We start from the raw sequence: 68,837 nt of genomic DNA on the forward strand, positions 1-68,837 counted from the left end.
AACAGACAGTGAACTGTTTTAGTGAACAAAATTCACATTGTTTTAAAGCTCCAATGAATATAAACTTTGACTTTAAGTTTTATTAAAAGCACAAAAATGTTTAGAAAATAAGAGAGCAACACTCGCCTGTCCCCAAAAAATCTGCTACCTTGTGAACAATTCCACCAGCTCCTGAACAATTCTGTAGAACCCAGAACATTTCTGCTGGCTCACAGAGAGAATTTAAAAAAAAAAAGGGAATTCAGTCATTTGGAGTCACAGCTGTGACATGTGTAGACATCAGCCCCAGGTGTGCAATCTTTATGTGTCCAGGACTTGCACATCCAGCACTGCAGCCACACTTCCCTGGATTTGGAGAAACTTTCCAGGCAGACGATGCAGACATCTTCTTCCCCTTCAGAGTCTGATTCTTCTCTCTTCTTTTTCTTTGGTTTTCTTCACACTTTTCTTTGTGGTTTGCTTTTCTTCTATTCTTTTTTGCCTTCCTCTGTACAGATTATTATTTAATCACTATATGACAAGTTTATATGACACATACAACATACAACAATAACTAATTTCTCATGTTTGCTCCACAAGTTATTTGGGGAATTATTTTGTTTATCATTAGCATTAGTTTCTCATTATGGTTGCCTGTTCTGTTCATCATAAGCAATGAAATATATGAATTGTGCCTATTTTGAACTAAAAATCTTCCAAAATACGGTTGTGTGGTCTGTTTTGATATGACTAGCTTAATTAGCATGGGGACAGTTGCAGCCGTCCTCGTGGTATCAGTCATGACAAAACAGCATGTGCTAGCTAGCCACATTGACACTGACACATGTAAACCATGTCATTTGATAGTCAACAAAATAGTGATTCAAACTAGGTAGGTTTGGATTAATTCATACAAAAGATCAGGACAGTATGACAAAAACACAGCTCATAAAAAAAGCTACTTTCATACCTCCAAAACAACTTTGTCTTGATAACAGCAGGACCAGATGCTCAATATGGCCTCTCTCTTCTTGGTGGGCAGAGGGTCTAACTGAGCATGTGCAGTGAGTGTCATCACTCTAGCATGTTTCTGATTGGAGAAATAAGGCTTGTTGCAACCTTCCCTTGTTGCAACTGTCCCCAGTCTCCCCTACATTTTTCCTGACCTTCTATCTGTGTTTGTGTTTAAGGTTTTTCACCTGGTATTGGCCCTGGCAACTTCTAAATAAAAAGAAAGAAAAGAAAGAAAGCTGAATCTTGGTCATTGACAATGCTGTCTCCGTTATTGACTTAATTAATGATTATTTTGGTCTTCCGTTACTTCTCGCAGAGTCATATATTCCAAATACTTTTGAATTTGAATTTCCATCTGATTTTCGTGTTTCTGGAATATACAATTTTTTGTAATATTTAAGAAATTATTTTGCTCTTTCTGATCTTTTTCATTAACCTCTCCGCACCCATCCGCCCGCCGATGGGCGATTTCAGATAAATGACTGTATGTCTACACTGCGCAGTGACGTATCCCGCTTCAACTTTCATCAATATGGACATACTATACGTCGTTAGAAAGGGGAGAATCTCCGCAATTCATTCATCCAGTTGATTTTGCAGAAATCATGAGCACCAAACCATAAATCATTGATATTCACCAGCATGGTAAACGTGAGACACAAGAAACACACGGCGACTCCCTACCTTTGAAGCGGCCATAAAGCCGTAATATGTGTCCATTCCTCAATTATCTATATTCCAGTTGTCCGTAAGAATCCTCTGATCAAAAGCATCAAAATGGTTTTTCATAAAATTATTCCAGCTTGTCCATTTGTTTACCGTCTGCCAACTTTGTCCGGCAAATAAAGTCCATACTTTACCGGCCGCACCGAAATGTTTTCTAGTTCCTGTATGGTGATGTTGGGTATGCTTGTTTTCATCACTTTGCTGGCTACAAAATAAGTGTCCCCATCTTTTTCTGTTCAGTTTTCACCCCAGCAGAGCCCCTGAAGTAGATCGAGCGCTGCCTGTTTGAAGGACCAATAGACTTTGTTTACTGTTTTTCGCTGCCTTAGTATAGGAATAGCGTATTGGCTATCGACATGTCAATCACTCAGGCTTCTAGCCAATTATTTTACCTTTCTAATGAGGGCAGGCGTGCCCAGGTCAGGTATTTATGAGCCGAGGGGTTTCCGTGCGTCTGGCGACTTGTAGGCGGACTTTACGCAGCAGACGCATGGTGAAGAGACGCAGCAAACATTTACATTTCTTTGTAGGCATTTTCAGAGTTTACAATGGCGAAAGCCAGGAAGAAATCCAAATATATCCGAGAAGATGACCAGGAATGGACTATAGCATCATCTGATGAGAGTCAAGACAGTGAGTATGACTCTGAGAGAGAGAGGAGATGTTCGCTCAGGGACTTGACGACATCTTAGATCGGTGAGTAACGTTATCTTTGATCATGTTTTATTTATTTATTTAGCCATGAGTGAAATCTGAATGAAAGTTAGCGGGTGGGGTTTTTTTTATGATTACAGTGAACAGTACAGTATACATTAGCATGTCATAAATGATGCTAAATGGTTAGCGCCCCAGGGCCTAATTAGCCTTGCTAAGCCTAGGTAGCTAGCTAGCTACTCAACTACTCAACTAAAGTTATGTAATCCTTGTAATCCTATTCTATAATGTCAGGGTTTTCCCTGCCATTATACGGCTTAGGCGCGGCGCCCAAGCGTTTTTGCCTCCCGCCTAAGCAGGGTTCTCCCCAGACGGTGGAACAGCGGCGCTATGCCGCTATACCGCTAGGTCAGCGGCGCTGTACTCCGCGCGTGACGGCGATGAGCGTCCGTCCGTCCGTCCGTCCGTCCGTCCCCCGGCTGACAGAGTTGGTGACCGTCTGTCCGTGTCTCCCCCCCCCCGGACAGATGGTGCGACGAGGCTCAAAATGAATGTAATTCATTTTCAGCCTCTAATTCCCTTTTATTTAGATTTTTTTTTTATCAAGCTTGTAAACAAATTGAACTAGATCTTTTTCACTGACCAGACACTGGGAATATTCCCCCAATTCAATTATTCTGTTTATGTACAGTTATTTCCCTGATGTTTTTGTGTAATATATAATATCATATCCGTGTTTATTTGTTTCCCATGTAAATAACACCCCATTGAAATGCATTTATATATGTTTTCATTATATTTGGTAACATGTGTGCATTGCATTGTGTTTTGTAGGTCACAGTCTGACAGTGACGTGGATTGGGAGCCTCAAAGTAGGACACTCAGACGCCAAACCCCATCTCCTGCTGAAGGTGGTCGGCAGATGCGGCAACGATCGTCTGCATCCACCAGTGCTACCTCCCCCGCTGCATCTTTCACTGTCCCCTCTGGCTCAGGGGACGCTGCAGCTTCTACACCAACTGCTGGACGTTCCCGTGCTGCCAGACGTGCCCGGGGGAGGGGCAGAAGAGGAGGATCCTCCAGAGCACCTAGCTCCCACACGGAGGAACAACAGTGGCATGATGTGGGGGATGACGACGTTGAGCCTGCTCAAGTTGCCTTCATGCCGGTGAGACAGCCCGGACCACAGCAGGAGACCAGAGTGGCAACCAGTCCACTGCAGTTTTTCAGACTGTTTTTCACCAACGCAGTGCTTTGGACTTTGATGGCAAACACTAATGCCTATGGAGCAAAGAGGTCTGGCATAACATTGGCGTAGATGACATTTTTTCTTACCTTGCCATGGTAATATACATGGGGATGGTCAAGTGCTCTGCGCTGGTGGATTACTGGAAAGGGTCCCGCCTCTATAGCCTTCCATTCCCCCCCTCTGTGATGTCCCGAAATAAATTCCTCAGGATTTCTCGTGCTCTCCACATGAGTGACATCACAGCAGATGAGGAGAATGCAGCTAAGAGGGGGACACCAGCTTATGACCGCCTGGGCAAGATCAAGCCCCTTTACAGCTAGATTGTCAAAGCCTGCAAAGCCCACTTCCAGCCAGAGCAACACATCGCAATTGATGAAAGGATGGTTACATCAAAGGCCAGAATCTCCATAAAGCAGTACATCAGGAACAAGCCCACTAAGTGTGGAAACAAACTGTTTGTTTTGGCAGATTCTGGCACTGGCTACACGTGGAATTTTTTTGTTTATGAGGGGAAGTCACCTAGCGCTGGAAAGGGACTGAGCTATGACTCTGTCATGTACCTCATGGACTTCGATTCCCTTGGTACAGGTTATCAGCTTTATGTTAACTTTTACACAAGCTCCCAACTTTTTCTGGACCTGCTAAAGAAGACGACAGGGGCTTGTGGTACCATCCGCACAAACCGGGTTGGTTTCCCCAAGACCACCATCAATGACTTCACCAGGGGCACTCCTCGGGGGACAATCAAGTGGATCAGGGACAGCGAACTCCTTTTTGTGAAATGGATGGACACTAGAGAGGTTGTCATGTGTTCCACCATTCACAAGGCATTCACTGGTGATACAACCCGAAGGAGAGTGAAGACAGCTGGACAGTGGGCGGCGATCGATGTCCCCATTCCAGCACCAGTCAAGGACTATCAAGGACTAAGACGGAGAACCCTATTTTGTGTATATAGATCCTTCATTGTTCATATTTTGTTGATATTGGCACAGTTATACATACAGTAATAGTGTATTGATGGATAATACAATCCTTGTTTGAAATTCAGTTCAGTATAGTCTGTCATTTTTGTATAATGGTAACTATTCTGTAGTGTCTTCTCACATGACAATATCTCAATATGGCCACCTAGAAGCGTGTGGAAACCCCTCCAACCACCCATCAAATGAATGTGTGAATAAATTATGTTTTGAATCATGGAGAAAGGTTTTATAGTCACCAAAATGCTTCAGTAATGTTTCCAGTGTCACAGAAGTGAGTAAAAGCATATGTCACAATTTGGCCATTTGGAGACGTTTTGGAGAGGTTCGTGGACGCCAGTGACACCACAAACTAAAACCTCCATAACTCCCATAAGGGTAGGCCTAGAAGTCTAAAATTTCACCCAGGTCTAGTTGACAAGATGAGAAAGGTATGTGCTATATTGCCATATGCCTTACATAAAGCACATCCTAGTTATTGTTATTCAAATATGACCTATTATTTTCGAAGACAAAAAAAATGTTTTAGAGCCATGTTTGAACTGATGTCATTTTGGTTGTGTGTATGGTACATGCTAAATAAACACATTCACAGAAACTAGAGGTTGTCAGCTTTCAAATGGAGTATCATACATCCATCTCGGACTTGTAGTTCTTGTGTTATCAGCTTTTCCATTTGGGTATGCTAAATAGGCGAAATGACCGAAAATGGGTGGGTGTGAACAGGTTAAAGCTTTAATAAGAGTAACAAAATATATAAATAAAGACAAAACATTTAGATATCAACCTCCAGCTCCACACTTGTCCATATATGTTCACTTCTGGTTCTAAAAATCAAGACGACAGCGACTGTGAGGCCAAAAGCCTTAAAAATGGTCGTTCCCAAACCAAGAGATGACATCACAGTTCAATTAAAACCGGTGTGGTGAGTTTTGTTTCGACACGTCTGAAGCTTGAAATGCTGCTTTGGCTCAGGATGAGATTCTGACACTCAACTGTTTTGTCACGAATGCTTCAAAGTAGATCATTAACTGTGTGAGACAACTATTATACAGCAGCTTGAATCTTTATGAGAGTTCAGTTTGATCACTCCCGACTGTCAGTCAGCTGTCTTTAACCAGGAGAAGAAAAGTGAACAGAATCAGAGAAATATCAGCAAAGCCTGAGGAGCCAAGAAACATTTTACAACTACAAACTTTGATGTTTTCAAGTGTGGAGCAGGTTTTAACTGAGGCTCTGTTGTAAAAGAGGGAACAAAGTTCAGATTGACAGAGCTGCTCCTCGTCCTGGAGTGACTCACAGCTCCATCAGCCCTCCCTCTTCTTCCTCCTCTCACACAGCAGCTCCACTCTGTCACTATATTTCCTTGTTCCCTCCCCTTCATATCTACAGTCTGTGGATGGGCGTAACTGAGCTGACAGACCTCATTCGCTGCACAAACACACGTGTTCAGATCAGAGCTCAGACTAGTTTCAGTTATCAGGAAGTGAAGCTCAGACGGTCGTTGACACTGAGAGGTGAAATGGAGCAGAAAGCAGTTCAGCTGGACCGAGAGACTTTCTCTTGTTCCATCTGTTTGGATCTACTGAAGGATCCGGTGACTATTCCCTGTGGACACAGCTACTGCAAGAACTGTATTAAAGACCACTGGGACACAGAGGATGAGAAGGGGATCCACAGCTGCCCTCAGTGCAGGAAGAGCTTCACACCGAGGCCTGAGCTGCTGAAAAAACACCATGTTAGCAGTTTTAGTGGAGGAGCTGAAGAAGACTGGACTCCAAGCTGCTCCTGCTGATCTCTGCTATGCTGGACCTGAAGATGTGGCCTGTGATGTCTGCACTGGGAGGAAACTGAGAGCTGTCAAGTCCTGTTTGTTCTGTATGGCCTCTTACTGTGAGAAACACCTCCAGCCTCACTTTAAGTCCTCTACATTCAAGAAACACAAGCTGGTGGAGCCGTCAGAGAAGCTCCAGGAGAACATCTGCTCTCGTCACGATGAGGTGATGAAGATGTTCTGTCGTACTGATCAGCAGTGTATCTGTTATCTCTGCTCTGTGGACGAACATAAAGGCCACGACACAGTGTCAGCTGCAGCAGAGAGGACTGAGAGGCAGAGAGAGCTGGAGGGGAGTCGACACAACATCCAGCAGAGAATCCAGGACAGAGAGGAAGATGTGAAGCTGCTTCAACAGGAGGTGGAGGCCATCAATGGCTCTGCTGATAAAGCAGTGGAGCACAGTGAGAAGATCTTCACCCAGCTGATCCGTCTCATGGAGGAAAGACGCTCTGATGTGAAGCAGCAGGTCAGATCCCAGCAGGAAACTGAAGTGAGTCGAGTCAAAGAGCTTCAGGAGAAGCTGGAGCAGGAGATCACTGAGCTGAAGAAGCTCTCACACACAGAGGATCACAACCAGTTTCTACACAACTACCCCTCACTGTCAGCACTCAGTGAGTCTACACACTCATCCAGCATCAAGATCCGTCCTCTCAAGTACTTTGAGGATGTGACAGCACCTGTGTCAGAGCTCAGAGACAAACTACAGGACGTCCTGAGAGAGACATGGACCAACATCTCACTGACAGTGACTCAAGTGGATGTTTTACTGTCAAACCCACAACCAGAGCCCGAGACCAGAGCTGACTTCTTAAGATATTCACGTGAAATCACACTGGATCCAAACACAGTACACAGAAAGCTGTTATTATCTGAGGGGAACAGAAAAGTAACATACACGAGTCAACAACAGTCTTATTCTAGTCACCCAGACAGATTCACTAACTGGTGGCAGGTCCTGAGTAGAGAGAGTCTGACTGGACGTTGTTTCTGGGAGGTGGAGAGGAGAGGAGAGGTTAGTGTAGCAGTCGCATACAAGAATATCAGCAGAGCAGGGGACTCATATGAATGTGTATTTGGATCCAGTGACAAATCTTGGAGGTTAGATTGTTCCACAAACAGTTATAACTTTTATCACAACAAAGTCCAACTCCCGTCTCAGGTCCTCGGTCCTCCAGAGTTGGAGTGTACCTGGATCACAGTGCAGGTATTCTGTCCTTCTACAGCGTCTCTGACACCATGACTCTCCTCCACAGAGTCCAGACCACATTCACTCAGCCTCTCTATGCTGGACTTAAGTTTGGCTGGCCTCCTGGAGACTCTTCTGAGTTTTGTGAACTCAAATAGACTGAAGTCATTTCAGGCTCAGTGGGTTAAATTGTGTGTTTCATTCCTTCAGACTTGTTGTGTTTCCATCATTGTTGCTGAGAGCTGATTGTTGTGGCATTTCTTCACTGCACACAGATCAACCTGTCAATCAAACATTGTGGGCGGTACTTTGCCGCCTTCTTGTTGTTGTGTAAATGTTGGACTTTCTTCAGGCGGCGCTCCTTCCTGTGTCTGTTCAGCCACGGAGGCTCTCGCTGCTCCTGATGACCACTTCACATGATCATAATCAATAAGGAGATGCTTCATTATTTGCTTGTACATAGCTGAGATTCTGCTCCAACACACTGATTGTGTGGATGAAGTGAATCTGATCATGAAATCACTGAACAAGAGTGCTTTAACAGACTTTACTGATATGTTTTATATACAAGTTATTAAAGGGTGTTTGTCCTTCACTGTTTTATGTCGTCATATTTCTTTAGCAAGGTAACTTCTCACTTGTAAATATTTATAAAAGTCTGATTTTGGTAGGTTATATAGTTTTGATAAGTTCTCAAAAGTCTCTATTCCTTTATCTGTAACTATCTGATTATATCAGTCAAGCCTTTACTTAAACAGTTTTTAAAAGTATTGTCACATCACAATCTGTCTCATGAATATCAGATACTTTTGAATATCCTTTGGTTTTGTAACTTTTCCACAGGCCATTATTGTGTTTCTTATACATGTGTTCTCAATTTTTCGGGTGTCATTGATAGTTATTTTAGCAGATATATACATATTCCATTATTTACCCATTTGTTGAATTTCAATTTCTTTCCACTTTGCTACTGAGGAGTTACATAACCAGACGGTGAGCGGTTTGACTAGAGCAGCGTAGTAATAATTCATTAAATTTGGGAGAGCGAGTCCTCCGTGTAGTTTGGCTGTTTTGAGCATCATGAGTTTTATACGAGGTTTTCTTTCTCCCCAAATAAGTGTATTAATCATTTTAACAGTTCTTTTTTGATATTTAAATTGGCAAATTTTGAAAGAGGAATAAAAAACTTGGTAAAATGTTTGTTTCCATGATCTCATTTCTCTCTGTTATTGTTGGTGGGATCAGTTTCCATTTTTGTAAGTCTTCTTTAATTTGACTCTCCAAAGACCCAAAATTATATTGATGAAGCTGATTAAAGTCAAATTGTCACCCCGCAGTATCTCCATTTATTGTGTTGCCATTTTAGGTTATATGTAGATCTGATAGTTTGTGATATTGACTACCCAACTATCATTGCTTCTGATTTACCCATATTTAGTTTATAGTCAGACGTTGCACTGTATTGTGTTATTTCCTCCATAACTACCTCCAGGGATTGTGATATATTAGTTAGGTAGAGGATCAAATTATCCACATATATATTGCTGATTTGTGCTCTTCTTGTCCCAATAACAGTCCTTGTATTTTACAGTTTAGTCTCATTCTCTCTGCAAATGGTTCCATGGCCGAAATAGAAATCAGTGGGGAGAGAGGGTCTCCCTGCCTTGTTCACTGAAAAAGACTGAAAGAATCTGATATTATACCATTTACTCGTATTCTTGTCTTAGGTGTATTAAATATCATTTCTAACCAGCTGATTAATGTATCATTGAATTTAAGTTTTTGACACACCTCAAATATAAAAGACCAAATGCTTTTTCTGCATCTAGCTTTAAGATAATCATTTGTTGTTTTGTCTTTAAAGACTTTTCTATTATATTCAAGGTTCTTCTGACGTTTATCCCCCAGAGTTCTATTGGGGACAAAACCTGACTGATCAGGATTTATCATGTGAGGAATAATGGATTTAAGTCTATTTGAAAGAACTGAAGTGAGTAATTTATGATCTACATTTAATAAAGATATTGGGCGATATGAGGCACAATCTGTTAGTTCTTTACCTTCTTTATGAATTAATGTGATAACAGCAGAATTCCAAGTATCTGCATATTGTCTGTTCTCCAGAGCCAGTTAAAGGTTTTACATAGCAGAGGTCCTAATAAAGCTTGAAATACTTTGTACAACTCATTTGTGAATCCATCACTTCCTGGACATTTCTCTTTTTTTATAATATCATACAATTCTGTCTCCGTTATTGACTTAATTAAATGTTAATTTTGATCTTCCGTTACTTCTGGCAGAGTCATAGGTGTAGAATTGTGTATGGACCGTATGAACGTGTCCACACCAATATTAAGGTTGAAGGGAAATAAATGTGCCTCATGCAGCACACAAAGGGTTAAATCCTTTCCCACTTCTGCACCGCCTCCCAAATACGTCTTTGAGACAGGTGTGTGTTCTGATTGGCTGAGCTCCCTGTAGGCTCCTCCTCCTCCTGTAGGCTGTTGAAGGTGTTTCACTTGCAGACTTTGCAGAGTTGATGAGAGGAGGTCGACACTGTTCTCATGCAACACATGTCTGAGGATGTCGGGCAAGAAAAGAAAGGTGGAAGACATTAGAAGCTATTTCACCAAACAAAGTGTAAGTCACCTGAGGAAAATAGTCCCTCCTCATAGGCTGCTGCTAATGAATGCAAAACATTGTTTCCAACTGTTTTCTCACTGTTAATGGTGATTGATTTGATTCATCAGACAGGGTGGAGTGGCAGGGTCACAGCAGCAGGTGGACTTCAATAAGGACATGATGGTTCATTTAATTTGAAGTGTGAGTTAGTTGTAATAATAAAAGTAGGCCTAATGAATACTACTGATCTCCTTGGAGGTTTGAGTCGTGCTGTGTCACTGCTCATAGCATCAATGTTTTATTGATCAGGTGACAGAGGAACCCCGGACAGGTTGTAGCTCATCTAGGGAAGATTCAGGGCTGCAGGTAAATTTGACATGGTGCTATACTAAATGTTTTACTGCATATGTTTGACTGCTTATGTACAGCAGGTAATGCATCGTACAAAGTTAATGTCAGGCTGACATCATGTGTTATTTCATTAGTGTGCTGCATCAGGGAGAGGCCAGGTGGAGTTACAGGTGAGACCTCAACATAGTAAAACCAGGGCCGTAGCCAGGATTTTTGAAATACCAAGGTCAACATTCAGCAGACCTCCCCCCCAGATCCCGCCCTGTGTGGGTCACTACACTGTCATTGGTCAGGCACGCACACGCTGTTAACGATACCATTGGCTGTAGAGTGTGACAATCTGTCAATAAAAATCAGCCACACGTTCTTCTCTGATCTACACCAATCTCATAAGTCGCCTCTGTGAAGCTTGAATGATGGAAATCTGTCATAGCAACGGAGAACTTTAATCCATGCAAATGATAACTTGGATTGATGCAGCCTCTTACCATTAAGTTGCATCTTTGCTCCGATTCATTCAATTACCGTTCTAAAAATAGACCTGCAGACCTCACCTGGCAGTATCGTTATCTTCCTCCTGTCATCTGAAAATGTCCCGCGATTTCCACCGGAACATCAGATAACTTCCTGTGTGTGGTTTCAAAATAAAAGCTGTCTGGTGTGTTAATATGTTTAACATGATGCTGTTCGGGGCTTCTTCTATTTTTTCCTCTCAGAAATTCTTACTGAGGTCCGGACCTCGGTGACCTCATAGCTGGCTACGGCCCTGGGTGCAGGGGCACTTTTACGTTAGCATTAAAATCTCCATTTTTAAAACAGTAAGAAGGCTCGACACAACGTGAACCTTTGCTCGTAGTATCACCAGGGTCTCTACACATGAACACGAGCATTGAGAACATTGTTTGTGTACACAGAGTTTACTAAAAAGAAGGTTTTTGGACAACTCACGTTAGCAGTAGCACCTCCGGCGCGCCGCCGTCCTGGCAGACAAAAAGTGTGTCTGCCAGGACGGGGATGGGGATCCCAGTGAGCAGGCACTAAACCAAAAGTTAGCTGGCTCAGTTGGTGGAAGTGTGCTTATTTTAGATGCAAATCCAGGCATGTCATACGTCTTCAGATAATAATCAGAGAGCTTATACATCAGCTGATTTGCAATGTTTTACCTCGTTTTACCAGTTCAAGGACCAAAGTGTCACAGAAAGGCTAAAATGAGAATCTAAATGACTAAGCAAATCAAATAGCTAATAGGAAAAGGAAAAGCAGCAGGTAAATGGAAATGCATCGTAAACAGTAAAATCTTAAAGAGAGAGTGCACAGAAAGAAAACTGTTATGCTGCAGGCTAACATTGCCAGGGTTAATGTCTTAGCTAACAGTAGTTTGTTGGCTTCAAAGCTTGTGAATAAACATGCAGGGCCTTTCAGTTATAACTTGTCATGAACAAGTAAACGTTTGGGTCGCACAAATAAATGTCTTTTTCATATAGTTACCTGTTGTTCAAGTAAAACATGAGAAATGTGTGTAAATCACGTATGATTTGTTGTTGACTAAAACTTGACTGAAATGTTAAATCTAGACTGAAACTATGAAGGACTAAGATCACTAAAATGTGACAGAACTAATGAAGCTTTTATGTCTACAGGTTAAGACTAAGACTAAAATAGCTGCCAAAATGAATAATGCAGTATATAAGCGCTGTTGTTACAGTCAAAATACTCTAAATAAAAAAGATTATTCAGTGTCCACCCTATTGTGACTATACATCTCTTCGCTTTATTTTAAGCACTTTGCTTAATTTTAGATCTTTAGTGAGGGTGGGTCATTTTTTAACCAGAGGACAACGGGCGTATACAGAATGTGGAGGATTAACCTGTCATACATGTTCTACCAGTAAAGTGACAGAGAGCCGACACCCAAAAACAATACAGTGAATAAAACTCCACTGCTGCCTGCACCGGTCTGATACTAACTACAGGGAATCTGCTAGATGTTCTCTCTGAACTATGACTGAAGCAGAGTTATACACTGTGTACAAGGGGATCTATCTCCTCAAAGGATTTCTACAGACTCTGAAATACTTTGAGGAGTTTTCTTTTCGGCCAGATGATATCATCATCTCAACATTTCCCAAGTCAGGTACGCATTTGAACTGTTTTCCAAATGTTTGTGTACTTCAGGATTCGGGAATACCGTTAAACATGAACTACAATGTGTGTTTGTTTTTTAAAATACATGTCTTAATGTAGTGTTATTTCACATTACCCTTCATGAGTATTTAACCAACACTCGTGCATTTCTAACTGAAGGTGTATTTAATGGGAGGAGTTAAAGGCAATATGAGCACTCCACTAAAAACCTGTGAATGAATGGAATACCATAAAACATGAACTAGTGTGTTTTTTTTTAAATACATGTGTCTTAATGCTGTCAAACAGACTCAAGACTCACTTGTTCAGACTTCACCTCGACCCCTCATAGCATGAAATGTGAATACAAGACAGAATACTTGAATCGAACAAAGGCGCACAACACCTAATTTGTTGTTTTGTTCTAATTTGATTTGGAATGATTTATTCACTGTTGGACTGTTGAAAGTCTGCAGGAGGCTGAAATGATGAACTAATAAGTCAAAGAAATTCTCCTGTCCTGCTCTCAGGTACCACTTGGTCACAAGAGATTGTCCCTCTGATAGTCAATGGAGGAGATCCCACCTGTCTCCAGTCTCCTAACTGGGATCGTGTTCCCTGGCTGGAGGATTACCCAAACTTTGAAGAGAGGCCATCTCCACGAATTATTGCTACACATATGCAGTACAACATGATGCCACCATCTTTCTTCAAAGTGAAGCCAAGGGTAAATCTGGCATAAAGTTTGTCACTGATTATCATCATCATCATTCTTTTCATTGATGCACATTCTACCTTTGGTGTCATACAAACAGCCATGTTAATGATGAATGTGACAACATCATTCCAGGTCATCAATGTCATGAGAAACCCCAAAGATGTGTTCACATCTACCATTCACTATCATGCGAAGGCCTCCTATCATGTCAGCCCAGGTCCACAGAACGAGTTTCTCCACAAGTTCCTCGATGGAAAAGGTTGTTCTCAAACTCATTCCAAGAAATTTGCTTTTTATCATAACACACAATAAAGTAAGTGACAGTAACCTGAACTGCATTTCACTGATAGATGGATTATTGGAGTGTTTGTGATTTTCTTTCTCTTCTAGTTGCCTATGGCTCATGGTTTGATCATGTGAAGAGCTGGCTGAATGCTGAGGATAAAGAGCACATGATGCACATCTCCTATGAAGAGATGATAATGGTGAGACATTTAACAGTGCCTTAAGTTTTGGGCAGTGTGCAGTAGCCTAGAGGTTAGAGACGCAACGTGTGGCTGGAGGGTTGGCGGTTCAAATCCCCAGACAGACAGGACTAATGTGGTTGGGGAAGGCACTGCTTGCCCCTCCCTCATTCCCACTGCTGAGGTGCCCTTGAGCAAAAAAGCCGTTAACCACAATTGATCCAGTGGAGCTGCTCAGCGGCCAGAAGATCAGACTGTGGTTGAGCTCTGATTCTCCACTTGTCCAACAGTTAAGTCCTTTTCCTTTGACTTGTTCTGCCTGAGTGTCTACATCTGGGTTTTCGGGTCCTACTGCAGAAATTTTGTCCTGCTGATGGTGCAAGACAAAAGGTCTCTGGGGTCAAGGAATTTACAAATTATCCTCTGAGGACAATAGCCGTGTTGCCATAAAACATTTGTAAGAATATCACATTAGACATTTTACGAAAACTGCAAAATCCCCATAAAGTTTGTTCGTTGGCTTGAAGTGAATTTGGTCTTTTGTGAATCAGAGTTAATGCACAAATTGTTTAATGGAAACAGATTCACTGAATAAACTGTGACGTAGCGAACATTCAGCTCCCATGACTGATCAGCTGTTCACATCCACGCACCACGTAGCCTACACCGTGTCATGCTCTGACAAAATGAAGCTTTATGAAGCTAGTTAATTCGCTTTCAAAAGTTTGCTTAAAATTTGCTTGGTATTTTATGGAAACATGGCTGTATATGTCTGTATATTTCAGTGCATTACTTGTTGAGATATATTTCCACCTGAACCAATGTACCAACATCCTGGGAACGGACATTGAGATGGTGATATCTTACAAGTACCTGGGAGTTCACCTGAACAATAAGCTGGACTGATCACACTGTAGCAACATATAAGAAAGGTCAGAGCAGACGCTCAGGTCCTTTGGAGTGCAGGGGGCACTCCTGACTACTTCCTCCAACTCTGTGGTGGCATCAGCCATTCTCTACAGAGTAGTCTGCTGGAGCAGCAGCATCTCAGAAGCAGGAAGGAAGAGAATGGATGGAATTATGAGGAAGGCCAGCTCCATCCTGGGATGCCCTCTTGACCCAGTGCAGGTGATGGGAGGTGGGATGATGGATAAGCTGTCATGGCTGCTGGTGAAGGAGTCTCCCCCCCTGCAGGTCACTATCACAGCACTGGGCAGCTCATTCACTGATAGGCTGATACACCGTGAGTGTGTGAAGGAGAGGTATCACAGGTCCTTCCTACCTGCTGCTGACAGACTGTACAACCAGCACTGCTCCCAACAGACATCACATGTGCACTATATCATAAAATAACTCATTTCTCCGTTTTTTTTTTGTACTAACTGGACAATTTTTCATACCCAGATTTATTATTTATTCAACAACACACTACCACACTGCTTATAAATACACAGTGTAAAACATTATTTATTTACAATATATATGAGTCTATTTATATTTCTTACTTTTTTTATTGTATTGTTTATTTTGTATTATTATCATTGTTTATTACGATACTACTGTCCTTTGAAGAAATGTCCCCATTTGTGGGACAAATAAAGGAAATTCTGATTCTGATTCTAAACATATTTAAACAATTCCAATATCACAAGAATACACACAAGGTGTGTGTGTGTCTGTTTATTGCAGGACCTGAAGGACTCTGTGTCCAGAATCGCTCAGTTCTTGGAGATACCTTTGGACGATGAGGTGATCGAGAAGATAGCAGACCGATGTCTTTTCAAGAACATGAAGACGAACAGCTCAAACTTCTCTTTGGTTCCTCTTGAAATTGATGACATGTCTAAGTCTGAATTTATGAGGAAAGGTGAGTTTCAACAGATGATTCATACAGTATACAGTCCCGTTTAATTTCCACTGTTATTGGGGGCAAAGTATAGAGCCAAACACACTATCTTTATCAAATTTCATATAAGCTGTTCCCTAAAATGGGGCCACAGGTCATTTCTTCAGTTGCACGATGATCATCCTGCATGTTGTGTTTCAGGAATTGCCGGAGATTGGAAAAACCAACTAACCGTGGCAGAAGCAGAGTACTTTGATGCAGTTTACAAAGACCAAATGAATGATGTCAAATACAAATTTGTATGGCATTAAGACACAACTCATGAATGTCATTCCACCATACAATGATGCACAGAAACCTGTAAAGATGATGCAGTTGGTTGTTGTTCACTGAGATGTTCTGTCTGCTTCTTGAGGTTTGTGGAAGCAGAAGATGATCTGAATACTAACAATGAAATTACATTAAAACCAACAATTTTCTGGTAAGTTCTCCTATTGTCCTTCAATGTTTTATCAATGTCTTGCTTTCGCTGAAGCAAGATGTTAAATATAAATTCATATGGGTTATATATTATATATATATATATATATATATATATATATATATATATATATATATGGGGGAACTGTATCACCTTTTCAGGTCATTAAATTGAAGTATAATTTTTAAACATATATTTTCATCAATTCCCATCACTTTGGCAAATCATTCCAACTTTGGAACAATGTTTGAGCAGAAACTAGTTAGGAATTAATACATAAAGAAGGGGTATGATCACTGGCAATTTGTAATTGCAACACTAATGTCAGCTGATGGTACATGATTGGCTGATGTTCCCAATGAACTATGGACAAAACACAAATATGATGCAGGATTGATGAAAACTTCAGCACCATTGGTTGTCACATCTTAGTCAGTCTTAGTGATTACAGACCTTGTAAAGCTCAATACCCACTGAATCCAGAACTTATTGAAGGGATAACTCCATTATTTGGTTATTCTGCCGTGTCCAGACTCACCATGTCGTACTCCTATCTTCCCAGTAAAATAGACTCCACAGGAAAATCTACCTCCAACTTGCTGATTTGTCCGAGATTTAAAAGCAGTGAATGACGCTGTACATGCCAGAGCACTGGTGGTTCTGTTTCCCCACCCAATTCTGTCACAGGTACCTCATGAAAGCAAGTACTTCTCAGTTGTAGATCTAGCAAATGCTTTTTTCAGTATACCCAGTCCCGCCCTGAGTAATTTGGTGCCCCAGGCAAAATCTTAGACGGCGCCCTCTTTGCATCGCAGTCAATTTCACAATCAATTTTCATACACTCACACAGAAACTGCATGTATATATTCAAGATTTTATTTGTTTTAAGTCACACCAAATAAAAACTGAGGAAAGAAACAAGTGATAAAAATACAACATAAATAAGACATTGTGCAAACATATTATCTCTCAGCCTCAGAGTGCCGTCTCTCTCTTATCTATCGTCAGCCGCTTTGCAAAACGACCTCCATCTCCTTCCATGTAGCCATGTGGGTATTGTGCTCCTGGCTATCCTCATGAACCTTCAGCAAGTGGCTTGCATTGTTCCAGTCCTTCAGTCCTTCTTTATTAAGTCTGTATTCTTTTGGAGAAAACATTTAGCAGCAGAAGCAGTGCAAGCTATCATTTCTGTTTGAGTACATCAGCCAGCTTCTTTTGATTTGTTCAGCATTGACTAAGACTCTGTTACAAAAGTCATGTTGACACTCTCCCATCTTTTTATTTGAACTGGTCCTCTGTGAACTAACTCTCATCTCACTTTGTCAGTTAGAAGAGATGTCCAGTCAGCTTTTAGTCCTGATGCTGTGTCACTCTGCTGTGCTGAGGTAGAGGACAGGAGCACCTGATGCTGTGTCACTCTGCTGTGCTGAGGTAGAGGACAGGAGCACCTGATGCTGTGTCTCTCTGCTGTGCTGAGGTAGAGGACAGGAGCACCTGATGCTGTGTCTCTCTGCTGTGCTGAGGTAGAGGACAGGAGCACCTGATGCTGTGTCACTCTGCTTGTGCTGAGGTAGAGGACAGGAGCACTTGATGCTGTGTCACTCTGCTGTGCTGAGGTAGAGGACAGGAGCACCTGATGCTGTGTCACTCTGCTGTGCTGAGGTAGAGGACAGGAGCACCTGATGCTGTGTCACTCTGCTGTGCTGAGGTAGAGGACAGGAGCACCTGATGCTGTGTCACTGGGCTGCTGGTGAAATATGTTAAATGCATCTGAAGAGAGAAGAGAGTATATGTGACCACTGCATGTTACATTTTAATCAAAAATAATAAAAAAAAAAACAGATTGGTGTGTGCCATACATAAGACTAATATGGACCAATAATGGAAATGTGATGAGATTCATTCAACTTTATTGTCATTGAAAAGCAATACAGTCTAACCAGAATACAAGTGCAGTGTTTATATTTCACCTGTGAATGATATGTGAAAGCTAAGGTGTGGAGTATTAACAGTAATACACTTTAACTGCACTTTAACACTGATGTATCTTTAACAAACATAAACTGTGACACAATAAACCAAAGGTTTACAACTACACTATTACAAAGGGGATGGAAAACTAACAGCATTTAACTGACATACAAGCAGGAAAGACACCTGTAATAACACCTGAACAGGTCTAACAATAACTTTCCAAACGTCCCTGATGAATTTAAGGTGGAGTAACATTAACACACGTCGACTCAGCTATTTATTGATTCTTAAATGATGCTGCTATCGTCCGAAGTAAGCTAGCAGGCTAACACTCTGCTCCAACAACGATCATTGAACTATTGTCATTCACTTCATCACATTGACGTTACTGTACCTGTATCTTCTTCACGTTTTCCTTCCTCTTTTTCCTTCTTTTCCTTCACTGGGTGCCTGATGGTTTCAGTCTTTTGGACCTTGTGGTTCTGCTACAGTATCAGTAAATCTCTCTCTTGGTCTTGGGGTCTCAGTCCGGTCAGATTCAGGCAGCTCGCCTCTCGACCCCCCTCACAGAGGACAGGTACAGTGCAGAGAACCGGGAACCAGAAAAAAGGCCTCTCCGTTAAATAATAGTCCTTGCCATGACGTTATATTGCTGTGGGCTCATATAACATTTCGAAATATTGGAAGCAATGGCACTGTTAATATATATGTATATATATATATATATATATATATATATATACTAGGGCTGTCAAACGATTAATTTTTTTAATCGCGATTAATCGCATTTTGTCTATAGTTAACTCGCGATTAATCGCAAGTTAATCGCAATTTTTTTGGCACATTTTTTTCTGTTCTAAATGTACCTTGATGTATTTTTTAATGTTCTTAATACTTTTAACAACATAAGAAAGGGCAAATATGCTTGCATTATGAACATTTTTGGCGGGGGGGCTCTCTGCATCTGCCCTGTGTTTGGCTTGCAAGTGATATTTGAGACTCAATGTACTTCGATGGTAAGTCATTTCATGTCGATAGTACATGCAGATAACTTTTGTCCTATAGACCGAACCATCTGGCTGTTTCGAAAGTAGTTTGCCGTTCATACCGTAAATGACCAAATAATATACGGGTTTCAATTAACCACAGGGTCCCTTTAAACGCCAGTGCAGATGTATATTTTGGTAAATAACCGCCGGTTCCAAATAAATGTAGGGTCTAATTTTTTATTTTTTAAAAAATTAAGGAAGAAGAGGTGTCCACTGACACTGCACGTTTTTCTTCTTCGCCAGTTTCACACTGCGGTGTGCTGCTTTCTGTCAGTCAGTATCACACTGATGATCGCCATGGCTCCGGTGCAGCAAAACAATAAAAAGTACCACTTGAAATTCAAACTTTCTGTTAAAATATGCAGAGGAAAACTCGGGAGAAGCAGCCGCTAGATGTTTCTCTGTCGACCAGAAGAGAGTGAGAGAAACGGAGCTTGAGCGTCTGTCCGAGGAGGACAGCAACAGGACCAGGCTGCCTGCTGGAGGGAGGAAGAAGGCTAGCGAGGAGCTTCAGATAAACATGCGGGGATGAGTTATCAGCAAAGGGGCACGCCACGAGAGAGTGTCCCGCAGAATGATCAGGACGATGGAGAAACAAATGTCCGCCACCGTAAGTGACAGCAGAGATGAGGAGTTTGCAGCGAGTGCTGGTTGGCTGAATCGTTTCCTCCGCCGCAACAACTTCACTTACTGGAGGATGCCAGAGAATTCACCGAGAAGCTGGAGAAGTTTGTAATGTTTTCATCCAGGATTATTGTGAGGAAGGAATTAAACGCCTGTCCCAAATTGCCTTTTGGTCTGTTAAGTGATTGAAACAACTAAACCCCCCGGCTATTATTTGGTATTTTACGGTAAGTCCTTTCTCCATTTCCTCACTTTTTAGTCCACCGTGTTTTTCCCGAACCGCCAACCCTGCTGCATCTTCTTCTGATTCCCTTTCTGCCACCCTCTGGATCAAGACTACAGGTGCCACTGACGGCCGTAAATCTTTCAATGCGCGTTTTGTTTTTTGTTTTTTTATACCGAGCGTTAATCGCGCGTTAAAAAAATTAACGGCGTTAAGAGGATGTTGCGTTAACGCGTTATTAACGTGTTAACTTTGACAGCCCTAATATATACATATATACTGTATATATACTCATATTTAACATTTTTATCATTATAAATTTTTGTCCCCCTGTTTTCGTTGCCCCCCGCCAGTGGCGTGCACAGACTTTTTGAAGGGCAGGGGCGGAAAGAAGGACACTTTAGCTGCGTTTTGGCTCCCACGAGGGCAGTTTATCATGTTTTAACCAGCCAAGGGGGCAGTTTAGTGTGTTTTGCCAACCAGGAGGGCACTTTAGCGCGCGTTTTTCAACAATTGGCCCCCTCCCGCACATCACTGCCCCCCGTGGATGACAGCGCCCATAGCATTTCACTATACTGCCTATGCCCAGGGCCGGCTCTGAGCACACGACTGGCTCTACCAATGAGACGGAATTATCTGGCACAGGAGTTGAGTCAGAGCCTTCTTTTATTGTGAGGTTGATTAGGTGGAGATAGAAACCAGGTGTGCCTCACCGCACTTGCGAAAGTAGGTCAACTCCGCCTCCGCCACCCTCCAGCACTGCAGGTAAAACAGTGGAGACAAGCAGAAAAAAACAAAGTGCACAACAAAACATAACCAAAGAATAAATCAAACACAACCCAGGCCATGACACAAAACATTGTTTCCAAACGTTTTCTCACTCTTAATGGTGATTGATTAGATTTATCAGACAGGGTGGAGTGACAGGGTCACAGCAGCAGGTGGACTTCAATAAGGACACGGTGGTTCATATAATTTAACGTGTGAGCTAGTTGTAATATTAAAAGTAGGCCTAGTGAATACTACTGATCTCCTTGGAGGTTTGAGTCGTGCTGTGTCACTGCTCATAGCATCACTATTTTATTGATCAGGTGACAGAGGAACCCCGGACAGGTTGTAGCTCATATAGGGAAGATTCAGGGCTGCAGGTAAATTTGACATGGTGCTATACTAAATGCTTTACTGCACATGTTTGACTGCTTATGTACAGCAGGTAATGCATCGTACAAAGTTAATGTCAGGCTGGCATCATGTGTTATTTCATTAGTGTGCTGCATCAGGGAGAGGCCAGGTGGAGTTACAGGTGAGACCTCAACATAGTAAAACAACAAAGTTCAGATTGACAGAGCTGCTCCTCGTCCTGGAGTGACTCACAGCTCCATCAGCCCTCCCTCTTCTTCCTCCTCTCACACAGCAGCTCCACTCTGTCACTATATTTCCTTGTTCCCTCCCCTTCATATCTACAGTCTGTGGATGGGCGTAACTGAGCTGACAGACCTCATTCGCTGCACAAACACACGTGTTCAGATCAGAGATCAGACTAGTTTCAGTTATCAGGAAGTGAAGCTCAGACGGTCGTTGACACTGAGAGGTGAAATGGAGCAGAAAGCAGTTCAGCTGGACCGAGAGACTTTCTCTTGTTCCATCTGTTTGGATCTACTGAAGGATCCGGTGGCTATTCCCTGTGGACACAGCTACTGCAAGAACTGTATTAAAGACCACTGGGACACAGAGGATGAGAAGGGGATCCACAGCTGCCCTCAGTGCAGGAAGAGCTTCACACCGAGGCCTGAGCTGCTGAAAAACACCATGTTAGCAGTTTTAGTGGAGGAGCTGAAGAAGACTGGACTCCAAGCTGCTCCTGCTGATCTCTGCTATGCTGGACCTGAAGATGTGGCCTGTGATGTCTGCACTGGGAGGAAACTGAGAGCTGTCAAGTCCTGTTTGGTCTGTATGGTTTCTTTCTGTGAGAAACACCTCCAGCCTCATTATGAATCTCCTGCCTATAGAAAACACAAGCTGGTGGAGCCGTCAGAGAAGCTCCAGGAGAACATCTGCTCTCGTCACGATGAGGTGATGAAGATGTTCTGTCGTACTGATCAGCAGTGTATCTGTTATCTCTGCTCTGTGGACGAACATAAAGGCCACGACACAGTGTCAGCTGCAGCAGAGAGGACTGAGAGGCAGAGAGAGCTGGAGGGGAGTCGACACAACATCCAGCAGAGAATCCAGGACAGAGAGGAAGATGTGAAGCTGCTTCAACAGGAGGTGGAGGCCATCAATGGCTCTGCCGATAAAGCAGTGGAGCACAGTGAGAAGATCTTCACCCAGCTGATCCGTCTCATGGAGGAAAGACGCTCTGATGTGAAGCAGCAGGTCAGATCCCAGCAGGAAACTGAAGTGAGTCGAGTCAAAGAGCTTCAGGAGAAGCTGGAGCAGGAGATCACTGAGCTGAAGAGGAAAGACGCTGAGCTGAAGAAGCTCTCACACACAGAGGATCACAACCAGTTTCTACACAACTACCCCTCACTGTCAGCACTCAGTGAGTCTACACACTCATCCAGCATCAAGATCCGTCCTCTCAAGTACTTTGAGGATGTGACAGCAGCTGTGTCAGAGCTCAGAGACAAACTACAGGACGTCCTGAGAGAGACATGGACCAACATCTCACTGACAGAGACTCAAGTGGATGTTTTACTGTCAAACCCACAACCAGAGCCCGAGACCAGAGCTGACTTCTTAAGATATTCATCTGAAATCACACTGGATCCAAACACAGCAAACACAGAGCTGTTATTATCTGAGGGGAACAGAAAAATAACAAGAGTGAGTCAACAACAGTCTTATTCTAGTCACCCAGACAGATTCACTGTGTTTTATCAGGTCCTGAGTAGAGAGAGTCTGACTGGACGTTGTTACTGGGAGGTGGAGTGGAGAGGAGAAACAGTTATTGTAGCAGTCGCATACAAGAATATCAGCAGAGCAGGGAGCTCACATGAATGTTTCTTCGGATTCAATGACAAATCTTGGATGTTAAATTGTTCCACAAACAGTTATAAATTTTATCACAACAGTGTTGAAACTCCCGTCTCAGGTCCTCAGTCCTCCAGAGTTGGAGTGTACCTGGATCACAGTGCAGGTATTCTGTCCTTCTACAGCGTCTCTGACACCATGACTCTCCTCCACAGAGTCCAGACCACATTCACTCAGCCTCTCTATGCTGGAGTTTGGCTTGATCCTGGATCCTCTGCTGAGTTCAGTAAACTCAAATAGACTGAAGTCATTTCAGGGTCAGTGGGTTAAATTGTATGTTTCATTCCTTCAGACTTGTTGTGTTTCCATCATTGTTGCTGAGAGCTGATTGTTGTGGCATTTCTTCACTGCACACAGATCAACCTGTCAATCAAACATTGTGGGCGGTACTTTGCCGCCTTCTTGTTGTTGTGTAAATGTTGGACTTTATTCAGGCGGCGCTCTTCTCTTCTCAGTGAAACTTCTTAAAGAAGTGTCTAACAGTGTTCCACACAGCTGCACAACAATGCAGAGCATTTCATTACTTTAGTCTTTCAGCAGTGTTTGTGTATGAGGACTTATCTGACCTTGATCACCTCACCAAATACCTTCTCAACTGATGCCCATCCATCCCGTGTGCCATAGTGCATGATGTACCTGCAAGAATGACAGAAAGCCCAGACTACAAATACATTCCCTGAACATACCATAATAGCAAACTATCAAATATAAACTCATTACTGAATTGTTATGGAGAGGACAGTCCATGTCCACTCTTTGCATTGCACTTATTTAACCTTCATGTGGTGTTTTATATAGAGATGCACCGATCAGGATTTTTGGGGCCGATCACTGAAAGCAGTATCTGCCGATCCCGATATTGCCGATCACCGATCACAGCGTCAAATCCATAAATTCTTCTATATTGTTGTCTTGTGTAACTTTCATATATTTAATTAATGATTCTTCTTACACAACATTGACATTGTATTATTAAGTATAAAAAATAGGAGATGAGAAAGTATCATGAATTGACCACCGTTTTATTGCAGGCTGAGGCAATGTGCAATATTTCACACTCTAGAGACTCTTAGAGACAACTTGGATTCAGCTTACATAGAGTAACTGTAGCTTACTAGTGGGAATGCAGTCAGGGTGGGAATTTCCTCATTTTAGGGGCAAGTCCATTTGGCCTTCACTTTTTTTTCCAGGGGCACCAAGACCACATGACAGGGCACAAAGGCCACTGAGTAAAATGTGTTGATTTACCTTTCAGACTGATACCATAACATCCTAATTTATAATAAGACATGGATTGTGTATTAAAACATTATTTAATACCAAAATCAAGTTAAAGTTACATTAGAAAGTAGTTTTTGTTAAGTAGGGTTAGGGTGAGGTGGGTTTTGTGACACCACACTGAATATTAGTGTTATTGAATATTTCTCCCAAATAGAAATTCCCCAAAATTATGGCAAAGCACATTTTTTCCAAACAAACAATTGTAGAATAACCAGCAGGAGACCACTGATGTGTGGAGTGATTTTGGTGACACTACACTCTGAATAATAGTGAAGTTATTGAATATTTTTTGTAGTTTCTCTTTTCAGTGTTGCACTTTGTAGACGGTCCCTGCGCCCTCGTCTCACAGCTGGCTGACCATACAGACCAGAGTTAATGTCCAGACGCTCGTTTTGATTAACATACGGTTGTAGCTCGTTGTCTTCCTCACTACGGTAGGAAAGAGCCGTCAGTTGTGTTTTACAAGGTTTCACTTATGAGTTATTGATCCGGGAAGTTCGAATCTGTGAATATATTTCCAACTTTACCGAATTAAATCCTACCACATAAGTCAGTTACGTATCATGTCAAAACCGGCTGCGCTCGCTCGCTGTGCTGTAAGTTTCGTTCTTCTGTTTTGAGACGCTGCTGCTGTTTGAGAGGCTTTCACGTGAGATCATCGTGATGATGAGACTCCACCTGCACGAACCGCGGACTCACTGAAGTTACTGTGAGTGACTACTGTGCACTCAGGTGGCTGTAATTAAAGGCAAGCTCGCTCCGCTGACCGGGCCAGGGGCACAGAGGCCACTGTGGCCGTACGGTGAGATTTTTTTTCACGGGGCATCAAGGCCAAAGTGCGGGGCAACGGCGGCCATGAAATTCCCTCCCTGCATGCAGTTAATGCAGCTGTCTTTATACTTAAACGTCATCTGATCGGCCTGATGTGATCTATTTTGAGAACTCCGATCAAAACCGATCGATCGGTGCATCTCTATTTTTATACGCTTTATATTCATACATTTTTCTAAGTCATTATTTGTTTTCTTTTTCGGTAAGTGCGTTGGATTCAGAACTGAAGAACGAAATAACATCATTTTTGTAATTTTCAAATGTTGGACTCACTATTGAATATGAAAAGAATGAATGAAACACAGACTGATATGAGCAGATCTGCCACCTGCTGACCAGATCTGAATATTTGTGTGTACGGGGTAAATAATTAATGATACAGCATTTTAAAACAAAACATGATAAAGTCCTGTGGTGTGAATACACACGTGAAAAATAAACATACAACAAAATAATCAATGTACTTACTTAGATCCAGATTAGACCCAGATATATTTGTTGGACCTGTAACAGCAGCCAAGTTGTAAAATAGCTTGGTTGCTGTCCACATTAGCTGCATCTGTGTTTGTATTGAGTAGAGGTGCATGTTGCTCAGGTGAATTATATGAGGAAAGAAGAATGTGGTGAAGGGATGATGAAATCCATGAAAGTTGGGCCTAAATATCTGTTTTTAAACCCACCCAACCTGAATCTCTCTCTACCCACCCACCACCACCCCAAAACAGTGAAGCGAGGGGAAACATTGTTCTAAACATTAAAAACTGTGCGTTACCATTTTGGTCATCCTCGGGTGAGCCAGGGTCTGGCTGATATCATCCTCAGTGGGCAGCGCAGTCTTTTGGCCATCTCTTTTTTAACTGTTCCTGCTGAACATTTCTTTCTGTGAAATACAATAAAGTACAAATCTTTTTTTTTTTTTTAAATGTGGCTCTGAGTAAACTTCAACTTTATATTTATCATGTTTCTGCTGCAAATCCTACATTAATATCATGTGGTGCACAGAAACCTTACTACTGAAACTACAGTCACCTCACCAAGAAACACATACACTCTCTAAATGCCCTACCTGGGTTTCTGTTATCTGGTAATTACCAGACTTTGACTGGTAAAATCTGCCGAAGTCCGGTATTTTTTAACCCCGCCGGTCAAAACGTCCGGTGAAAATATTCCCCCCAAGCACAATTTGAATTTTATTTATGAGTTAGGAGAGTCGGCGGCAGCTACAGCCCCGCTTATCGATGCCACTTGTGTGCAACGGGACGCCATCGCTGTAATGACAGTTATGGAGGCTTGAACTTCTCAACAGCCTGCGAAGTTCTCAAACAGGGATTTCAGCGAAATCTCTCTGAGTGGGCTAAACTGACCTGCGTGATCTCCGTCTCCAGTGTGCAGAACTGCATCAAAACAGCACAGCGAAGTCGCCTCGGGGAGAACAAGGTGACAAGAGTGATGCGCATTGCAAGTTGCAGAGAGACACTGCACACTTTCCATTTTAATTCAGCTGCTGCACACTTCGCTGCAGCAAAAATGCATAAAAAGTAAAAAATTAAAAAAGCCTGAAACATGTCAAGGGATTTTGTTTATATAGAGTTTTATTGCATATATATTTCAAAAGCATATAGAGAACAGACTTTCTTATTTTATATCAAGTTGGCAGCACACCGCGTTATTAAAATGGTATGAGCCAGTCCAGATGTGTTTTTTGTTTGCAAATTGTTTTATCTGAGAACAGGCCTTCAGTTTCTTTATGTTCACGTTAAAAGAGCACATTGTGCAATATTTATTTTAGAAGTTACGCACGGGAGTCTATTGACGGCACTCATTTTATTTGATACAGCATATACTTTTCAATAAAAAGGATTATAACTTGACATGCTTTGATATCATTCTTATATATCCTGCATATCATTTGTCATTTTAAGCTCAATAAATTCAGATAGGTATTTGACCGGAATTTCAAACATTTGTCCGGTAAATTGAAAACCTGCCGGTCACGTTGTCCGGTGCCAGTTTTTTCTCGCAGAAACCCTGTGCCCTACAGGTCTTTATTTCAGGGTTGTTAATGGGCTAACTGAAATGATTTCTTACTATAAATGACTACTACTGAGAGCTCAGATCACCACAGATCAATAATATGATGTTCTTTGGATCTACAATAGTCACAGCTTTCTCTTCATACCTATTTTTTGCAACACACAAACTGTTTAAGACACACAGTATGCAAAGATAATCAAATGTCTCATTTAAGGAACGGTGAAAATAACGATTGTACTGTGTTACCTCATCTATTCAGCTCAACCTCAGCAGACTGAAGAGACCACACAGCGACTTTTACTTGGGTTCACAGCACAGCAGATTATTTGCTCAAGGCTCAACTGTTAAAATTAAATAAATACTGAAGGAATATAAAAATACATTTTGACAAACTTGATTAATCTATAACAAACCTGTTACAACTGCATGCAAAATACATGTTTTCTACCCCAAATTGCATGAACATAAAATGGGCGTGTCTGCAAAGAGGAGACCTGCGGGTACCTGAAGCATCTATGTTCATACAGTTATACTGAGGGACTCCTTTGAAAATGACCATGTCAGTTTATCCCCACAGCAAAATGTAACCTAATTTTAGAGCATTATTTTACCCCCTTGCCCATATCGTAGGATGGCCTGCTTGGTACCAATGTTACCTTAGGTTGCGTAGTTTAAAATAAAACCAGAGTTTTAACTACAGCTTCAAACCGCGTTAGCTGTAGGCAGAGTTAGCTGGTGTCCTCTGCTCATTTCAAGAGGCTAATTTGTTGCTATAACATTAGCATGAACATTAACATTAACTGAGCCCTCTACACATCATCTCACATATTTTTTTATTCCCCCCTATAACCGGACTACTATAGCTAATGCTGCTAATGCTAATAAGTTCATAGCCATAAGGTGGTTTGATGCTAACGTTAGCTAACACGCTAACATTACGATATGCAGACACGTTTTTGCCGAGGGATCAGAACCAACATGAACACTTGCCCTCTAAATGTCCAATTCACTCAAATTACATTAAAGCCCCTGTACGGAGTTTTTAACTGGATATAGAAAAGTCTCTGGTTTCTGCTTATGTGTCTCTGTTACCTACAACAGCAAATGAGCCCATCAGCGTGAAGATACGCTTTTTCTAAGTAGTCTAATTCTATACCTCTGAAAGGCCTTGGTCGGGTCGGACCACTGACGAAACGATTTACGGCAGTCAGACCGGAACTGACGACATTCAGGATACGGCATAGCTGTTTTGTTGCTACGCTAGCCAGTGCTAACCGAGCTAAAACTTTTGTCATGGCTGATAATGAGACAAAGAAAAGAAAAATAATTCGAACCGAAGACCAACGAAAGGCCGAGAGGGAATCCGATCGAGCTAGGGCTAAAACACGGATAAACATTGGCGATTCCTTCCAGAGATGGAGAGAGTTGCGGGGCTTGAAGGGAGGGTCGGATGCAGAATTCGCCCGATTCCTCCTAGACAGGTTTGTAAAGTTTTTTTCATTTATGAAATGTAATGCGGGACGTAGTTTACAGCAATACATGAATTTATGTTGTTACAACAAAGCTGGCTAACGTTACCACTAGATTAGCTCTAGATACTACACTCGTGAAAACGACAACAAACGTCTTAGATCACGCATCCATTTCAGCTGTGTGTATCAGCCCAGCCGACCTGCAACGATGCATCGGTAATATCCTCTGTCATTATAAATGATTCAGTTTCTTACTTAGAACAAAACATCCATCACACTCACTGTGACTTTGCTGTAACGCTAGCTCTGTAGCACCGTGGGTAATATATATAGCTGGGAAATTGCAGTGCAACAGCAGCATTACACACAGTGACAATAGTGCAGTCTTTGCATGTTTAGCCTATGTCACAGACATCACGGTAATACAGTTAGCTTACAACGTAAGATATTATGTTGGCAATGCTACTGCAGTTTTTTCCAATTACTTTGTTTCACCGGCGGCATATTATATTAAGTAGAAATACAAATAGACACATTACCTCGTCCATATGCACGCTGCAGATAGCTGCTAAAATAAAACAAAAAAAGTTTTCAAAGCAAGTCCCGTCTTCTTTCCGACGTTTCCAAAACAAATCTACACGCGCCGGCCAGACAAACGTCTTCACGACAGTGGGCGCTAGAGCTCATGGGAAATGCAGTCTCCATTCCGGCAAAACACTACCGCTTTCGTCCAGCGGGGCCGCCAAAATCAACACTAAATGAAAAGTCTGTACAGGGGCTTTAACAATGTATCTTACCTTCTTTTTCCAGGTGAACATGTGTGTTTTGTTTTCACTCCCAGCTGTCTTTCCGTACAGTGGCGTTCACAGGTCACATCTTTTTGCGCCATGTTTGTTGTGATGAGTGTTTACAGCTGCCAATGTATGTGACGCTGTTACTGTGATGATACACGACAGTTAAATATTTAATCTGTGTCTATAATAACCAGATCCTGACATGTAAATGTGACATCTGTCTACCATACTGTCAACTTGGATAACTTTAAATATGGGCAACTGCCTGCTTAATATATGATTCAGAATCAGAAAAACTTTGTTAATCCCCAACAGGAAATTGCTTTGTGTTGTGTTACAGCTGCTACCATTCAAAGTCAAGAATATGCAGAAAATCAGTAAATCAATCAATAAATAAGTAATGATAATAATAATAACAATAATAATAACAATAACGATGATATAAACTATATATGTGGTGCATATTTATAAAAGTAGTCTGATGCAATTTAGCTTTGTTTTAGTTTTTTACAATGAAATGTCTAAAAAGTCTAAAAAATATGGACGGAGCTTCAGAGTCTGAAGAATGAAGCCAGTGTAGAAGTGTCTTAAATCTGCACTCTGTCCAACGACCAGCAGGGGGCGACTCCACTGGTTTCAAAGAGAAGTCTGATTGTATGTAAGCTTATGAGAAAATGACGCCACTTCTGTCTTAATTGATGAGCTCAGTAAACAGTTTCCTGATGTGTTTATGGTCTCAGTCGTTAGTTTCAAGTCTTCTTCATCACAGCATGATGTTCATTCAGTAGATTATGGTCCCATTTACAGTGAAAAAGACGATGAACAAAACAAACATGGCGACAGCCGTGATGCCAAAAGGCTTCAAAAAGTTCCTCAAACGAACAGATGATGTCACGGTTTGAAAAAACTAAAACTAATAATCAAATACAACAAACAAAAGTGTGTCAACTGTACAGATTCATATGGATCCACAGATGATCAGCAGAAGCAGCTGATCTGGTTCATTCTCGTCCTTCTGGATTCAAAGTTCACTAAAAACTGCTGTGACGATTTTTGTTTCGACACGTCTGAAGCTTGAAATGCTGCTTTGGCTCAGGATGAGATTCTGACACTCAACTGTTTTGTCACGAATGCTTCAAAGTAGATCATTAACTGTGTGAGACAACTATTATACAGCAGCTTGAATCTTTATGAGAGTTTAGTTTGATCACTCCCGACTGTCAGTCAGCTGTTTTTAACCAGGAGAAGAAAAGTGAACAGAATCAGAGAAATATCAGCAAAGCCTGAGGAGCCAAGAAACATTTTACAACTACAAACTTTGATGTTTTCAAGTGTGGAGCAGGTTTTAACTGAGGCTCTGTTGTAAAAGAGGGAACAAAGTTCAGATTGACAGAGCTGCTCCTCGTCCTGGAGTGACTCACAGCTCCATCAGCCCTCCCTCTTCTTCCTCCTCTCACACAGCAGCTCCACTCTGTCACTATATTTCCTTGTTCCCTCCCCTTCATATCTACAGTCTGTGGATGGGCGTAACTGAGCTGACAGACCTCATTCGCTGCACAAACACACGTGTTCAGATCAGAGCTTAGACTAGTTTCAGTTATCAGGAAGTGAAGCTCAGACGGTCGTTGACACTGAGAGGTGAAATGGAGCAGAAAGCAGTTCAGCTGGACCGAGAGACTTTCTCTTGTTCCATCTGTTTGGATCTACTGAAGGATCCGGTGGCTACTCCCTGTGGACACAGCTACTGCAAGAACTGTATTAAAGACCACTGGGACACAGAGGATGAGAAGGGGATCCACAGCTGCCCTCAGTGCAGGAAGAGCTTCACACCGAGGCCTGAGCTGCTGAAAAACACCATGTTAGCAGTTTTAGTGGAGGAGCTGAAGAAGACTGGACTCCAAGATGCTCCTGCTGATCTCTGCTATGCTGGACCTGAAGATGTGGCCTGTGATGTCTGCACTGGGAGGAAACTGAGAGCTGTCAAGTCCTGTTTGTTCTGTCTGGCTTCTTTCTGTGAGAAACACCTCCAGCCTCACTTGGAATCTCCTGCTTATGGAAAACACAAGCTGGTGGAGCCGTCAGAGAAGCTCCAGGAGAACATCTGCTCTCGTCACGATGAGGTGATGAAGATGTTCTGTCGTACTGATCAGCAGTGTATCTGTTATCTCTGCCCTGTGGACGAACATAAAGGCCACGACACAGTGTCAGCTGCAGCAGAGAGGACTGAGAGGCAGAGAGAGCTGGAGGGGAGTCGACACAACATCCAGCAGAGAATCCAGGACAGAGAGGAAGATGTGAAGCTGCTTCAACAGGAGGTGGAGGCCATCAATGGCTCTGCTGATAAAGCAGTGGAGCACAGTGAGAAGATCTTCACCCAGCTGATCCGTCTCATGGAGGAAAGACGCTCTGATGTGAAGCAGCAGGTCAGATCCCAGCAGGAAACTGAAGTGAGTCGAGTCAAAGAGCTTCAGGAGAAGCTGGAGCAGGAGATCACTGAGCTGAAGAGGAAAGACGCTGAGCTGAAGAAGCTCTCACACACAGAGGATCACAACCAGTTTCTACACAACTACCCCTCACTGTCAGCACTCAGTGAGTCTACACACTCATCCAGCATCAAGATCCGTCCTCTCAAGTACTTTGAGGATGTGACAGCAGCTGTGTCAGAGCTCAGAGACAAACTACAGGACGTCCTGAGAGAGACATGGACCAACATCTCACTGACAGAGACTCAAGTGGATGTTTTACTGTCAAACCCACAACCAGAGCCCGAGACCAGAGCTGACTTCTTAAGATATTCACGTGAAATCACACTGGATCCAAACACAGCAAACACATGGCTGTTATTATCTGAGGGGAACAGAAAAGCAACATTTACAGGTCAACAACAGTCTTATTCTAGTCACCCAGACAGATTCACTGACTGGTATTATCAGGTCCTGAGTAGAGAGAGTCTGACTGGACGTTGTTACTGGGAGGTGGACTGGAGAGGAGGAGTTAGTGTAGCAGTCGCATACAAGAATATCAGCAGAGCAGGGAACTCAGAGGAATGTTTATTTGGATTTAATGACAAATCTTGGATGTTATATTGGGACACAAACAGTTATAACTTTTATCACAACAGTGTTGAAACTCCCGTCTCAGGTCCTCAGTCCTCCAGAGTTGGAGTGTACCTGGATCACAGTTCAGGTATTCTGTCCTTCTACAGCGTCTCTGACACCATGACTCTCCTCCACAGAGTCCAGACCACATTCACTCAGCCTCTCTATGCTGGAGTTTGTGTTTATGGTTATGAATCCTCTGCTGAGTTCAGTAAACTCAAATAGACTGAAGTCATTTCAGGGTCAGTGGGTTAAATTGTGTGTTTCATTCCTTCAGACTTGTTGTGTTTCCATCATTGTTGCTGAGAGCTGATTGTTGTGGCATTTCTTCACTGCACACAGATCAACCTGTCAATCAAACATTGTGGGCGGTACTTTGCCGCCTTCTTGTTGTTGTGTAAATGTTGGACTTTCTTCAGGCGGCGCTCCTTCCTGTGTCTGTTCAGCCACGGAGGCTCTCGCTGCTCCTGATGACTTCACTTCACATGATCATAATCAATAAGGAGATGCTTCATTATTTGCTTGTACATAGCTGAGATTCTGCTCCAACACACTGATTGTGTGGATGAAGTCAATCTGATCATGAAATCACTGAACAAGAGTGGTTTAACAGACTTTACTGATATGTTTAATATACAAGTTATTAAAGGGTGTTTGTCCTTCACTGTTTCATGTAGTCATATTTCTTCCACAAGGAAACTTCTCACGTGTAAATATTTATAAACGTCTGATTTCAGTAGGTTATATACTTTTGATAAGTTCTCAAAAATCTCTATTCCTTCATCTGTAACTATCTGATCATATCAGTCAAGCCTTTACTTAAACAGTTTTTAAAAGTATTGTCACTCAAAGTTGGTTTAAATTCCCTGTCCATTTATAATGTTAGGAATAATGGATTTGAGTCATTTTGAAGAATTGATGTGAGTAATTTATGATCTACATTTAATAAAGATATTGGGCGATATGAGGCACAATCTGTTAGTTTTTTACCTTCTTTATGAATTAATGTGTGTTGAGTTGAGCTGCAGGCCGCGCCCATGTCTGTCTGAGTGCATCAGGTATGGGTACGTCTCCCAGCCTGCAGGCAGCTGATTGAAGGAACCAGGTGAAGGTGATCTGGTCATCAAGATGTTTGGAGGCACTCGCTCACAGGACAATGAGGAGTGAGCAGCGTGTGAGAGAAATGGTTGGAGAGTCTGGACTTGGGGAAAAGAGACTGCAGGACTAAAGCTCGGTTCAAAGAAGGAAGAAGGAGCCGGTGAGCTTTCAGTTATGTGTCTGTGCTGCCTGCACTGTGGGCTGTGGACTAATTATGTGATGAAATGCAGGTTAAAATGTAAAGTGTTGAATAAGTTATGTGATTAAAATGCAAGTTAAGATGTTCTATATTTAATAACAAGTGGGTTGAAAACACAGTTAATAACATGATGTATTCAAGCTAAAAGTAAGTTGATAAATAATGATGTGTGTATTTACGGAAGTTAAAAGCTGACAAAGTTTGTAAGGTTAAAATCATCATCAGATTCTGCTTTAAAATTTATTTAATTCATTTTGGGTGTTTAAGTATGAGTATTTTCCTCTTATTTTCAAGATTAATTTCTAGTACTTTAAAAAATTAAGTATTTGATTTTGGGTTATGTTGATTGATTATGGTTTCTTGGGTTAGGGGAGACTGGGGACAGTTGCAACACTTTTTACATTACTCAGTTACTCAGAGACTATTTGGACTAGGCTCACCAAATCTTTGCATATTAAACCTACATCTGTCTGCTAAAGGCCCATACCATTTAAAGATGGCTACACATAACATATCAATCACAATATTTATTTGAATAGAGGAATTCAGACGTTGCAACTGACCCCAAACCTGGGGACAGTTGCAACACAGATCAGGGACGGTTGCAACATACCAAAAAAACATAAAATTTCACTAATTATCTTCTGCTTTTTGTCTAAATAAGCACAGTATACAATATTAAGGTATTTAATAAGTTTTGTTTTGTGTAAAACATAGGCCTACCTCGAGTCAATGTGCAGATGTTACCGAAGCTATAAAAACTCAATATATCATTTGGGACAAAAAGAATGGAATAATTTGCAACACAAAAAACATTTATTAAACATGTGAACAGACAGTGAACTGTTTTAGTGAACAAAATTCACATTGTTTTAAAGTTCTAGTGAATATAAACTTTGACTTTAAGTTTTATTAAAGGCACAAAAATGTTTAGAAAATAAGAGCGCGACACTCGCCTGTCCCCAAAAAATCTGCTGCCTTGTGAACAATTCCACCAGCTCCTGAACAATTCTGTAGAACCCAGAACATTTCTGCTGGCTCACAGAGAGAATTAAAAACAAAAGGGAATTCAGTCATTTGGAGTCACAGCTGTGACATGTGTAGACATCAGCCCCAGGTGTGCAATCTTTATGTGTCCAGGACTTGCACATCCAGCACTGCAGCCACACTTGCCTGGATTTGGAGAAACTTTCCAGGCAGACGATGCAGACATCTTCTTCCCCTTCAGAGTCTGATTCTTCTCTCTTCTTTTTCTTTGGTTTTCTTCACACTTTTCTTTGTGGTTTGCTTTTCTTCTATTCTTTTTTGCCTTCCTCTGTACAGATTATTATTTAATCACTATATGACAAGTTTATATGACACATACAACATACAACAATAACTAATTTCTCATGTTTGCTCCACAAGTTATTTGTTTATCGTTAGCATAAGTTTCTCATTATGGTTGCCTGTTCTGTTCATCATAAGCAATGAAATATATTAATTGTGCCTATTTTGAACTAAAAATCTTCAAAAACACGGTTGTGTGGTCTGTTTTGATATGACTAGCTTAATTGGCATGGGGACAGTTGCAGCCGTCCTCATGGTATCAGTCATGACAAAACACCATGTGCTAGCTAGCCACACTGACACATGTAAACCATGTCATTTGATAGTCAACAAAATAGTGATTTAAACTAGGTAGGTTTGGATTAATTCATACAAAAGATCAGGACAGTATGACAAAAACACAGCTCATGAAAAAAGCTACTTTCATACCTCCAAAACAACTTTGTCTTGATAGAAGCAGGACCAGATGCTCAATATGGCCTCTCTCTTCTTGGTGGGCAGAGGGTCTAACTGAGCATGTGCAGTGAGTGTCATCACTCTAGCATGTTTCTGATTGGAGAAATAAGGCTTGTTGCAACCTTCCCTTGTTGCAACTGTCCCCAGTCTCCCCTACATTTTTCCTGACCTTCTATCTGTGTTTGTGTTTAAGGTTTTTCACCTGGTATTGGCCCTGGCAACTTCTAAATAAAAAGAAAGAAAAGAAAGAAAGCTGAATCTTGGTCATTGACAATTCTGTCTCCGTTATTGACTTAATTAATGATTATTTTGGTCTTCCGTTACTTCTCGCAGAGTCATATATTCCAAATACTTTTGAATTTGAATTTCCATCTGAGTTTCCTGTGTTTCGGGAGTATACAATTTTTGGTAATATTTAAGAAATTATTTTGCTATTTCTGATCTTTTTCTATTTTGGGTGGCTGTACCTCAGTAGGTAGAGCGGGTCGTCTAGTAATCGGAAGGTCACTGGTTCGAATCCCAGCTGCATGTTGAAGTGTCCTTGAGCAAGATACTGAACCCCAGATTGCTCCTGATGAACAGTTGGCACCTTGCATGGCAGTTTCCACCATCAGTGTATGAATGTGTGTGTGAATGTGGCAAGTATTGTAACTTTGTGCGGTCAGTAGACTGGAAAAGTGTTATAAAAATGCAAGACCATTTACCTTCAGCTAATATCCCATCCTTGTCTGCAATAATGTTTCCCGTCTGTCATCATTAAGGGGGCATAACTTTTTTATCGTCTAGTTTCGTCCCCCTGTACGGGGTCCCCACCCTTCCCTTCCAAACCAAACAACTTAGTACAACTAACTGCCTTAGATTTCCTTTCCTGCTGATCATCTGTTTGAGCCAAATCCAACAATTTCCTTGTGTACGAACCACCTGAACAGGCAAAAACAAAAAAATGAGTAAAGATAATTGTAAAAGAAAATAGACAAAATAAAGAAAAGTAACGTGACCTCCATTGATGCTACCACCTCCCATGGCTAGCTTTGTGTTTTCCATGTGTACCAGATCACATGGATACTGGGGTCCTTACTAAACTGGAACCCTTCCCTTACAAAAAAATTAAAATAAAAAATAAATAAATAAAAAAAACATTTGCAGCACACGGCTGATGAGCAAGTCAACTGAGCCTACTTTGGCCCTCCCTCTTGGTTAATTTATCTATTCCTTCTAACTTAAATTGTTGACTGGCTGAGGACGAACACACAGTTGTTATTTACACAAACTGTATCCTTACTTTTGTGTTCTTCCTTCCCTCTCTCCTATCTTTGAACATCTTCCACTGCCCCCCAAAAAATAAATGACAAAAAAAAAAATACATGTGTACATATACATATATATAATTAAAAAGAAAAGCAGCTTCAAAAAAATAAATATGAAAGTCTACGAAAAAATGAAAGAACATACCTCTTTTATATTTCCAATTAATATTCATTTACAGTGTCTTCAATGTTGTCACTAAAACAAGTCTGTTAAACTAGTCATTTAAACTAAACATAATATTTTCATCCCGTTTTGCTAAAACTACCTTTCTCTACAGCCCCATACCCTCCAGACATAAATCCCCTTCGACCCTGAACAGAGTTGACACAACTAAATGAATAAATAAATAAATAAATAAATAAATACCTCACAGGGGAAAGAGAGAGAAAGAAAAATAAATATAGATAATTATTATAACAATTTAATACTGATGATGATAAAATAAAATAACGTCATTTCATTACATTACATGCATGATGAAGAGTAGATGACATGGCTCCATACCTTTATCTTTTGCTCGTTTCTCCTTTTCTTCTTTTCTCTTTTTCCTGAACTGGGCACCGGATGACTTTGTCCTCTTCTTATCCGTTTGTTTATTTGACACACAGGAATCAACATATTGCGCATCCCCCAACACCGTTAACCAAGAGTTAAGACTAAACCAATTCACCTCGTATTGTGATATATTTCACTATTTGACCAAACCCCGAAAAATAACATGTGAAACTATGGGCTTTTATTCACAATATTGTTATGACTGAAATGTGCTTCATGTGAAAGGAATTTTTGATGTGATTGACTTTAAACTATTAATTAACATTACTGGTGCACTATTAAATGAATCCCCTGCTTCCACGCCCCAGTAGGTGAACCCGTCCCTCGAACCGCCCCCCTTCTTCCACAAACTCTGTGTGAGACTCTCAGCAGCAGACGCACCTTTATAAAACAGAGGGCGCCCACACGGCAACATGACATCATTCACTTGGCGTGTAAATGAGCAATACAAAAACCGGAGGAAATGAATGCAAACGAATAGAAAAATAATAATATAATGTGTATATATGTTTTTTTTTGCAGGTGCTCATGCTGCCCCTCCACAAATAACGCCCTGGGCAGCTGCCCATGTGAGAAACCACCCCTGGCTTCGTTGTAAAAGACGGAACAAAGTTGAGATTGACAGAGCTGCTCCTCGTCCTGGAGTGACTCACAGCTCCATCAGCCCTCCCTCTTCTTCCTCCTCTCACACAGCAGCTCCACTCTGTCACTATATTTCCTTGTTCCCTCCCCTTCATATCTACAGTCTGTGGATGGGCGTAACTGAGCTGACAGACCTCATTCGCTGCACAAACACACGTGTTCAGATCAGAGCTCAGACTAGTTTCAGTTATCAGGAAGTGAAGCTCAGACGGTCGTTGACACTGAGAGGTGAAATGGAGCAGAAAGCAGTTCAGCTGGACCGAGAGACTTTCTCTTGTTCCATCTGTTTGGATCTACTGAAGGATCCGGTGGCTACTCCCTGTGGACACAGCTACTGCAAGAACTGTATTAAAGACCACTGGGACACAGAGGATGAGAAGGGGATCCACAGCTGCCCTCAGTGCAGGAAGAGCTTCACACCGAGGCCTGAGCTGCTGAAAAACACCATGTTAGCAGTTTTAGTGGAGGAGCTGAAGAAGACTGAGGATGTGACAGCAGCTGTGTCAGAAGTCAGAGACAAACTACAGGACGTCCTAAGAGAGACATGGACCAACATCTCACTGACCAGAGCTGACTTCTTGAGACATTTACGTGAAATCACACTGGATCCAAACACAGCGTACACACATCTGTTATTATCTGAGGGGAACAGAAAAGCAACATACACGAGAAAAAAAAAGTCTTATCCTGATCACCCAGGCAGATTCACTGGGTTGCTTCAGGTCCTGAGTAGAGAGAGTCTGACTGGACGTTGTTACTGGGAGGTGGAGAGGAGAGAGAGAGGAGTTGGTGTCACAGTCGCATACAAGAATATCAGCAGAGCAGGGGACTCACTGGAATGTAGATTTGGACACAATGAAAAATCCTGGATGTTATTTTGTTTCACAGACAGTTATGACTTTTATTATAACAAAGTCAGAACTCCCGTCTCCGGTCCTCGGTCCTCCAGAGTTGGAGTGTACCTGGATCACAGTGCAGGTATTCTGTCCTTCTACAGCGTCTCTGACACCATGACTCTCCTCCACAGAGTCCAGACCACATTCACTCAGCCTCTCTATGCTGGACTTCAGTTTAATCGATTGTCTTTTGGAGGCTCGGCTGAGTTTTGTAAACTCAAATAGACTGAAGTCATTTCAGGGTCAGTGGGTTAAATTGTGTGTTTCATTTCTTCAGACTTGTTGTGTTTCCATCATTGCTGCTGAGAGCTGATTGTTGTGGCATTTCTTAATTTCCTGACTTCCAAATTCTTCCTCCACAATACGATAGATCCAACCTAATGTGTTTGTTTTCATAATCTCATTTCTCTCTGTTATTGTTGGTGGGATCAGTTTCCATTTTTGTAAGTCTTGTTTAATTTGACTCTCCAAAGCCCCAAAATTATATTGATGAAGCTGATTAAAGTCAAATTGTCACCCCGCAGTATCTCCATTTATTGTGTTGCCATTTTAGGTTATATGTAGATCTGATAGTTTGTGATATTGACTGCCCAACTATCATTGCTTCTGATTTACCCATATTTAGTTTATAGTCAGACGTTGCACTGTATTGTTTTATTTCCTCCATAACTACCTCCAGGGATTGTGATATATTAGTTAGGTAGACGATCAAATCATCCACATATATATTGCTAATTTGTGCTCTTCTTGTCCCAATAACAGTCCTTGTATTTTACAGTTTTGTCTCATTCTCTCTGCAAATGGTTCCATGGCCAAAATATAAATCAGGGGGAGAGAGGGTCTCCCTGCCTTGTTCCCTGAAAAAGACTGAAAGAATCTGATATTATACCATTTACTCGTATTCATGTCTTAGTTCTATTAAATATCATTTTTAACCAGCTGATTAATGTGTCATTGAATTTACATTTTTAACACACCTCAAATATAAAAGACCAAACGCTTTTTCTGCGTCTAGCGTTGAGATAATCATTTGTTGTTTTGTCTTTAAAGAGTTTTCTATTATATTCAAGGTTCTTCTGACGTTTATCCCCCAGAGTTCTATTGGGGACAAAACCTGACTGATCAGGATTTATAATGTTAGGAATAATGGATTTAAGTCGTGTTGCAAGAATTGAAGTGAGTAATTTATGATCTACATTTAATAAAGATATTGGGTGATATGAGGCACAATCTGTTAGTTCTTTACCTTCTTTATGAATTAATGTGATAACAGCTGAATTCCAAGTATCTGCATATTGTCTGTTCTCCAGAGCCAGTTAAAGGTTTTACATAGCAGAGGTCCTAATAAAGCTTGAAATACTTTGTACAACTCATTTGTGAATCCATCACTTCCTGGACATTTCTCTTTTTTTGTCTTTTTGTTATAATATCATACAATTCTGTCTCCGTTATTGACTTAATTAAATGTTTATTTTGATCTTCCGTTACTTCTGGCAGAGTCATAGGTGTAGAATTGTGTATGGACCGTATAAACGTGTCCACACCAATATTAAGGTTGAAGGGAAATAAATGTGCCTCATGCGGCACACAAAGGGCTAAATCCTTTCCCACTTCAGCACCGCCTCCCAAATGCGTCTTTGAGACAGGTCTGTGTTCTGATTGGCTGAGCTCCCTGTAGGCTCCTCCTCCTCCTGCAGGCTGTTGAAGCTGTTTCACTTGCAGGTTTTGCAGAGTTGATGAGAGGAGGTCGACACTGTTCTCATGCAACACATGTCTGAGGATGTTGGGCAAGAAAAGAAAGGTGGAAGACATTAGAAGCTATTTCACCAAACAAAGTGTAAGTCACCTGAGGAAAATAGTCCCCCCTCATAGGCTGCTGCTAATGAATGCAAAACATTGTTTCCAACTGTTTTCTCACTCTTAATGGTGATTGATTAGATGTATCAGACAGGGTGGAGTGGCAGGGTCACAGCAGCAGGTGGACTTCAATAAGGACACGGTGGTTCATTTAATTTGAAGTGTGAGCTAGTTGTGATATTAAAAATAGGCCTAGTGAATACTGCTGATCTCCTTGGAGGTTTGAGTCGTGCTGTATCACTGCTCATAGCATCAATATTTTATTGATCAGGTGACAGAGGAACCCCGGACAGGTTGTAGCTCATATAGGGAAGATTCAGGGCTACAGGTAAATTTGACATGGTGCTATACTAAATGTTTTACTGCATATGTTTGACTGCTTATGTACAGCAGGTAAGTACAAAGTCGTACAAAGTTAATGTCAGGCTGGCATCATGTGTTATTTCATTAGTGTGCTGCATCAGGGAGAGGCCAGGTGGAGTTACAGGTGAGACCTCAACATAGTAAAACCAGGGCCGTAGCCAGGATTTTTGAAATACCAAGGTCAACATTCAGCAGAAACCAAGGACCAAGGTGTCACAGAAACGCTAAAATGAGAATCGAAATGACTAAGCAAATCAAATAGCTGATAGGAAAAGGAAAAGCAGCAGGTAAATGGAAATGCATTGTAAACACTAAAATCTTAAAGAGAGAGTGCACAGAAAGAGAACTGTTATGCTGCAGGCTAACATTGCCAGGGTTAATGTCTTAGCTAACAGTAGTTTGTTGGCTTCAAAGCTTGTGAATAAACATGCAGGGCCTTTCAGTTATAACTTGTCATGAACAAGTAAACGTTTGGGTCGCACAAATACATTTCTTTTTCATATAGTTACCTGTTGTTCAAGTAAAACATGAGAAATGTGTGTAAATCACGTATGATTTGTTGTTGACTAAATCTTGACTGAAATGTTAAATCTAGACTGAAACTATGAAGGACTAAGATCACTAAAATCTGACAGAACTAATGAAGCTTTTATGTCTACAGGTTAAGACTAAAATAGCTGCTGAAATGAATAATGCAGTATACAAGCGCTGTTGTTACAGACAAAACACTCTAAATGAAAAAGATCATTTAGTGTCCAGGCTAATTGTGACTTTCTATCACTTCGCTTTATTTCTTTAGTGAGGGTGGGTCATTTTTTAACCAGAGGACAACGGGCGTATACAGAATGTGGAGGGTTAACCTGTCATACATGTTCTACCAGTAAAGTGACAGAGAGCCGACACCCAAAAACAATACAGTGAATAAAACTCCACTGCTGCCTGCGCCGGTCTGATACTAACTACAGGGAATCTGCTAGATGTTCTCTCTGAACTATGAGTGAAGCAGAGTTATACACTGTGTACAAGGGAATCTATCTCCTCAAAGGATTTCTACAGATTTCCAAATACTTTGAGGAGTTTTCTTTTCGGCCAGATGATATCATCATCTCAACATATCCCAAGTCAGGTACGTATTTGAACTGTTTTCCAAATGATTGTGTACTTCAGGATTCGGGAATACCGTTAAACATGAACTACAATATGTGTTTGTTTTTTAAAATACATGTCTTAATGTAGTGTTATTTCACATTACCCTTCATGAGTATTTAACCAACACTCGTGCATTTCTAACTGAAGGTGTATTTAATGGGAGGAGTTAAAGGCAATATGAGCACTCCACTAAAAACCTGTGAATGAATGGAATACCATTAAACATGAACTAGTGTGTTTTTAAAAAAAATACATGTGTCTTAATGCTGTCAAACAGACTCAAGACTCACTTGTTCAGACTTCACCTCGACCCCTCATAGCATGAAATGTGAATACAAGACAGAATACTTGAATCGAACAAAGGCGCACAACACCTAATTTGTTGTTTTGTTCTAATTTGATTTGGAATGATTTATTCACTGTTGGACTGTTGAAAGTCTGCAGGAGGCTGAAATGATGAACTAATAAGTCAAAGAAATTCTCCTGTCCTGCTCTCAGGTACCACATGGTCACAAGAGATTGTCCCTCTGATAGTCAATGGAGGAGATCCCACCTGTCTCCAGTCTCCTAACTGGGATCGTGTTCCCTGGCTGGAGGATTACCCAAACTTTGAAGAGAGGCCATCTCCACGAATAATTGCTACACATATACAGTACAACATGATGCCACCATCTTTCTTCAAAGTGAAGCCAAGGGTAAATCTGGCATAAAGCTTGTCACTGATTACTATCATCATCATTCTTTTCATTGATGCAGATTCTACCTTTGGTGTCATACAAACAGCCATGTTAATGATGAATGTGACAACATCATTCCAGGTCATCAATGTCATGAGAAACCCCAAAGATGTGTTCACATCTACCATTCACTATCATGCGAAGGCCTCCTATCATGTCAGCCCAGGTCCACAGAACGAGTTTCTCCACAAGTTCCTCGATGGAAAAGGTTGTTCTCAAACTCATTCCAAGAAATTTGCTTTTTATCATAACACACAGTAAAGTAAGTGACAGTAACCTGAACTGCATTTCACTGATAGATGGATTATTGGAGTGTTTGTGATTTTCTTTCTCTTCTAGTTGCCTATGGCTCATGGTTTGATCATGTGAAGAGCTGGCTGAATGCTGAGGATAAAGAGCACATGATGCACATCTCCTATGAAGAGATGATAATGGTGAGACATTTAACAGTGTGCAGTAGCCTAGAGGTTAGAGACGCAACGTGTGGCTGGAGGGTTGGCGGTTCAAATCCCCAGACAGACAGGACTAATGTGGTTGTGGAAGGCAGTGCTTGCCCCTCCCTCATTACCACTGCTTAGGTGCCCTTGAGCAAAAAAGCTGTTGACCACAATTGATCCAGTGGAGCTGCTCAGCGGCCAGAAGATCAGACTGTGGTTGAGCTCTGATTCTCCACTTGTCCAACAGTTAAGTCCTTTTCCTTTGACTTGTTCTGCCTGAGTGTCTGCATCTGGGTTTTCGGGTCCTACTGCAGAAATTTTGTCCTGCTGATGGTGCTAGACAAAAGGTCTCTGGGGTCAAGGAATTTACAAATTATCCTCTGAGGACAATAGCCGTGTTGCCATAAAACATTTGTAAGAATATCACATGAGACATTTTACGAAAACTGCAAAATCCCCATAAAGTTTGTTCGTTGGCTTGAAGTGGATTTGGTCTTTTGTGAATCAGAGTTAATGCACAAATTGTTTAATGGAAACAGATTCACTGAATAAACTGTGACGTAGCGAACATTCAGCTCCCATGACTGATCAGCTGTTCACATCCACGCACCACGTAGCCTACACCGTGTCATGCTCTGACAAAATGAAGCTTTATGAAGCTAGTTAATTCGCTTTCAAAAGTTTGCTTAAAATTTGCTTGGTATTTTATGGAAACATGGCTGTATATGTCTGTATATTTCAGTGCATTACTTGTTGAGATATATTTCCACCTGAACCAATGTACCAACATCCTGGGAACGGACATTGAGATGGTGATATCTTACAAGTACCTGGGAGTTCACCTGAACAATAAGCTGGACTGATCACACTGTAGCAACATATAAGAAAGGTCAGAGCAGACGCTCAGGTCCTTTGGAGTGCAGGGGGCACTCCTGACTACTTCCTCCAACTCTGTGGTGGCATCAGCCATTCTCTACAGAGTAGTCTGCTGGAGCAGCAGCATCTCAGAAGCAGGAAGGAGGAGAATGGATGGAATTATGAGGAAGGCCAGCTCCATCCTGGGATGCCCTCTTGACCCAGTGCAGGTGATGGGAGGTGGGATGATGGATAAGCTGTCATGGCTGCTGGTGAAGGAGTCTCCCCCCCTGCAGGTCACTATCACAGCACTGGGCAGCTCATTCACTGATAGGCTGATACACCGTGAGTGTGTGAAGGAGAGGTATCACAGGTCCTTCCTACCTGCTGCTGACAGACTGTACAACCAGCACTGCTCCCAACAGACATCACATGTGCACTATATCATAAAATAACTCATTTCTCCGGTTTTTTTTTTTGTACTAACTGGACAATTTTTCATACCCAGATTTATTATTTATTCAACAACACACTGCCACACTGCTTATAAATACACAGTGTAAAACATTATTTATTTACAATATATATGAGTCTATTTATATTTCTTACTTTTTTTATTGTGTTGTTTATTTTGTATTATTATCATTGTTTATTACAATACTACTGTCCTTTGAAGAAATGTCCCCATTTGTGGGACAAATAAAGGAAATTCTGATTCTGATTCTAAACATATTTAAACAATTCCAATATCACAAGAATACACACATGGTGTGTGTGTGTCTGTTTATTGCAGGACCTGAAGGACTCTGTGTCCAGAATCGCTCAGTTCTTGGAGATACCTTTGGACGATGAGGTGATCGAGAAGATAGCAGACCGATGTCTTTTCAAGAACATGAAGACGAACAGCTCAAACTTCTCTTTGGTTCCTCTTGAAATTGATGACATGTCTAAGTCTGAATTCATGAGGAAAGGTGAGTTTCAACAGATGATTCATACAGTATACAGTCCCGTTTAATTTCCACTGTTATTGGGGGCAAAGTATAGAGCCAAACACACTATCTTTATCAAATTTCATATAAGCTGTTCCCTAAAATGGGGCCACAGGTCATTTCTTCAGTTGCACGATGATCAACCTGCATGTTGTGTTTCAGGAATTGCCGGAGATTGGAAAAACCAACTAACCGTGGCAGAAGCAGAGTACTTTGATGCAGTTTACAAAGACCAAATGAATGATGTCAAATACAAATTTGTATGGCATTAAGACACAACTCATGAATGTCATTCCACCATACAATGATGCACAGAAACCTGTAAAGATGATGCAGTTGGTTGTTGTTCACTGAGATGTTCTGACTGATTCTTGAGGTTTGTGGAAGCAGAAGATGATCTGAATACTGATAATGAAATTACATTAAAACCAACAATTTTCTGGTAAGTTCTCCTATTGTCCTTCAATGTTTTATCAATGTCTTGCTTTCGCTGAAGCAAGATGTTAAATATAAATTCATATGGGTTATATTATATATATATATTTATAAATATATATATATATATATATATATATATATATATATATATATATATATATATATATATATATATATATATATATATATGGGGGAACTGTATCACCTTTTCAGGTCATTAAATTGAAGTATAATTTTTAAACATATATTTTCATCAATTCCCATCACTTTGGCAAATCATTCCAACTTTGGAACAATGTTTGAGCAGAAACTAGTTAGGAATTAATACATAAAGAAGGGGTATGATCACTGGCAATTTGTAATTGCAACACTAATGTCAGCTGATGGTACATGATTGGCTGATGTTCCCAATGAACTATGGACAAAACACAAATATGATGCAGGATTGATGAAAACTTCAGCACCATTGGTTGTCACATCTTAGTCAGTCTTAGTGATTACAGACCTTGTAAAGCTCAATACCCACTGAATCCAGAACTTATTGAAGGGATAACTCCATTATTTGGTTATTCTGCCGTGTCCAGACTCACCATGTCGTACTCCTATCTTCCCAGTAAAATACACTCAACAGGAAAATCTACCTCCAACTTGCTGATTTGTCTGAGATTTAAAAGCAGTGAATGACGCTGTTCATGCCAGAGCACTGGTGGTTCTGTTTCCCCACACAATTCTGTCACAGGTACCTCATGAAAGCAAGTACTTCTCAGTTGTAGATGTAGCAAATGCTTTTTTCAGTATACCCAGTCCCGCCCTGAGTAATTTGGTGCCCCAGGCAAAATCTTAGACGGCGCCCTCTTTGCATCGCAGTCAATTTCACAATCAATTTTCATATACTTACACAGAAACTGCATGTATATATTCAAGATTTTATTTCTTTTAAGTCAGAAATATCAAAACTGAGGAAAGAAACAAGTGATAAAAATACAACATAAATAAGACATTGTGCAAACATATTATCTCTCAGCCTCAGAGTGCCGTCTCTCACTTATCTATTGTCAGCCGCTTTGCAAAACGACCTCCATCTCCTTCCATGTAGCCATGTGGGTATTGTGCTCCTGGCTATCCTCATGAACCTTCAGCAAGTGGCTTGCATTGTTCCAGTCTTTTAGTCCTTCTTTATTAAGTCTGTATTCTTTTGGAGAAAACATTTAGCAGCAGAAGCAGTGCAAGCTATCATTTCTGTTTGAGTACATCAGCCAGCTTCTTTTGATTTGTTCAGAATTGACTAAGACTCTGTTACAAAAGTCATGCTGACACTCTCCCATCTTTGTTTTTGGGAAATGTGTAACTGCTTTTTTTTTTTTTTTTGAACTGGCCCTCTGTGAACTAACTCTCATCTCACTTTGTCAGTTAGAAGAGATGTCCAGTCAGCTTTTAGTCCTGATGCTGTGTCTCTCTGCTGTGCTGAGGTAGAGGACAAGAGCACCTGATGCTGTGTCACTCTGCTGTGCTGAGGTAGAGGACAGGAGCACCTGATGCTGTGTCACTCTGCTGTGCTGAGGTAGAGGACAGGAACACCTGATGCTGTGTCTCTCTGCTGTGCTGAGGTAGAGGACAGGAGCACCTGATGCTGTGTCACTCTGCTGTGCTGAGGTAGAGGACAGGAGCACCTGATGCTGTGTCACTCTGCTGTGCTGAGGTAGAGGACAGGAGCACCTGATGCTGTGTCACTCTGCTGTGCTGAGGTAGAGGACAGGAGCACCTGATGCTGTGTCTCTCTGCTGTGCTGAGGTAGAGGACAGGAGCACCTGATGCTGTGTCACTGGGCTGCTGGTGCTGAAATATGTTAAATGCATCTGAAGAGAGAAGAGAAGTATATGTGACCACTGCATGTTTCATTTTAATAAAAAAAAAAAAAAACAGATTGGTGTGTGCCATACATAAGACTAATATAGACCAATAATGGAAACGTGATGAGATTCATTCAACTTTATTGTCGCTAAAAAGCAATACAGTCTAACCAGAATACAAGTGCAGTGTTTATATTTCACCTGTGAATGATATGTGAAAGCTAAGGTGTGGAGTATTAACAGTCATACACTCTAACTGCACTTTAACACTGATGTAACTTTAACAAACATAAACTGTGACACAATAAACCAAAGGTTTACAACTACACTATTACAAAGGGGATGGAAAACTAACAGCATTTAACTGACATACAAGCAGGAAAGACACCTGTAATAACACCTGAACAGGTCTAACGTTAACTTTCCAAACGTCCCTGATGAATTCAAGGTGGAGTAACATTAACACACGTCGACTCAGCTAATTATTGATTCTTAAATGATGCTGCTATCGTCCGAAGTAAGCTAGCAGGCTAACACTCTGCTCCAACAACGATCATTAAACTATTGTCATTCACTTCATCACATTGATGTTACTGTACCTGTATCTTCTTCACGTTTTCCTTCCTCTTCTTTCCTTCTTTTCCTTCACTGGGTGCCGGATGGTTTCAGTCTTTTGGACCTTGTGGTTCTGCTACAGTATCAGTAAATCTCTCTCTTGGTCTTGGGGTCTCAGTCCGGTCAGATTCAGGCAGCTCGCCTCTCGACCCCCCTCACAGAGGACAGGTACAGTGCAGAGAACCGGGAACCAGAAAAAAGGCCTCTCCGTTAAATAATAGTCCTTGCCATGACGTTATATTGCTGTGGGCTTATATAACATTTCGAAATATTGGAAGCAATGGCACTGTTAATATATATATATACATATATACTGTATATATACTCATATTTAAATTTTTTATCATCATTTCTCCCCCTGTTTTCGGTGCCCCCCGCCAGTGGCGTGCACAGACTTTTTGAAGGGCAGGGGCAGAAAGAAGGGCACTTTAGCTGCGTTTTGGCTCCCACGAGGGCAGTTTATCAGGTTTTAACCAGCCAAGGGGGCAGTTTAGTGTGTTTTGCCAACCAGGAGGGCACTTTAGCGCGCGTTTTTCAACAATTGGCCCCCTCCCGCACATCACTGCCCCCCGTGGATGACAGCGCCCATAGCATTTCACTATACTGCCTATGCCCAGGGCCGGCTCTGAGCACACGACTGGCTCTACCAACGAGACGGAATTATCTGGCACAGGAGTTGAGTCAGAGCCTTCTTTTATTGTGAGGTTGATTAGGTGGAGATAGAAACCAGGTGTGCCTCGCTGCACTTGCGAAAGTAGGTCAACTCCGCCTCCGCCACCCTCCAGCACTGCAGGTGAAACAGTGGAGACAAGCAGAAAAAAACAGAGTGCACAACAAAACATAACCAAAGAATAAATCAAACACAACCCAGGCCATGACACAAAACATTGTTTCCAACCGTTTTCTCACTCTTAATGGTGATTGATTAGATTTATCAGACAGGGTGGAGTGGCAGGGTCACAGCAGCAGGTGGACTTTAATAAGGACACGGTGGTTCATTTAATTTAACATGTGAGCTAGTTGTAATATTAAAAGTAGGCCTAGTGAATACTACTGATCTCCTTGGAGGTTTGAGTCGTGCTGTGTCACTGCTCATAGAATCACTATTTTATTGATCAGGTGACAGAGGAACCCCGGACAGGTTGTAGCTCATATAGGGAAGATTCAGGGCTACAGGTAAATTTGACACGGTGCTATACTAAATGTTTTACTGCATATGTTTGACTGCTTATGTACAGCAGGTAATGCATCGTACAAAGTTAATGTCAGGCTGGCATCATGTGTTATTTCATTAGTGTGCTGCATCAGGGAGAGGCCAGGTGGAGTTACAGGTGAGACCTCAACATAGTAAAACAACAAAGTTCAGATTGACAGAGCTGCTCCTCGTCCTGGAGTGACTCACAGCTCCATCAGCCCTCCCTCTTCTTCCTCCTCTCACACAGCAGCTCCACTCTGTCACTATATTTCCTTGTTCCCTCCCCTTCATATCTACAGTCAGTGGATGGGCGTAACTGAGCTGACAGACCTCATTCGCTGCACAAACACACGTGTTCAGATCAGAGCTCAGACTAGTTTCAGTTATCAGGAAGTGAAGCTCAGACGGTCGTTGACACTGAGAGGTTAAATGGAGCAGAAAGCAGTTCAGCTGGACTGAGAGACTTTCTCTTGTTCCATCTGTTTGGATCTACTGAAGGATCCGGTGGCTACTCCCTGTGGACACAGCTACTGCAAGAACTGTATTAAAGACCACTGGGACACAGAGGATGAGAAGGGGATCCACAGCTGCCCTCAGTGCAGGAAGAGCTTCACACCGAGGCCTGAGCTGCTGAAAAACACCATGTTAGCAGTTTTAGTGGAGGAGCTGAAGAAGACTGGACTCCAAGCTGCTCCTGCTGATCTCTGCTATGCTGGACCTGAAGATGTGGCCTGTGATGTCTGCACTGGGAGGAAACTGAGAGCTGTCAAGTCCTGTTTGGTCTGTATGGTTTCTTTCTGTGAGAAACACCTCCAGCCTCATTATGAATCACTTGCCTATGGAAAACACAAGCTGGTGGAGCCGTCAGAGAAGCTCCAGGAGAACATCTGCTCTCGTCACGATGAAGTGATGAAGATTTTCTGTCGTACTGATCAGCAGTGTATCTGTATTTTGTGCTCCATGGACGAACATAAAGGCCACGACACAGTGTCAGCTGCAGCAGAGAGGACTGAGAGGCAGAGAGAGCTGGAGGGGAGTCGACACAACATCCAGCAGAGAATCCAGGACAGAGAGGAAGATGTGAAGCTGCTTCAACAGGAGGTGGAGGCCATCAATGGCTCTGCTGATAAAGCAGTGGAGCACAGTGAGAAGATCTTCACCCAGCTGATCCGTCTCATGGAGGAAAGACGCTCTGATGTGAAGCAGCAGGTCAGATCCCAGCAGGAAACTGAAGTGAGTCGAGTCAAAGAGCTTCAGGAGAAGCTGGAGCAGGAGATCACTGAGCTGAAGAGGAAAGACGCTGAGCTGAAGAAGCTCTCACACACAGAGGATCACAACCAGTTTCTACACAACTACCCCTCACTGTCAGCACTCAGTGAGTCTACACACTCATCCAGCATCAAGATCCGTCCTCTCAAGTACTTTGAGGATGTGACAGCAGCTGTGTCAGAGCTCAGAGACAAACTACAGGACGTCCTGAGAGAGACATGGACCAACATCTCACTGACAGAGACTCAAGTGGATGTTTTACTGTCAAACCCACAACCAGAGCCCGAGACCAGAGCTGACTTCTTAAGATATTCACGTGAAATCACACTGGATCCAAACACAGCAAACACATGGCTGTTATTATCTGAGGGGAACAGAAAAGCAACATACACGAGTCAACAACAGTCTTATTCTAGTCACCCAGACAGATTCACAGTGTTTTTTCAGGTCCTGAGTAGAGAGAGTCTGACTGGACGTTGTTACTGGGAGGTGGAGAGGAGAGGAACAGTTTATGTAGCAGTCGCATACAAGAATATCAGCAGAGCAGGGGACTCACTTGAATGTTTATTTGGATGCAATGACAAATCTTGGATGTTATATTGTTACACAAACAGTTATAACTTTTATCACAACAGTGTCCAAACTCCCGTCTCAGGTCCTCGGTCCTCCAGAGTTGGAGTGTACCTGGATCACAGTGCAGGTATTCTGTCCTTCTACAGCGACACCATGACTCTCCTCCACAGAGTCCAGACCACATTCACTCAGCCTCTCTATGCTGGAGTTTGGCTTGATCCTGGATCCTCTGCTGAGTTCAGTAAACTCAAATAGACTGAAGTCATTTCAGGGTCAGTGGGTTAAATTGTGTGTTTCATTCCTTCAGACTTGTTGTGTTTCCATCATTGTTGCTGAGAGCTGATTGTTGTGGCATTTCTTCACTGCACACAGATCAACCTGTCAATCAAACATTGTGGGCGGTACTTTGCCGCCTTCTTGTTGTTGTGTAAATGTTGGACTTTCTTCAGGCGGCGCTCCTTCCTGTGTCTGTTCAGCCACGGAGGCTCTCGCTGCTCCTGATGACTTCACTTCACATGATCATAATCAATAAGGAGATGCTTCATTATTTGCTTGTACATAGCTGAGATTCTGCTCCAACACACTGATTGTGTGGATGAAGTGAATCTGATCATGAAATCACTGAACAAGAGTGGTTTAACAGACTTTACTGACGGGACGTGTGAACAAACTGAAGCTTTAAATCATGAATAAACAAACATGAACAAAGTCTTTTCTCCTCGTCTTCATTCAGGGTTTCATACAGAGCTGACGGAGAACATGTCAAACTAAAATGAGAGTTCATTAGCTGAAGTTTGGGTGCAGTACTTGTATTTTACTCGAGTATTTCCATTTTCTGCTCTGTTAAACTTCCCCAGAAGAAAATGTTACTGCTCAAAGCTTGCTCCTTAACAGCTCGCTCAATAAGAGTTCTCATTTCAGTCTCGCTGTGAATCTTTTTTGGTCTCAAACATTTCTCATCTGTTTCTCTTAAAATTCCTAAAAGTAGCAACAGGTGAGACATGACAGCTAGCAACAGGAACCTTACTTGAGACATGACAGAGCTTTATTTGAGACCTCCTTTGAAAACAAAAACGAGCAATACTGGAGCTGTTATGGAGCATATATATCCACACTTATAAAAATGTTGAAAAAAGGCCTTTATTAAAATCACCTTATTTAGTATACAGCACAGCAGCACTTTAAAAAACACAGTTTGAACAGAACATTTAACATTTCTGACAATAATGATCTCTTCAGAAAATAAAGCAGATTGCATTAACCACCCTGTAACAACTGACTATTTCAGCTGGTCGTGTAAAGACAGTTTATTAATGTGTCTCTTCTCAGTGAAACTTCTTAAAGAAGTGTCTAACAGTGTTCCACACAGCTGCACAACAATGCAGAGCATTTCATTACTTTAGTCTTTCAGCAGTGTTTGTGTATGAGGACTTATTTGACCTTGATCACCTCACCAAATACCTTCTCAACTGATGCCCATCCATCCCGTGTGCCATAGTGCATGATGTACCTGCAAGAATGACAGAAAGCCCAGACTACAAATACATTCCCTGAACATACCATAATAGCAAACTATCAAATATAAACTAATTACTGAATTGTTATGGGGAGGACAGTCCATGTCCACTCTTTGCATTGCACTTATTTAACCTTCATGTGGTATTTTATATAGAGATGCACCGATCAGGATTTTTGGGGCCGATCACTGAAAGCAGTATCTGCCGATCCCGATATTGCCGATCACCGATCACAGCGTCAAATCCATAATCCATTCTTCTATATTGTTGTCTTGTGTAACTTTCATATATTTAATTAATGATTCTTCTTACACAACATTGACATTGTATTATTAAGTATAAAAATTAGGAGATGAGAAAGTATCATGAATTGACCACCGTTTTATTGCAGGCTGAGGCAATGTGCAATATTTCACACTCTAGAGACTCTTAGAGACAACTTGGACTCAGCTTACATAGAGTAACTGTAGCTTACTAGTGGGAATGCAGTCAGGGTGGGAATTTCCTCATTTTAGGGGCAAGTCCATTTGGCCTTCACTTTTTTTTCCAGGGGCACCAAGACCACATGACAGGGCACAAAGGCCACTGAGTAAAATGTGTTGATTTACCTTTCAGACTGATACCATAACATCCTAATTTATAATAAGACATGGATTGTGTATTAAAACATTTTTTAAATACCAATATCAAGTTAAAGTTACATTAGAAAGTAGTTTTTTTTAAGTAGGGTCAGAGTGAGGTGGGTTTTGTGACACCTCACTGAATATTAGTGTTACTGAATATTTCTCCCAATAGAAATTCCCCCAAAATTATGGCAAAGCACATTTTTTCCAAACAAAAAATTGTAGAATAACCAGCAGGAGACCACTGATGTGTGGAGTGATTTTGGTGACACTACACTCTGAATATTAGTGAAGTTATTGAATTTTTTGTAGTTTCTCTTTTCAGTGTTGCACTTTGTAGACGGTCCCTGCGCCCTCGTCTCACAGCTGGCTGACCATACAGACCAGAGTTAATGTCCAGACGCTCGTTTTGATTAACATACGGTTGTAGCTCGTTGTCTTCCTCACTACGGTAGGAAAGAGCCGTCAGTTGTGTTTTAACAAGGTTTCACTTATGAGTTATTGATCCAGGAAGTTCAAATCTGTGAATATATTTCACACTTTACCGGACTAAATCCTACCACATAAGTCAGTTACGTATCATGTCAAACCGGCTGCGCTCGCTCGCTGTGCTGTAAGTTTCGTTCTTCTGTTTTGAGACGCTGCTGCTGTTTGAGAGGTTTTCACGTGAGATCATCGTGATGATGAGACTCCACCTGCACGAACCGCGGACTCACTGAAGTTACTGTGAGTGACTACTGTGCACTCAGGTGGCTGTAATTAAAGGCAAGCTCGCTCCGCTGACCGGGCCAGGGGCACAGAGGCCACTGTGGCCGTACGGTGAGATTTTTTTTCACGGGGCATCAAGGCCAAAGTGCGGGGCAACGGCGGCCATGAAATTCCCTCCCTGCATGCAGTTAATGCACTGTCTTTATACTTAAACGTCATCTGATCGGCCTGATGTGATCTATTTTGAGAACTCCGATCAAAACCGATAGGGGCATTATCGGCCGATTGCGATCGGTTGCCGATCGCTCGGTGCATCTCTAATTTTATACGCTTTATATTCATACATTTTTTTAAAGTCATTATTTGTTTTCTTTTTCTGTAAGTGTGTTGGATTCGGAACTGAAGAACGAAATAACATCATTTTTGTAATTTTCAAATGTTGGACTCACTATTGAATATGAAAAGAATGAATGAAACACAGACTGATATGAGCAGATCTGCCACCTGCTGACCCAGATCTGAATATTTGTGTGTACGGGGTAAATAATGAATGATACAGCATTTTAAAACAAAACATGATAAAGTCCTGTGGTGTGAATACACACGTGAAAAATAAACATACAACAAAATAATCAATGTACTTACTTAGACCCAGATTAGACCCAGATATATTTGTTGGACCTGTAACAGCAGCCAAGTTGTAAAATAGCTTGGTTGCTGTCCACATTAGCTGCATCTGTGTTTGTATTGAGTAGAGGTGCATGTTGCTCAGGTGAATTATATGAGGAAAGAAGAATGTGGTGAAGGGATGATGAAATCCATGAAAGTTGGGCCTAAATATCTGTTTTTAAACCCACCCAACCTGAATCTCTCACTACCCACCCACCACCACCCCAAAACAGTGAAGCGAGGGGAAACATTGTTCTAAACATTAAAAACTGTGCGTTACCATTTTGGTCATCCTCGGGTGAGCCAGGGTCTGGCTGATATCATCCTCAGTGGGCAGCGCAGTCTTTTGGCCATCTCTTTTTTAACTGTTCCTGCTGAACATTTCTTTCTATGAAATACATTAAAGTACAAATCTTTTTTGTTTTTTTTAAATGTGGCTCTGAGTAAACTTCGACTTTACATTTATTATGTTTCTGCTGCAAATCCTACATTAATATCATGTGGTGCACAGAAACCTTACTACTGAAACTACAGTCACCTCACCAAGAAACACATACACTCTCTAAATGCCCTACCTGGGTTTCTGTTATCTGGTAATTACCGGAATTTGACTGGTAAAATCTGCCGAAGTCCGGTATTTTTTAACCCCGCCGGTCAAAACATCCGGTGAAAACATTCCCCCCAAGCACAGTTTGAATTTTATTTACAAGTTAGGAGAGTCGGAAGCAGCTACAGCCCCGCTTATCGATGCCACTTGTGTGCAACGGGACGCCATCGCTGTAATGACAGTTATGGAGGCTTGAACTTCTCAACAGCCTGCGAAGTTCTCAAACAGGGATTTCAGCGAAATCTCTCCGAGTGGGCTAAACTGACCTGCGTGATCTCCGTCTCCAGTGTGCAGAACTGCATCAAAACAGCACAGCGAAGTCGCCTCGGGGAGAACAAGGTGACGAGACTGATGCGCATTGCAAGTTGTGGAGAGACACTGCACACTTTCCATTTTAATTCAGCTGCTGCACACTTCGCTGCAGCAAAAATGCGTAAAAAATTAAAAAATTAAAAAAGCCTGAAACATGTCAAGGGATTTTGTTTATATGGAGTTTTATTGCATATATATTTCAATAAGATTATAGAGAACAGACTTCCTTTTTTTATTTCAAGTTGGCAGCACACCGCGTTATTAAAATGGTATGAGCCAGTCCAGATGTGTTTTTGTTTGCAAATTGTTTTATCTGAGAACAGGCCTTCAGTTTCTTTATGTTCACGTTAAAAGAGCACATTGTGCAATATTTATTTTAGAAGTTACGCACGGGAGTCTGTTGACGGCACTCATTTTATTTGATACAGCATATACTTTTCAATAAAAAGGATTATAAATTGACATGCTTTGATATCATTCTTATATATCCTGCATATCATTTGTCATTTTAAGCTCAATAAATTCAGATAGGTATTTGACCGGAATTTCAAACATTTGTCCGGTAAATTGAAAACCTGTCGGTCACGTTGTCCGGTGCCAGTTTTTTCTAGCAGAAACCCTGTGCCCTACAGGTCTTTATTTCAGGGTTGTTAATGGGCTAACTGAAATTATTTCTTACTATAAATGACTACTACTGAGAGCTCAGATCACCACAGATCAATAATATGATGTTCTTTGGATCTACAATAGTCACAGCTTTCTGTTCCCTTCCCTTTTTTTTGCAACACACAAACTGTTTAAGACACACAGTATGCAAAGATAATCAAATGTGTCATTTAAGGAACGGTGAAAATAATGATTGTACTGTGTTACCTCATCTATTCAGCTCAACCTCAGCAGACTGAAGAGACCACACAGAGACTTTTACTTGGGTTCACAGCACAGCAGATTATTTGCTCAAGGCTCAACTGTTAAAATAAAATAAATACTGAAGGAATATAAAAATACATTTTGACAAACTTGATTACTCTATAACAAACCTGTTACAACTGCATGCAAATTACATGATTTCTACCCCAAATTGCATGAACATAAAATGGGCGTGTCTGCAAAGAGGAGACCTGCGGGTACCTGAAGCATCTATGTTCATACAGTTATACTGAGGGACTCCTTTGAAAATGACCATGTCAGTTTATCCCCACAGCAAAATGTGACCTAATTTTAGAGCATTATTTTACCCCCTTGCCCATATCGTAGGATGGCCTGCTTGGTACCAATGTTACCTTAGGTTACGTAGTTTAAAATAAAACCAGAGTTTTAACTACAGCTTCAAACCGCGTTAGCTGTAGGCAGAGTTAGCTGGTGTCCTCTGCTCATTTTAAGAGGCTAATTTGTTGCTATAACATTAGCTTTAACATTAACATTAACTGAGCCCTCTACACACCGTCTCACATAATTTTTTATTCCCCCCTATAACCGAACTATGATAGCTAATGCTGCTAATGCTAATAAGTTTATAGCCATAAGGTGGTTTGATGCTAACGTTAGCTAGCACGCTAACGTTACGATATGCAGACACGTTTTTGCCGAGGGATCAGAACCAACATGAACACTTGCCCTCTAAATGTCCAATACACTCAAATTACATTTACAATGTATCTTACCTTCTTTTTCCAGGTGAACATGTGTGTTTTGTTTTCGCTCCCAGCTGTCTTTCCGTACAGTGGCGTTCACAGGTCACATCTTTTTGCGCCATGTTTGTTGTGATGAGTGTTTACAGCTGCCAATGTATGTGACGCTGTTACTGTGACGATACACGACAGTTAAATATTTAATCTGTGTCTATAATAACCAGATCCTGACATGTAAATGTGACATCTGTCTACCATACTGTCAACTTGGATAACTTTAAATATGGGCAACTGCCTGCTTGATATATGATTCAGAATCAGAAAAACTTTGTTAATCCCCAACAGGAAATTGCTTGTGTTACAGCTGCAACCATTCAAAGTCAAGAATATGCAGAAAATCAGTAAATCAATCAATAAATAAGTAATGATGATGATGATGATGATGATGATGATGATAATAATAATAATAATAATAATAATAATAATAATAATAATAATAATAATAATAACGATGATATAAACTATATATGTGGTGCATATTTAAAAAAGTAGTCTGATGCAATGTAGCTTTGTTTTAGTTTTTTACAATGAAATGTCTAAAAAGTCTCAAAAATATGGACGGCATCAACAGATGACGTCACAGTTCACTAAAAACCGGTGTGGTGAGTTTTGTTTCGACACGTCTGAAGCTTGAAATGCTGCTTTGGCTCAGGATGAGATTCTGACACTCAACTGTTTTGTCACAGATGCTTCAAAGTAGATCATTAACTGTGTGAGACAACTATTATACAGCAGCTTGAATCTTTATGAGAGTTTAGTTTGATCACTCCCGACTGTCAGTCAGCTGTTTTTAACCAGGAGAAGAAAAGTGAACAGAATCAGAGAAATATCAGCAAAACCTGAGGAGCCAAGAAACATTTTACAACTACAAACTTTGATGTTTTCAAGTGTGGAGCAGGTTTTAACTGAGGCTCTGTTGTAAAAGAGGGAACAAAGTTCAGATTGACAGAGCTGCTCCTCGTCCTGGAGTGACTCACAGCTCCATCAGCCCTCCCTCTTCTTCCTCCTCTCACACAGCAGCTCCACTCTGTCACTATATTTCCTTGTTCCCTCCCCTTCATATCTACAGTCTGTGGATGGGCGTAACTGAGCTGACAGACCTCATTCGCTGCACAAACACACGTGTTCAGATCAGAGATCAGACTAGTTTCAGTTATCAGGAAGTGAAGCTCAGACGGTCGTTGACACTGAGAGGTGAAATGGAGCAGAAAGCAGTTCAGCTGGACCGGGAGACTTTCTCTTGTTCCATCTGTTTGGATCTACTGAAGGATCCGGTGGCTACTCCCTGTGGACACAGCTACTGCAAGAACTGTATTAAAGACCACTGGGACACAGAGGATGAGAAGGGGATCCACAGCTGCCCTCAGTGCAGGAAGAGCTTCACACCGAGGCCTGAGCTGCTGAAAAACACCATGTTAGCAGTTTTAGTGGAGGAGCTGAAGAAGACTGGACTCCAAGCTGCTCCTGCTGATCTCTGCTATGCTGGACCTGAAGATGTGGCCTGTGATGTCTGCACTGGGAGGAAACTGAGAGCTGTCAAGTCCTGTTTGTTCTGTCTGATGTCTTTCTGTGAGAAACACCTCCAGCCTCACTTGGAATCTCCTGCTTATGGAAAACACAAGCTGGTGGAGCCGTCAGAGAAGCTCCAGGAGAACATCTGCTCTCGTCATGATGAGGTGATGAAGATGTTCTGTCGTACTGATCAGCAGTGTATCTGTTATCTCTGCTCTGTGGACGAACATAAAGGCCACGACACAGTGTCAGCTGCAGCAGAGAGGACTGAGAGGCAGAGAGAGCTGGAGGGGAGTCGACACAACATCCAGCAGAGAATCCAGGACAGAGAGGAAGATGTGAAGCTGCTTCAACAGGAGGTGGAGGCCATCAATGGCTCTGCTGATAAAGCAGTGGAGCACAGTGAGAAGATCTTCACCCAGCTGATCCGTCTCATGGAGGAAAGACGCTCTGATGTGAAGCAGCAGGTCAGATCCCAGCAGGAAACTGTGAGTCGAGTCAAAGAGCTTCAGGAGAAGCTGGAGCAGGAGATCACTGAGCTGAAGAGGAAAGACGCTGAGCTGAAGAAGCTCTCACACACAGAGGATCACAACCAGTTTCTACACAACTACCCCTCACTGTCAGCACTCAGTGAGTCTACACACTCATCCAGCATCAAGATCCGTCCTCTCAAGTACTTTGAGGATGTGACAGCAGCTGTGTCAGAGCTCAGAGACAAACTACAGGACGTCCTGAGAGAGACATGGACCAACATCTCACTGACAGAGACTCAAGTGGATGTTTTACTGTCAAACCCACAACCAGAGCCCGAGACCAGAGCTGACTTCTTAAGATATTCACGTGAAATCACACTGGATCCAAACACAGCAAACACAGAGCTGTTATTATCTGAGGGGAACAGAAAAATAACAAGAGTGAGTCAACAACAGTCTTATTCTAGTCACCCAGACAGATTCACTGACTGGTATTATCAGGTCCTGAGTAGAGAGAGTCTGACTGGACGTTGTTACTGGGAGGTGGAGTGGAGAGGAGAAACAGTTATTGTAGCAGTCGCATACAAGAATATCAGCAGAGCAGGGGACTCACATGAATGTTTCTTCGGATTCAATGACAAATCTTGGATGTTAAATTGTTCCACAAACAGTTATAAATTTTATCACAACAGTGTTGAAACTCCCGTCTCAGGTCCTCAGTCCTCCAGAGTTGGAGTGTACCTGGATCACAGTGCAGGTATTCTGTCCTTCTACAGCGTCTCTGACACCATGACTCTCCTCCACAGAGTCCAGACCACATTCACTCAGCCTCTCTATGCTGGAGTTTGGCTTGATCCTGGATCCTCTGCTGAGTTCAGTAAACTCAAATAGACTGAAGTCATTTCAGGGTCAGTGGGTTAAATTGTATGTTTCATTCCTTCAGACTTGTTGTGTTTCCATCATTGTTGCTGAGAGCTGATTGTTGTGGCATTTCTTCACTGCACACAGATCAACCTGTCAATCAAACATTGTGGGCGGTACTTTGCCGCCTTCTTGTTGTTGTGTAAATGTTGGACTTTATTCAGGCGGCGCTCTTCTCTTCTCAGTGAAACTTCTTAAAGAAGTGTCTAACAGTGTTCCACACAGCTGCACAACAATGCAGAGCATTTCATTACTTTAGTCTTTCAGCAGTGTTTGTGTATGAGGACTTATTTGACCTTGATCACCTCACCAAATACCTTCTCAACTGATGCCCATCCATCCCGTGTGCCATAGTGCATGATGTACCTGCAAGAATGACAGAAAGCCCAGACTACAAATACATTCCCTGAACATACCATAATAGCAAACTATCAAATATAAACTAATTACTGAATTGTTATGGAGAGGACAGTCCATGTCCACTCTTTGCATTGCACTTATTTAACCTTCATGTGGTATTTTATATAGAGATGCACCGATCAGGATTTTTGGGGCTGATCACTGAAAGCAGTATCTGCCGATCCCGATATTGCCGATCACCGATCACAGCGTCAAATCCATAAATTCTTCTATATTGTTGTCTTGTGTAACTTTCATATATTTAATTAATGATTCTTCTTACACAACATTGACATTGTATTATTAAGTATGAAAATTAGGAGATGAGAAAGTATCATGAATTGACCACCGTTTTATTGCAGGCTGAGGCAATGTGCAATATTTCACACTCTAGAGACTCTTAGAGACAACTTGGACTCAGCTTACATAGAGTAACTGTAGCTTACTAGTGGGAATGCAGTCAGGGTGGGAATTTCCTCATTTTAGGGGCAAGTCCATTTGGCCTTCACTTTTTTTTTCCAGGGGCACCAAGACCACATGACAGGGCACAAAGGCCGCTGAGTAAAATGTGTTGATTTACCTTTCAGACTGATACCATAACATCCTAATTTATAATAAGACATGGATTGTGTATTAAAACATTTTTTAAATACCAATATCAAGTTAAAGTTACATTAGAAAGTAGTTTTTTTTAAGTAGGGTTAGAGTGAGGTGAGTTTTGTGACACCTCACTGAATATTAGTGTTATTGAATATTTCTCCCAATAGAAATTCCCCAAAATTATGGCAAAGCACATTTTTTCCAAACAAAAAATTGTAGAATAACCAGCAGGAGACCACTGATGTGTGGAGTGATTTTGGTGACAATACACTCTGAATAATAGTGAAGTTATTGAATTTTTTGTAGTTTCTCTTTTCAGTGTTGCACTTTGTAGACGGTCCCTGCGCCCTCGTCTCACAGCTGGCTGACCATACAGACCAGAGTTAATGTCCAGACGCTCGTTTTGATTAACATACGGTTGTAGCTCGTTGTCTTCCTCACTACGGTAGGAAAGAGCCGTCAGTTGTGTTTTAACAAGGTTTCACTTATGAGTTATTGATCCAGGAAGTTCAAATCTGTGAATATATTTCACACTTTACCGGACTAAATCCTACCACATAAGTCAGTTACGTATCATGTCAAAACCGGCTGCGCTCGCTCGCTGTGCTGTAAGTTTCGTTCTTCTGTTTTGAGACGCTGCTGCTGTTTGAGAGGTTTTCACGTGAGATCATCGTGATGATGAGACTCCACCTGCACGAACTGCGGACTCACTGAAGTTACTGTGAGTGACTACTGTGCACTCAGGTGGCTGTAATTAAAGGCAAGCTCGCTCCGCTGACCGGGCCAGGGGCACAGAGGCCACTGTGGCCGTACGGTGAGTTTTTTTTTTCACGGGGCATCAAGGCCAAAGTGCGGGGGCAACGGCGGCCATGAAATTCCCTCCCTGCATGCAGTTAATGCACTGTCTTTATACTTAAACGTCATCTGATCGGCCTGATGTGATCTATTTTGAGAACTCCGATCAAAACCGATAGGGGCATTATCGGCCGATTGCGATCGGTTGCCGATCGCTCGGTGCATCTCTAATTTTATACGCTTTATATTCATACATTTTTTTAAAGTCATTATTTGTTTTCTTTTTCTGTAAGTGCGTTGGATTCGGAACTGAAGAACGAAATAACATCATTTTTGTAATTTTCAAATGTTGGACTCACTATTGAATATGAAAAGAATGAATGAAACACAGACTGATATGAGCAGATCTGCCACCTGCTGACCCAGATCTGAATATTTGTGTGTACGGGGTAAATAATGAATGATACAGCATTTTAAAACAAAACATGATAAAGTCCTGTGGTGTGAATACACACGTGAAAAATAAACATACAACAAAATAATCAATGTACTTACTTAGATCCAGATTAGACCCAGATATATTTGTTGGACGTGTAACACCAGCCAAGTTGTAAAATAGCTTGGTTGCTGTCCACATTAGCTGCATCTGTGTTTGTATTGAGTAGAGGTGCATGTTGCTCAGGTGAATTATATGAGGAAAGAAGAATGTGGTGAAGGGATGATGAAATCCATGAAAGTTGGGCCTAAATATCTGTTTTTAAACCCACCCAACCTGAATCTCTCACTACCCACCCACCACCACCCCAAAACAGTGAAGCGAGGGGAAACATTGTTCTAAACATTAAAAACTGTGCGTTACCATTTTGGTCATCCTCGGGTGAGCCAGGGTCTGGCTGATATCATCCTCAGTGGGCAGCGCAGTCTTTTGGCCATCTCTTTTTTAACTGTTCCTGCTGAACATTTCTTTCTATGAAATACATTAAAGTACAAATCTTTTTTGTTTTTTTTTAAATGTGGCTCTGAGTAAACTTCGACTTTACATTTATTATGTTTCTGCTGCAAATCCTACATTAATATCATGTGGTGCACAGAAACCTTACTACTGAAACTACAGTCACCTCACCAAGAAACACATACACTCTCTAAATGCCCTACCTGGGTTTCTGTTATCTGGTAATTACCGGAATTTGACTGGTAAAATCTGCCGAAGTCCGGTATTTTTTAACCCCGCCGGTCAAAACATCCGGTGAAAACATTCCCCCCAAGCACAGTTTGAATTTTATTTACAAGTTAGGAGAGTCGGAAGCAGCTACAGCCCCGCTTATCGATGCCACTTGTGTGCAACGGGACGCCATCGCTGTAATGACAGTTATGGAGGCTTGAACTTCTCAACAGCCTGCGAAGTTCTCAAACAGGGATTTCAGCGAAATCTCTCCGAGTGGGCTAAACTGACCTGCGTGATCTCCGTCTCCAGTGTGCAGAACTGCATCAAAACAGCACAGCGAAGTCGCCTCGGGGAGAACAAGGTGACAAGAGTGATGCGCATTGCAAGTTGTGGAGAGACACTGCACACTTTCCATTTTAATTCAGCTGCTGCACACTTCGCTGCAGCAAAAATGCGTAAAAAATTAAAAAATTAAAAAAGCCTGAAACATGTCAAGGGATTTTGTTTATATGGAGTTTTATTGCATATATATTTCAATAAGATTATAGAGAACAGACTTCCTTTTTTTATTTCAAGTTGGCAGCACACCGCGTTATTAAAATGGTATGAGCCAGTCCAGATGTGTTTTTGTTTGCAAATTGTTTTATCTGAGAACAGGCCTTCAGTTTCTTTATGTTCACGTTAAAAGAGCACATTGTGCAATATTTATTTTAGAAGTTACGCACGGGAGTCTGTTGACGGCACTCATTTTATTTGATACAGCATATACTTTTCAATAAAAAGGATTATAAATTGACATGCTTTGATATCATTCTTATATATCCTGCATATCATTTGTCATTTTAAGCTCAATAAATTCAGATAGGTATTTGACCGGAATTTCAAACATTTGTCCGGTAAATTGAAAACCTGCCGGTCACGTTGTCCGGTGCCAGTTTTTTCTAGCAGAAACCCTGTGCCCTACAGGTCTTTATTTCAGGGTTGTTAATGGGCTAACTGAAATTATTTCTTACTATAAATGACTACTACTGAGAGCTCAGATCACCACAGATCAATAATATGATGTTCTTTGGATCTACAATAGTCACAGCTTTCTGTTCATACCTATTTTTTGCAACACACAAACTGTTTAAGACACACAGTAAGCAAAGATAATCAAATGTGTCATTTAAGGAACGGTGAAAATAATGATTGTACTGTGTTACCTCATCTATTCAGCTCAACCTCAGCAGACTGAAGAGACCACACAGCGACTTTTACTTGGGTTCACAGCACAGCAGATTATTTGCTCAAGGCTCAACTGTTAAAATAAAATAGATACTGAAGAAATATAAAAATACATTTTGACAAACTTGATTAATCTATAACAAACCTGTTACAACTGCATGCAAAATACACGATTTCTACCCCAAATTGCATGAATCTAACATAAAATGGGCGTGTCTGCAAAGAGGAGACCTGCGGGTACCTGAAGCATCTATGTTCATACAGTTATACTGAGGGACTCCTTTGAAAATGACCATGTCAGTTTATCCCCACAGCAAAATGTGACCTAATTTTAGAGCATTATTTACCCCCTTGCCCATATCGTAGGATGGCCTGCTTGGTACCAATGTTACCTTAGGTTGTGTAGTTTAAAATAAAACCAGAGTTTTAACTACAGCTTCAAACCGCGTTAGCTGTAGGCAGAGTTAGCTGGTGTCCTCTGCTCATTTTAAGAGGCTAATTTGTTGCTATAACATTAGCTTTAACATTAACATTAACTGAGCCCTCTACACACCGTCTCACACAATTTTTTATTCCCCCCTGTAACCGAACTATGATAGCTAATGCTGCTAATGCTAACAAGTTCATAGCCATAAGGTGGTTTGATGCTAATGTTAGCTAACACGCTAACGTTATAATATGCAGACACGTTTTTGCCGAGGGATCAGAACCAACATGAACACTTGCCCTCTAAATGTCCAATTCACTCAAATTACATTAACAATGTATCTTACCTTCTTTTTCCAGGTGAACATGTGTGTTTTGTTTTCGCTCCCAGCTGTCTTTCCGTACAGTGGCGTTCACAGGTCACATCTTTTTGTACCATGTTTGTTGTGGTGAGTGTTTACAGCTGCCAATGTATGTGACGCTGTTACTGTGACGATACACGACAGTTAAATATTTAATCTGTGTCTATAATAACCAGATCCTGACATGTAAATGTGACATCTGTCTACCATACTGTCACTTGGATAACTTTAAATATGGGCAACTGCCTGCTTAATATATGATTCAGACTCAGAACAAACTTTATTAATCCCGAACAGGAAATTGCTTGTGTTACAGCTGCTACCATTCAAAGTCAAGAATATAAAGAAAATCAGTAAATCAATCAATAAATAAGTAATGATGATGATAATAATAATAATAATAATAACGATGATATAAACTATATATGTGGTGCATATTTATAAAAGTAGTCTAATGCAATTTAGCTTTGTTTTAGTTTTTTACAATGAAATGTCTAAAAAGTCTCAAAAATATGGACGGAGCTTCAGAGTCTGAAGAATGAAGCCAATGTAGAAGTGTCTTAAATCTGCACTCTGTCCAACGACCAGCAGGGGGCGACTCCACTGGTTTCAAAGAGAAGTCAGATTGTATTTAAGCTTATGAGAAAATGACCCCACTTCTGTCTTAATTGATGAGCTCAGTAAACAGTTTCCTGATGAGTTTATGGTCTCAGTCGTTAGTTTCAAGTCTTCTTCATCACAGCATGATGTCCATTTAGTAGATTATGGTCCCATTAACAGTGAAACAGACGATAAAGCAGGGTATGCTAAGTGATAAGTCGCTACAGCTATCCTCTTCAGCTCCACCCTCTTTTCCAAATATGGTCACTTCTGGTTCTAAAAACCAAGATGGCGACGCAGTGATGCCAAAAGGCCTCAAAACGTTGCTTTAACCAACAGATGACGTCATGGTTTGAAAAAACTCAAACCAATAATCAACAGTGTTGGGGTAGTTACTGAAAAAAAGTAATCCATTACACATTACTAGTTTCTTTACTTTGTTACCCACTACTTAAAGTAATTAGTTACACTACTAGTTACATTACCTTTGGATTACTCCATGACATCACCTGAGATGCACCAAACCTTAATTGCCAATTAACACTATGACATTAAACAAGATGCCTAAATCAGCATCAATCTTTATTCTAAAAAGAGGACATGCACACGATCTCTTTTATGCTCTTTAATTCAAGAAACATTTCACAGAAAAATGTGTCAGAACGAGGCTACAGTACTAGCAGAATGCAAAATGTCTCAAAATAAAGTATCATTTACATTTTCAATGGAAACCTGTATCATCATAAATGTCTTTCTATTTAAAGGCCATTAGATCTGCATCATCAAACGTTACATTGTTTACAATACAACCCATAAAACTTAAAAGTGGTTGTTTCAACCATTTAGTGCAATTATGAACCTGTTTCAAATAAGTCTCTGGCCCTCATGACAATATTAGATGATGATGAGAATTCAAAGGAAAACAACATTGAATATGAAATGTAATTTGAACTGTGTTTAACAGGCCAAACTCACTGTAGCTCACTCAACAAACTATGGCCTGACAGCTCATTCTCCATCTTACTGGACATTCCTATCAAAGAAGTGGTTATACCTCATGAGGAGGAGTCTTTCAGATCGTTTAGCAGACAATCTGTTCCTCCTCGGGGTCGGCACAAGACTGCCCGAGCTGAAGAGCCTCTCAACCGGTGCACTGGAGGGTGTGGCTGTGTTGAATTTCATGGACAATCTTAATGTGGGGAAACGGATCAGGATCTCCATCTGTGACTCTGACTTCAAATATTCAATGACCTCAGTGTCGGAGTTGTAGGGGGCTAGATCCTCCTCATCATCAAAAAAGTCATTCTTGTTTCTGCTGGAGGCCTGAGTATGTGGAGTGTGAAAATCCTGCTCATTTCGGGGGGAAGCACGACGTTTGGTGGTCAGTAGTGTCCTTAAAGCATCTCTCCTGTCCTCTTCTTTCAGCCACCACACTTTAAACTTTGGCAGTGTCACAGCAGCAAGTAGAGCCTCTTCGCTGTCCAGCACCGATGCAAATCGAGTCTTGATGGCCTGTGCCAGTGTCTTTGACATCAAAATCTCCAGCGTTGGCAGCAGACTCCCATAGTAGCAGTTATCTTCACCTTGCAGTGTGTCCAAAGCCACAGTGAGTGGTTTCATGACTGTGCAGTATTCCTTAAGAAACTGATACTCCAGTTCAAGGCTTTAATTTCTAGTCGACTGCAGAGGGAGTTCAACTCTGGGATGGGAATGTCAGTGATGCGGGACACGGCATCATGGAATGAGTTCCATCTCGTTGTTGTCGGCACCTTGAGTTTTCTTTTACACATATCCTCAACAAGCTCAGAGGCCACAGTAGAACGACTGGTCTTAGTCCAGAGGGCAGAGCACGTCTGTACACTGATCTGGACTCAGGGTTCGCTGTCAGCCATTTGTCAACATCATTAGTAGAAATCAAGTTCAGTGTGTGCGATGCACGTCTCAAGTGAGGGGTTAGGGAACACTGTCCCTCTGGGGTACCATTGGAGAGGACTTCTTCAACATCTGTGAACATCACGTCTTCATCTCCACCGTCCCTCCTCGTCTGAATCTGACAGTCTAGGCTCATACGTCTTGAATGCTTTCATAAAATTTGACCCATTGTCAGTTACAGAAGCAGCCACCTTGTGTGACAGACTAAACTCTGACTGAACCTGTTCAATTTCACTTTTATTCTTTTGCAGGCAACTGCAGCGTTCTCACTCTGGAAATTGCTTGGGTTAATCCAGTGGGCTGTCATACCTAAAAAGCTTTTATTGTGGCAAGTCCAAATGTCAGCCGGAGTTGATACATACCTGAAGCTCTCAAATGTTTTCTTTAGCTCAGTTTCCATCTTGACATAACACTAGTCCAGGTAGCTTGTAAAGGTCTTCCTGTCTGATGGTGGGCGTCCGCTCCACGTTATGTGTATTTTGCTCAGTATGTTTCGAAAAGACGGCAATTCCACCGTGGAAACAGGAAACCTTTCCTCCACAAAATATGCGGCTACAAGCCAATCTATCTCCGCCTTTGTTGCACATTTTGCTCAAAGTCAAGCCTTGCCTGTTTTCGTTGGTGTCGGAGTCTGCAGCATCTTCTTATCAGCTTCACTCTCGGTCCGATCTTTAGCAGCCACTAGCTTCATGCTAGCATGTTGCCGCTGAAGGTGCTTGGTCAGGTTAGAGGTTGTGTTGGCAGTGGTGGATAGCTGTTTCTGTCCCGGGCTCAGCTTTCATTTCACAATCAAATTTTTTCTTTTCTCTCAACACGTTCAAAGTAGTGGCCGAATTTCCAT

The 68,837-nt window shown here is 41.5% G+C and overlaps 4 protein-coding genes and 2 pseudogenes across 6 annotated transcripts; all 6 read left to right on the forward strand.

Annotated features, from left to right (window-relative positions):
- Window positions 1-6,127: 6,127 nt before the first annotated feature.
- LOC115581439 (E3 ubiquitin/ISG15 ligase TRIM25-like) lies at window positions 6,128-6,803 on the forward strand (annotated as a pseudogene).
- A 5,758-nt stretch (window positions 6,804-12,561) lies between these two features.
- Window positions 12,562-16,234, forward strand: LOC115581440 (sulfotransferase 2B1-like). Its single transcript, XM_030416501.1, has 6 exons — window positions 12,562-12,735; window positions 13,256-13,452; window positions 13,576-13,702; window positions 13,834-13,928; window positions 15,597-15,774; window positions 15,955-16,234. The coding sequence occupies exons 1-6, from the start codon at window positions 12,603-12,605 to the stop codon at window positions 16,062-16,064; spliced, it is 840 nt and encodes a 279-aa protein (XP_030272361.1). The 5' UTR covers window positions 12,562-12,602; the 3' UTR covers window positions 16,065-16,234.
- A 5,466-nt stretch (window positions 16,235-21,700) lies between these two features.
- LOC115581430 (tripartite motif-containing protein 16-like) lies at window positions 21,701-23,451 on the forward strand. The gene has a single exon (XM_030416489.1). It carries the CDS (start codon window positions 21,701-21,703, stop codon window positions 23,375-23,377), a length of 1,677 nt encoding a protein of 558 aa, XP_030272349.1. The 3' UTR covers window positions 23,378-23,451.
- Window positions 23,452-31,192: 7,741 nt separating this feature from the next.
- On the forward strand, window positions 31,193-39,653 carry LOC115581428 (tripartite motif-containing protein 16-like). Of its 2 annotated transcripts, XM_030416487.1 has the most exons (2): window positions 31,193-32,834; window positions 39,327-39,653. In XM_030416487.1, the coding sequence occupies exons 1-2, from the start codon at window positions 31,193-31,195 to the stop codon at window positions 39,353-39,355; spliced, it is 1,671 nt and encodes a 556-aa protein (XP_030272347.1). In that variant the 3' UTR covers window positions 39,356-39,653. The 2 variants fall into 2 exon arrangements, with proteins under 2 accessions (XP_030272347.1, XP_030272346.1); XM_030416486.1 differs by lacking the exon at window positions 39,327-39,653 and having other exon boundaries at window positions 31,193-32,995.
- A 2,647-nt stretch (window positions 39,654-42,300) lies between these two features.
- On the forward strand, window positions 42,301-45,963 carry LOC115582069 (sulfotransferase 2B1-like). 2 transcript variants are annotated; one of them, XM_030417796.1, is made up of 7 exons: window positions 42,301-42,476; window positions 42,998-43,194; window positions 43,318-43,444; window positions 43,576-43,670; window positions 45,322-45,450; window positions 45,495-45,499; window positions 45,680-45,963. In XM_030417796.1, the coding sequence occupies exons 1-7, from the start codon at window positions 42,344-42,346 to the stop codon at window positions 45,732-45,734; spliced, it is 741 nt and encodes a 246-aa protein (XP_030273656.1). In that variant the 5' UTR covers window positions 42,301-42,343; the 3' UTR covers window positions 45,735-45,963. The 2 variants fall into 2 exon arrangements, with proteins under 2 accessions (XP_030273656.1, XP_030273655.1); XM_030417795.1 differs by having other exon boundaries at window positions 42,302-42,476; window positions 45,322-45,499.
- Window positions 45,964-49,896: 3,933 nt separating this feature from the next.
- LOC115581249 (tripartite motif-containing protein 16-like) lies at window positions 49,897-60,526 on the forward strand (annotated as a pseudogene).
- The last annotated feature ends 8,311 nt before the right edge of the window (window positions 60,527-68,837 follow it).

This window comes from Sparus aurata, chromosome 5 (genome assembly GCF_900880675.1).
Source record: "Sparus aurata chromosome 5, fSpaAur1.1, whole genome shotgun sequence".
Taxonomy (NCBI): domain Eukaryota; kingdom Metazoa; phylum Chordata; class Actinopteri; order Spariformes; family Sparidae; genus Sparus; species Sparus aurata.

Bases quoted from the DNA above. Each gene is read 5' to 3' on its own strand.
- LOC115581440 (XM_030416501.1), top strand. From the start codon at position 12,603: ATGACTGAAGCAGAGTTATACACTGTGTACAAGGGGATCTATCTCCTC. The intron at 12,736-13,255 runs GTACGCATTTGA...TCCTGCTCTCAG, and splicing joins CTCAACATTTCCCAAGTCAG to GTACCACTTGGTCACAAGAG. The intron at 13,453-13,575 runs GTAAATCTGGCA...ACATCATTCCAG, and splicing joins TCTTCAAAGTGAAGCCAAGG to GTCATCAATGTCATGAGAAA.
- LOC115581430 (XM_030416489.1), top strand. From the start codon at position 21,701: ATGGAGCAGAAAGCAGTTCAGCTGGACCGAGAGACTTTCTCTTGTTCC.
- LOC115581428 (XM_030416486.1), top strand. From the start codon at position 31,193: ATGGAGCAGAAAGCAGTTCAGCTGGACCGAGAGACTTTCTCTTGTTCC.
- LOC115582069 (XM_030417795.1), top strand. From the start codon at position 42,344: ATGAGTGAAGCAGAGTTATACACTGTGTACAAGGGAATCTATCTCCTC. The intron at 43,195-43,317 runs GTAAATCTGGCA...ACATCATTCCAG, and splicing joins TCTTCAAAGTGAAGCCAAGG to GTCATCAATGTCATGAGAAA. The intron at 43,671-45,321 runs GTGAGACATTTA...TGTTTATTGCAG, and splicing joins CCTATGAAGAGATGATAATG to GACCTGAAGGACTCTGTGTC.